The sequence below is a fragment of the Leptinotarsa decemlineata genome, unplaced genomic scaffold (genome assembly GCF_025532065.1).
Source record: "Leptinotarsa decemlineata unplaced genomic scaffold, Ldec_3_MD MMD2_P_RNA_scaffold_14, whole genome shotgun sequence".
Classification (NCBI taxonomy): Eukaryota; Metazoa; Arthropoda; class Insecta; order Coleoptera; family Chrysomelidae; genus Leptinotarsa; species Leptinotarsa decemlineata.
The window spans coordinates 5,014,140-5,086,228 of record NW_027412528.1 but is presented as its reverse complement, the minus strand read 5'-3'; the positions used below and the strand labels follow the sequence as shown (position 1 = coordinate 5,086,228).

At 39.9% G+C, this 72,089-nt stretch overlaps 3 protein-coding genes and 1 pseudogene across 3 annotated transcripts; all 4 read left to right on the top strand.

Annotated features, from left to right (window-relative positions):
- The first annotated feature begins 27,407 nt into the window (after positions 1 to 27,407).
- Positions 27,408 to 27,737, top strand: LOC141482295 (uncharacterized). Its single transcript, XM_074175327.1, has one exon. It carries the CDS (start codon positions 27,408 to 27,410, stop codon positions 27,735 to 27,737), a length of 330 nt encoding a protein of 109 aa, XP_074031428.1.
- A 14,088-nt stretch (positions 27,738 to 41,825) lies between these two features.
- On the top strand, positions 41,826 to 42,320 carry LOC141482285 (uncharacterized). Its single transcript, XM_074175306.1, has one exon. The coding sequence runs from the start codon at positions 41,826 to 41,828 to the stop codon at positions 42,318 to 42,320; it is 495 nt and encodes a 164-aa protein (XP_074031407.1).
- Positions 42,321 to 49,570: 7,250 nt separating this feature from the next.
- On the top strand, positions 49,571 to 50,122 carry LOC141482281 (uncharacterized). Its single transcript, XM_074175297.1, has one exon. The coding sequence runs from the start codon at positions 49,571 to 49,573 to the stop codon at positions 50,120 to 50,122; it is 552 nt and encodes a 183-aa protein (XP_074031398.1).
- Positions 50,123 to 59,852: 9,730 nt separating this feature from the next.
- On the top strand, positions 59,853 to 63,319 carry LOC141482267 (uncharacterized; annotated as a pseudogene).
- The last annotated feature ends 8,770 nt before the right edge of the window (positions 63,320 to 72,089 follow it).

Here is a 72,089-nt window from a genome sequence, read left to right as displayed (position 1 = left end):
AAAGAAACAAGAACTTTTTGGGAAGAGCTAGATGACATACTCCAGGAGTCCGAGCGTCTAGCAGGCCCATCTGTTTCTTTTAACCCTCAAAATTCAATTAATACTAACCTAGATACCCCAGACTACCAACCGTCTTTAGATATCTTAGAAATTGGTCAACCTTTACAAGACAATGACAACATCTCTATGGTAGTAAACGTAGAGGCACCCAACACTGAAAACCAATTCGAAGAACTATCTATTCCCCTACTAAATAATAGCAACGAAATCGAACAAACTCACGAAAACAGTACAAGGATAGACAATGAAACCACCCTAGAAAATACTCAAGAAACCGAACAAACCGATAATCATACTGTTCATTCCAACGCGGACGAAAACCCAATCGTTAATATCCCAATAGTAAATTACGCTGTTAATTATGGTCAAAACCAAATAGTTATCTCATCAGTTTTGCACTCCCCAGCTAAACCAAAGATCACAATATTATTTGAGAAAAAGAAAAGAATTAATGTTCAACTTTCTAAAAATAATTTGGAACAAGAAACTATCAAATTTATTAATGAATATATTGTACCAGATAATCAATACCACCTATTTTTCGAAGATCCTAATTTATATAAGCCTTTCTCATTGATCTTACAAAAATATTTCAGAAGTACTTCACTTAAATTCAAAAAATGTAATAAGAAACTTCTAGATGTCACGAAAAAACGGGATATAGAAAACACAATCAGAAATTACCATGAAGGAAAATCAAACCACAGAGGCATCGATGAAACACTTCAAAGAATAAAAGAAAAATATTACTGGCCGTATATGAAAAACTCGATTCAAACATTTATTAACGAATGCGAGTTGTGCCAACGATGTAAATATGATAGAAAACCCGTGAAAACACAGATGAATGTCACACCCACTGCGGTAGGTCCTTTTGAAATTGTTCATATAGATGTTTTCACCTTTGAAAAATCCAAATTTCTTACAATAATTGACAGTTTCTCAAAATATGCACAAGCATACTTTCTCGACGCTGTCGCAGGTACTGAAGTTGCGAATAATTTAATTAACTTCTTTTCACACCATGGCATTCCTAAACAAATAATTTTAGATAACGGAACTGAATTCAAAAATGCAGTAGTTACGGAACTACTTGCTTTACATAAGATTAAAGTTCACTTTTGTTCTCCAAATCATCCTCAATCAAATGGAGTCATTGAAAGATTTCATTCCACCATTTCCGAGCATCTTCGCCTTCTCAATACAAAAGGATTTTCAAAAACACCAATAAAAATGAAAATGATTTATACAATTCTAGCTTACAATCACTCTATTCATTCTGTAACTAAATTGAAACCTATTGATGTTATCAATGGTCACACAACCAGTAACGAACCTTTTGACATGAAACTAAACCAAATACTTCTGAATGACTACGTCGAACAACACAAAGAACGTGCGAAACTACTTCATTCAAAAATAAATTCCGACCTCATTTCGAAGAAACAACAAACAATTTCCAAACTGAATAAACATAGAGATTCCCCAGAAATATTTAAACGAAAACAGAAGTTATTTGTTAAAACTCACGTACGGAAATAGAATGCTATTAAATTCGCTAAACCCAGCAAAATTTCATCAGTTAATAAAGACAGAAAAATTTTATCTACTGCACATCAAGCGAAGGTTCACATGGACAATGTCAAACGCCCACTTCGAAGAGTTTACTCTTTCGACAACTAAACATATGTTTATCGTTTCAGATTACCCGGAGTTCTCGCGACCCAAGAAGCAATAACATTTCGAAACCTTGAGAATAATCCCGGCTTGATTCCCGTAAAACTTGGCTCAGCAAAAGTACGAGAATTTTATCATTCGATTATTCATTATTATGATTTGAATCCGATAATAACTGAAATTAACAAATTGAAAACTAAATCATACAATCTAGAAAATTTAATTTCTAAAAATGCAGATTATTTGAAAGACACCTCAAAATATTTGAGAATTTTAAAATTTGTAGAAGAAAATGCTGAAATACTACCACATCCAAGCAGAACTAAAAGAGGTTTAATAAATGGCTTAGAGTCAATTTTTAAAGCTGTCACCAGCAACTTAGATGCAAATGACGGTGAACGTTACGAAAATTTAATAAAACAGCTGCAGCAAAGTCAAAATGCGCTGACAAATAATATAAACACACAAAATACTTTAGCAATCTCTTTGATTGATAAATTCAATAAAACGGTTCAGCAAATAAATCATAACGAAGAAATGTTGGCAGAAAAAATAAATCAAATTTCAAAAATAGTTCAAAATCATGCTTACAGAGAAAATTCAAATTTCATCAAAGATATAATGAATCAATTAATCGATATGTTCGAAATGATTATATCAAGGTGATCTGTATGTATGGCCGACAGTGAGTAGTGCATGAAAGGGTGCTCCTAGTTAAAAGTCGAATATATATTAACAGAGTGCTTTAAAAATTTTCAACATTTGCAAGAAACAGCCTAATTAGTTGACTAATAATATTATTTTGTGTGAAACTGAAAATCATGGTTTTAACAAGAGATATTCGAGACGAAATCCAAAGTGCAGTCAATATGGCTTTTAAACAATACCTAAACGATCAGGTATTCATAAAAACAATAGCAGCCAGTGTGTCTGAAGCAGTGACAAAAACCGTCAATAAGAAACTGGATGAAATGAACCAAAAACTCGAACAGATAAGAAATGAACATTCCCAAATTAAAAATGAATACCAAGCAAAATTCCAAATACAGGATGATACACTGCATAGATTGGAACGTGAAAATAAAAACCTTCAAGAAACTATGGATATCATGGAACAAGAAACAAAAAAGAACTCGCTGAGAATTTTTAACTTATCCGAGAAACATAAAGAAAATACAAGAGAAGAAGTCATCAAACTTCTCACTTCTTACTTACCACTAGAAATAACAGACGATGATATAGAAGTTTGTTACCGAGTCGGTAAATCAGAAGCAAATAATAAAATACGTGGTATTTTCTTGAAACTGAAAAGTTATGATTTGAGGCAAAAGATATATCACAATAAAAAGTTATTGAAAGGAACAGGAGTTATAGTAAGAGAAGATTTAACCAGACTACGGGTTGAATTGCTAATGAAATCCATCGAAAAAACATCAATGAAGCAAGTGTGGACGGAAGCTGGGAAAATCTTCATTAATTATAACAATAAAATTTTTATTATAAAAAGTGCAAATGATTTTGTAAAAGTTTTTTCTTGAGTGAGCATAGAATATACAAAATAACTAGATGTACCCCATATTACTACCGAATTTTTCAGTTAGCTTTCTTTTTTTATATATATATAATATTCGATTCTCAACTTTTGTTACTTTTTAAACTCACAATATGATAACAGATTTGTTAGAAATACTAGATAATGAAAAGGAAATAAAAACAAATTTTTCCCCACAATACATGAGTGTATTTGCAGTAAGGATGTTAAAGGAGTCAAAGAGAAAGTTGGTATATTTCACTTTAATATTAGGAGCATTAAAAAACATGTTGACGAGCTGATGATATATATAGAAGAGGGATATGATTATATGGATATAATTGTTCTTTCTGAATGTTGGAACTTAGAATTGGTGAGTGATTTTTATATTCCAAAATATTCTATTTATTATAATGAATCAAAATTCAACCAAAATGATGGTGTCATAATTTATGTTAAAGATACATTACCGGTTCTTCCAAAAATATTTTATATGACAGAATCTAACCTATTAAGAATAACATTGACAGTTTTCAATTTAACAATTGGGATTACCGCTTCCTACCGCCCACCATCCACGAATATTAAGACGTATATACGAGAACTATCAGAATATTTATCAACACTGAAATACCTTAACATAGAAATTTTTCTAGGAGACATAAATATCAACCTTTTGAATAAAACTTCAAATGACGTAATCAATTATGTAAATATCCTAACAGAAAATGGATTTATATCCTACATAAATGAATCTACCCGTATAACAGAAGAAACAGAAACACTAATTGATCACATATATATTAGAAAACATAAAATTGCAGAAAAAATAAAAGCCACACCCTCAGTAATTGGAACAAATATTTCAGACCACATGACTACATGCCTTTTTTTGTCAAAGAATAGTAAACACGATTCGAGAAGCGAACCGATGATAGAAAGAAACACATCCCATAGCTATAGCTACATTGACTATACAAAACTTAACAATGTGTTACAAAACGAAAATTGGTTTGATGTTATAAATTGCAATGAATCACAAAAATCCTATGATAACTTTATTACTAAATTTGAAAAACATTTAAAAGACTGCACTACAAGACACATACGTAAAAAAAAATCTTCGCACAAACTTAAACCGTGGATTACTGTAGGTTTAATCACATCTATAGAGCATAGAGATAAACTGAAACTGAAAATGAATAAAAATATGAACCCAGAATTGAGAAATGAATATAAGCGGTATAGAAATGAATTGAGTAAATTATTACGAATTACAAAAAATTACTATTACAGAAATAAATTAAACGAAAATAGTAAAGATTGCAAAAAAACATGGGAAACAATCAATGAAATAACTAATAGAAATATAAAACAGAAAAATATAGGGGAAATCAAATTAAAAGATAAGATATTTAGGGAAGATAAGGAAAAGGCAAACGTTTTCAATGAATATTTCGCTAGTGTTGGTACAGAAATGGCTAAAAAAATAAATATATCATATAGAATGACCCCACAATTTTTGAACGACAAATCAATAGTAAATTCAATATTTCTCACCCCGGTAAATGATAAAGAAATTATAAACATTATATCAAAATTAAAAAACAATTGTGCCCCTGGTCCCGATGGAATTAGTTCCAAACTTATAAAAACTCTACACCTGTATTTGGTACAACCCCTTGTCTATATAATCAATTTAATATTCAAAACTGGCAAAATACCACTGCAATGGAAATATTCCATAGTCACTCCCGTTTTTAAATCTGGTGATAAATCCAATCCCAGCAACTATCGACCAATTTCTGTAATAGATAATTTTGCGAAGATATTGGAGCATGCCCTCAAAATTCGCCTACTGGAATTTTTTCAAAAAAATGAGGTATTAACAGAAAGGCAGTATGGATTCATTAATGGAAGTAATACTGAACTAGCTGTTTTAGATTTATTTAAGCAAGCATCGGATGCCTTAGACAATTCAAAAAAGTGTCTTGCAATTTTTCTTGATTTGGCCAAGGCCTTTGATACAATTTCTCATGAAGCACTCTTGAATAAACTGAATTTATATGGAATACGAGGACCAGCAAATAATATTTTTAGAGATTATCTTTCTTGTAGAACCCAACGGGTCAAAATAGGTAACAATGTTAGTGAACTGGCTAAAATCTCTAGTGGCGTACCTCCAGGTACCGTTTTAGGCCCAATACTATTTTTAGCATATATTAATAGTTTAAGTCGCATAAATAATTTCAAAGGGCACCTCATATCATATGCTGACGATACTGCAATTATCTGTACAGGTGATACATGGCAACAGGTATATAAAGTAGCAGAAGAATGTTTGAGTAAAATACAAATTTGGTTAAGTAACAATCTTCTCAACCTTAATGTTGAAAAATCGAAATTTATTACTTTCACTCTTCTGAGCAACCACCAACCTGTCCAACAAAAAATTTATTTACATATGCCAAAGTGTTCTGAAACCATTTGTGAATGTCCATATATTGAAAAAGTAACAAAACTAAAGTATTTAGGAGTTGTAATGGACCAACATCTGAGATGGGATGAACATTTGCAATATATAGTAAAAAGACTTAGACATCTTAGCTATAAAATGTATGAACTCAGGGATATACTCACAAAAAAAAGCTTAATTATTGTTTACAAATCTCTTGTTGAGTCAGTTATACGATATTGTATCACAGTGTGGGATGGAATGTTTGAGAATGTGCTAAATATTGTACAGGTGCTCCAGAATACAGTTATAAAAATAATGTTGAAAAAAAACAGACAATTTCATACAGAAAAACTCTATTCTGAAACTAATCTGCTTGATATAAGAAGTTTGTATGCACACCAGTGTCTTATATGGATATACTCAAACAATATCAATTATTCTAAGGCAAATACAAAGTACACCAGAAATGTACATAATTTATCCATTGATATACCTCTTTACAAAAAAAGTCATACCCAACGTTCGGTTTACTATTTCGCTCCAAAACTGTATAACATGCTTCCCCTTGAAATAAAGATAAATACCACATTTTTAAAGTATAAAAAAAATACAAAAGAATTCATAATTTTAAATAATACCCGTATAAACAGTTTATTCAAACATACCCAATAACCCAGAAATATCACTCAGTACATTTTCTAATCTTCCAATGTGTCTTTCAGTGTATGTGTACATATTTCCAATATTATGTAAACCTTGATGTATAGATAATTATAGGTACTTATTCTCATAAAATATACCAGCTTCCTCTGTCTATTCACTAATACAACTGCAACAGTTATTCAATCTTTTGTTACCTTTGTGCCTGATATATTTTTAAAGTACTTCCACAGGGAGACAGACGAAAGCACATTACAAGCCACCTGCGCTTAGGCTGCTTTCCTCAAACTCCTAGTGGTCCTAACCATAATATTAATAAATTGTATATTAACATATTCCAAATAAAATTGAATTGAATTGAATTCTTCAAGACATCGAAAACTCGATATCCTTTGCAAGAATTGGAATCATGCACTCAAGTGTAATGAAAACTAACGAGCTAAAAAGAGAACTAGAGTCTCTTGAAATTAAGTTCAAGAAAAATCAATTACCGATAGAAATTAGTTTGGAAATATACCTTTGATTGAAAAATTAATTAAAATTGATTGTTACATACTCAACAACAAGATAACCTATATTCTCCATGTGCCAATAACCTATTCCTCTGAACTGAACCTTTACCATCTTTATTCAACTCCTATTTATACAGGGGGTCAGTTTAAGGCAATAGTACCGCGAAATAAATATTTACTAAAAAATGAATTGTACTACGCATTCATGAGTGACGCTTGCATGCAAATCCGACCACAGTTATACATCTGTGAACAAGCTGACCTCTTCGAAGCAAAAAACACCAACCCTTGTGAAATCCAGCTTATAGACATCAAGGATCCATCCAGCTGCCAGCAAATAGATATCCACCTAACCCAATCAATGTTCAAACGTCTCGAAGAATCCAACCAATGGATTGGCCTCCTACCAAATGAAGAAACCATTAAAATGAAATGCTATCAACAAGAAGAAATGATCAAACTGATTGGCTCATTCTTAATCGAGATCCCAAATGGTTGCCAATTGACGACTTTCCAAGAAGTAATTTCCAATGAAATTCGTTTAGCCACGCAGAGTAAGCCGATTTTATTTCCTGAAGTAAACATACCCAAGCAAACTTCAGCAATAAAACTGAACCTGAGTCTTCATCTGGACCAAATTGAATTAGACGAGCTACACGACATCAAGTCGAGAATAATTGAAAACCGTCTTCTATCAAGAACAGACTTTATCCCATTTACCCCCAGTGCATGGACTGTCATCATATACTGTATTCTGGTAGTCTTCATGGCTTACTTCATCTACCAAAGAGTGCAACGAACCAGATCGAAGTCCAAGGAACCTTTGGAAGCGCCAATAGAACTTCGAACCGTTCAACTTCCTCAGTAACCCTCCGAAGTTGAATCTGCGAAGGGAGGAATTATATCATGCCGCCACCAGAGAAGAAGCGAACTCAGCATTATCTCTTGACTCTGCAGAATTTACTTGTTTGCTCATTTGTTTTATTCAAGTCAGTCAGTAACTAGCATTCACACTGTCAACATCGTTCTTTTGAGCTAAAAGTTGTATTTCGTAAATAAATAAATCTTTTTAAAAAGGAATTTCCATCACTCGTTGATGTTTTTCGATGGTCAAATAATACCAGCAGGTCACATGCAGGAAATACATCCTTTTGAAATTTGGAAACGAAGCCAAAATTTTTGATATAATTTTAATTGAAAAGAAACTGTTTAGTGTGCCTATCAATAGTAATAACCTCAATAGTGAAGATGAAACTTCAATGATGTGTCAATCTGAATTAGTATATTCTATTGTGGGTTTACAATGTGATAAAACGTATATTGGTCAAACCTACAAGTTAATGAAAAATCGTCTTATTCTTCACAATAGCGATGCCAGGTCAGCTTCACGAAGACGTGCCATGAACTTTTTTTCAAGGAAAAAACACGAACACTTAAGAGTGGTGCGAAAGTAGTGATTCAGGTTGGATTCGAATCGCTGGATATTAGATTTATTTGGAAAAACGTTCTCAGGAAGTTTTTTCACCTAAATGCAGTTCTACAAATGAAACAGTTCTCAAACAGAAAAGTTTGAGGTGTACTGAGTTGTACCTCAAATTATTGAGCAGCCACAGTCCGTCGCGTATTTATGATGTGTACCGATCTTGGTGGAGTCACATGTGCCAAGTCACTTGAACACCTCCAACCTTTCTTGGGTGTTCCAGACAATCAAAGTTGCTAGTGATGTTCGTGTCTTCAATCAGGCGGATGTCTCTTTCTGAATAGAATCCAATAGCTTCAGGGTATGCTTAGGAGCGGAGTTCTATACATGAGAACAATACTCCAGTGAAGATCTGATCTGGGCTTTATAAAGCACCAAAAGTTGCTGGGGTGTGTATAGCTTATGGTTCGGAACAGTGTTCCAAACTTTTGAGAAGCACACTCTGCAATTCCAGTCACATGATTGTGCCATATTGGTGTTCATTTTAACCCCCCAACAAACTTATCAAAGCAGAAAGCGGAATTGTCTGTCCTGATATTATTATATCCGGTTTCCCAATTATATCCCAATTCAAAATCACCTCTAGATCCTCAACAAGATATGCAACCTCCTGCTGCCGGTGAAGATGTGCAACCTCAGCGGATGTCCTGGAATCCAAATGGAATGACGAGACAAGTGTGCTGTGTCAGTAAAGTAATATATTGGATTCTTGGTTAGCGCTTTAGTGATACAGAACACTGTATGAGTTTCAATAACACTACAATTTTAACTAAGAAACATTGAAATGAAAGAGTTTGTTTCTTCAGAAGGCTTTCATCTCACAAATAGACCATTATTTGGATAAAATAATTATTTGAATCATTTAACTGAAATTGATTCCTTTCTTTCATTATTACATAAATCTATCTATCTATTGCACCAAACTTCAACAGTATTTATTTCTTGACAAAACCTACTAAATCCAGACTATACTTCTTGGACAACATTACTTTTTCAATCATAAATTTTAAATGAAGATAAGTATATTGTTGGTATATGCTTGTAGGTCATCGTCTCCTATTCTGAAATCGACACAAGGTCCACTCATGTCTTCTTCGAAAACATTCACTTCTGAAAATATAATGTATGATTGAAAATAAAAAAATATTATTATTTTTCAGTAAAGATCCATGTGCTCATATTCAATAAATTAGCCGTTAGTACATGGTAGGAGATCATCATTAAAAATGAGAAATGGAAATTTATATGTTCTTCAACCCTTTTATTTGTAACTAATAAAAGTGGTGATTTACATAGAAAGTTTCATTTCTAATTTTTCATGCTCATATTCACGTTACAAAGGAACTCTAGATGTTTGAGCAGAGTAACAAGGACTTTCTTTTTCTACTTTGTTCCTGAGTATGTAAGTCTTCATTTTACGTTCTGATTTGTTATTACAAGAAAATATTTGGTATTTTCAACGTTGTTTAACAATGAAACTGTTACAATTGTTACATTGTAATCAAATGTGCAACTAGAAGAATAAAAAAGTGGCGAATTTAAGCAAAATAGAAAAACAAAAATAAGAATTGAATTATGAAATAATTGAACAGAACAGAATAAATGTAGCAGGAACAGAGAATATATACAAAGGAAGGAAGTAGATAAATCAAGTATATACTTGTATATACTATATAGATTTTCAAAATAATATCTTTGGGTTTACTGATTACTACATTACACATTGCAAAAATAAATTTAGAGAGGCAATATTGTGAAATTAATTTTATATAGCTGAAAATTGTTTTATATACAGCTATAAGAGTTAAACATATATTGTAAAATAATAGATAAGGCAAAATTGTAAAATTAATTTAGGTTGGTATGGGTATGGGTGGTACACCTGGATGGTTTACCTGTATGGGATATCTATATAGCATAAATAGGGTTAGCTTCGCGTTAGTTTCTAGTTTTAATCTTTCTCTTTGAAGATGATCACTTGGTGATCGAAACACGTGTCGAGGTGTTAAAAATAACGATTTGATGTTGGGAAAAAACTCCAGTAATATAGTGAAAAATGAGGAGAAATAATAGCACAACAACAAAAAAGTTAAGCAATAAGATGACTTCTTCGTATGATTGATTAATATAACAGATCAAATAATAATATTGTGAAGAAAAAGGACATACAAATAATTACTATGAACCATTGAAAAATAAGTTGAGGAAGCAAAAAAAGAATGAAAAATTATTAGGAGCAAATAAGAGAAAATGATACGACGACATAGAATAAGGTATAATTATGAAATATAAAAAAAATAAAGATGGAAATCATGTACTCACAATGACTGCAAAATAGTGAGACAAATGAAAAAATTAATAAAAAAATGAGTATAAATCATTATAAGAAAAATAGAAGAAATCGATCTAATGGTTCAAAAGAGGTAACAAATAAAGAGTGACCATTTTTTGTTTGCGGCAGTTATTTCAATAGAAAGAGGAAAGAAAAGAGAAAACGGAAAAAGAAAGAAATGTAACGAGAGGTGATTAATATTGAAAAAGTGGAAGTCAGTTTTCATTCTTCATAGACTTCGAAGATGTTGGATTCATAGGATAATGAATGGAAAAATTATTTGAAATAATATCCAAACTGAGAAAATCCCACTAAAAATTATTTCTCAACATATCCAAAAAGTATTGATAAGAATAAAAGGTGCCCAAGAGAAAAACGCATTCAACTTTTTCATATAGCTATGTATATTCAAAACTTTTAGACTTTGGTGGCTGAGACTGTTATGAATGAGATAATTTTATGCACGAAAAATATAGAAATTTGATAAGAATAGGGACATACGTATTGAAAAAACTTTATTTTGAGATTTTCTCATAAACTGTTCACAAAGCCAAAACGAATATTTTATTACAGAATGACTTTCAGTATAAATTGAGGGGTATATTATTAGGAGAGATCAATTTTTGGGAAAAAAAGTTTTGGGATTTCTTCTTCTCCATCTTTATATCTTTTAAATTTGATTGCTTTCTTCTTTTCTTTGGAAGATTCCCACAATTTTTGTATGATGATGTAGAAGTAGAAAGCCAAAACTGTCTTTCAGCAGTTCTAGTTAGTGTGAAGGAAAACGCGTGTTAATTTTCAAATCTAACGATAGAGTGGTTTTCAGTGTGTCCATCATAGATTTTCTGTTATTTCACAAAATCCTGTACAAAAAATACTTACGTGACATGGTTTTCTGAATCATTCCCAGACAAATCAAAATCATAAATAAAAGCCACCATCTGCAAAAATAAAAAGAACAAGAATGAAAATGGTGCATTATTATGGTTAGGTGAAATTATTAACAGACTCGAGAAGAGATGAATAAAATTGATTTCGTTTTCTTGATCGATATATTCTCATGAGTAATTACAAAAATGAAATGAATTGAGATGATTCCAAAAAACTTTTATCATTGATTTTCAGAAATTTTTGGTACGATGCCATTGATCCCAAATTTCTATTGGTTTTTGTTTAGTATAGGAACAAGTGGCATTGTTTTGGTTCAAGAAAAACAATTCTTTGTATCGCGAAGGTAAGTAGTACTTCGTATCATGTGATGTTTCTCAACGCTCAATTCCTTAATCGGTTCTGTTTTGTTGTTTCAGGTTAGGCTTGTTAGTGCTTGAAATAAGTTTGTTATTTTGACACCATGATCTGAATATACTGATTATGATTTAAAATTTACTGACAATATGTTCAACATTATTTCCAGATACACTTATGATAGTTTCGTCGGTAAACGTTACAAAGTCAGCTAACGCCAAGTTAAACGTTGCTGGGAACAGAGAATATTCCGTTACACACTTATATTATATTTCTCCACTTATGTAGGATAAAACTCAATTTCTATCATTATCTGAAAGACATAGGTATCTCCTATAGTTTATGATTTAGAAACTCGGTTCACACCATGTCGAAGGCTTAAGATTAGTCAGAAATCAAAGAGAGAACACATTTGTTCCTGTTAATTTTACCAAGTATGCAGCTTTTTGATGATATGATACTGTCTCATATATTATTTTTTAGAAGCCGTGTTGGAAATCATATAATACAGGGTGTTTCAAATACGATCGTCACCATTGGGATCTCGGAAACTATGAGAGATACGAAGATGGTTAAATTGGGTAAACCTTGCACATTTGCCTGACTAACAATGAGACAGTTCTGAAATTCCGAATATATCCGGAGATATCCGGAAAATTTCAGAAATTTCGGAAAATGGTTTTATTTTTTTCTGGCTTTATTTTTCGAAGGATTCGAAAATAAATTGCACTTTCACATTGCCACTTTTTTCCTGCTACATAATGGTGTTTTCAGATTTGCTATCCGACGTTTCGTCTTCCGGCCACCATCTTCAACTTTATTTTTTCTCATAGATTTTTTCTGTTTTGAATAGAACAAGATTTCATCTTTTCAATGATGTATCATAACATAATTTTTTTTTTCGAAAAATTGAAGATATTGAAAAAAAATTAATTCTTATCATAATAGCCTTTGATTTTGATATTTCTAAATTTGACTTTCAATTTGTTACACTCAATGACATTGAATTTTTTGCGAAAAATGGCTTTCACGAATGAAGAAAAAAGAGATATGATACAAATTTATCACAATGTATTTAAACGTGTATCCCAAAACACGACAACCACATCCAACTATGTTCAAGTGATTGTATTAAAATTTCATCGAGTTTAGTTCGTTTGAAAAGCCAATGAAAACATAGGGAGACAGAATCAACAATCAAAATTTGATAAATGAGGTGTGTATGAGGTAAATTAGATATTGTGTTGTGTTCTCAATGAAAATAGAACTTTCATCAAATAACAATTATTACCTAAAATGTGAAGACAAAAGTAAATCACAGCAAATGCTCAAAATGCTGGCTTCGTTCATGATAACACAGCTCTCTCACCATCAACTCTATTTTTTAGTGGATTCCATAAGAATGTATCCATAACACTCAAGCCTGGAGATCTTGCTGGCCACCTCACTGGCCCATTATTTCCTATCCATTTATCACCAAACCTTCTAGTCAGGTAATTAGATACTCGTCTGGTAGTGTGCGGTGAAGCACCATCATGTTGAAAACAGATGTTGTTATAGTTAGCCAAAGGTAGATCATCCAAATAGTCTTCGAAAATCGATAAAATCGACCCGAAATTCTGTTTGTAAATTCCTACGTTAATAATAAATCGCACTTGTGTTCGTTATTTCTGTTGAATATCCCACAATTCGTAAAAGTGCTTTCATCTGCCCAAATTACATTTTCCAGGAAAACAGGGAAATCAGGTCTTGTTATTAGCCTAAATTATAAAATTCTAATCGCCTTTCGGAATCACCTGGATGCAATTTTTGACATATGTGTATTTTGTAACATTTTATATCGCCTTTCTTGAGAGGTGTCCAAGCACTTGTATGACAAATATTCATTTCAGAGGAAATTTGATGTATAGATTTACTCGGTTTTAGTTTATCTGCAAATCATTAATTTTTATTGCCTAATACATAAGTACCTCATTTATCAATTTTTTTTTAGATTCCTAGTCCATTCTGTCTCCGTATTTTTTGCTAGTCTTCTCAGATGAACCAAACTCGGTGAGATTTTCATTCAATAACTTGAACATAATTCGATGTGGTTGTCGTCTTTCGGGGTATAAGTTTGAATACATGTCGGTTGTTTCTATCGTATTTGTAATAAATTTGTATTATTTCTCTTTTTTCTTCAGTCGTGAAAGCTATTTTTCGCCAAAAATTCAATGACTTTTACAATAACAAAATGTCAATGAGTGTAACAAATTGAAAGTCAAATTTAGAAACATCAAAGTCAAAGCCTATTATGATAAGAATATTTTTTTTGAATATCTCCAATTTTTGAAAAATAGTGGTAACTTATGGTAATCATTGAAGAGGTGAAATCTGGTTCTATTCAAAACAGAAACAATCCAATGTAGCGCCCATAATAAAAACAAAAAACTGATGATGGTGGTCGGAAGACGAAACATCGGATAACAAATCTGAAAACATCATTATGTAGCAGGGAAAAAGTGATAATGTGGAAGTGCAGCTTATTTTCAAATCCTTCGAAAAAAAAAGCCAGAAAAAATAAAAACCATTTTTCGAAATTTCTGTTTTTTCTAGATATCTCCGGATATACTCGGAATTTCAGAACTGTCTCAATGTTAGTCAGGTAAATGCGCAACTTTGTCCCAATTGAACCATCTTCGTATCTCTCGTAGTTTTTCCGAAATCCCAATGGTGAGGATCGAATTTGAAACACCCTGTATTATGGAGTAGGTTGTTGACATATAGAAGTAATGGTATTGGTCCTCGAACCGAGCCCTGATGTACGTCAAATTCAAAGTTGGGCATAGCGGATATTCCGTTACACACTACTATTATATTTCTCCAGTCACGTGAGATAGAACCCAGTTTCTAATTATCTGGAAGACCTATCTCCTAAAGTTTGTGATTTAGAAACTTGGGACACACCACGTCGAAGGCTTAAGATTAGTCAAAAATCAAACAGTGAACACATTTGTTTCTATTGATTTCACGAAGTATGTAGCTTATTGAATGATATGATGCTGTCTCAATATATTTTTTTGAAAGCCTTTTATTTTACCATTTTCTAAGTGATCCGTTATTTCAGCCGGAATTATTTTTCCGTCGAACTTTCTTTTTCACGAACAGAAATAGAATAGAATCACAACAAAAGTAATTGCTTAGACGATTTTTCTGATGTTTACTATAATATTCCATACAAATTTTAAATTATTGTATGTATTAATGCTATTATTGTATTATATAAATCAAATTCGTCAATTCATTTGAATGGCTACATATAACACATGTCTCATCCATAATTTCATCAATCAAGACGTCGGTCTAGTAAGATATGCGGTATTCGCGTCACTTGTGAGTGAATAACTCCTTCCTGGTCACAAATAATTACACAATAAATAAGATATTCGCATCAGGAATCTAAATCAGAGTTATTTAATTACTTTAAAGTGCTGTGCTGCGCTCATCTGTGCAGCCCAACATTTCAATTGAAATTTGACACACATTCGACATTCGATAATTGGAGAATAATGACTTGGCAAGTGTAAGTTACGAAGTGCTCAACTAGAAGTGCGTATGGAGACGTTTTCTTGGGTATTACAATACTAAAACATTTTCCTCTGAAGAATCTATCAATTGGCAATTTATACCGCCCTATTCGCCTCATTTTGGGGGACTCTGGGAAGCCGGAGTCAAAAGTTCAAAACATCACCTCAAAAGAGTTTTATCCAAAACACCTCTTGTTCAAAGAGTTATCCACTTTATTATGTCAGGTGGAGGCAATTTTAAACTCCCGTCCAATATCTCCCCTAAGTTCTGACCCAAATAACCTTATTCCTCTTACCTCTGCTCACTTCATAATCGGCAAGCCCTTAGTAGCTGCTCCTGATGAAGATGTTACGGGCATTAAGGTCAATAGGCTGAACCGTCTCCAATTGGTTCAGCAGATGTCGCAGCATTTTTGGAAAAGATAGCAGACCGAATATATCTCCGAATTGTAGCGCCATGTCTGGAGCGATAAAAATAAAAACGAGCCTATCAGCGAGAAGAACAATTTCACTAGTCCATCAGTTACCATCGCAACAGTGTCCAGCATTGAGTGTCGAACTACAAGGACCATCAGTCAACGGCATTCAACTCATTCAATATCAATATATGTATCAATAGTATTTTAGTGTAAACAAATCTGTTAAACTCAGTGCTCAATATATACAGTCCACCTATACCACTCATACAACACAGACAAACAATGTATTTCTTTATAAAAATTCGGTATTTTTTTGACTATTTCGTATCTTTTGTGATCTTTAACTTGTTAAATTAAGCAGATACAGCAATAAACATAGGAACAATTTTGTTAAGGGATAAATTGCCTGACAAATTACTAATTAATCATAATTTTATTGCTGATTGTTTAAATTATATATCTGTTTTTTCTTGATGCTCATGACACTAGGATTGAATTTTCATAATTTTTTTTTCGCAGTGGTATTTTATTTTTCTGTGCCAAAAATTATTTTTCTAGAATATACTATTCCGGGTTGGAGTATATGCAGTGAGAACCTTTGGCACCAATAGATTTATAGATATTGCCAAACTATTTGAAAGTGTAAATTATAATTTTTAATAACAAAATTATTTCTTAACTAATCATTTAAACAATCGAAATATAAAGAAATCGATTTTGAACAATTGAAAATTAAAATTAAGACAACTTTTTTTTTTAAATCATAATTATCTTTAGACAACAAAATAGCAAAAAAAAATTTTCAAAAATATTGAATTTTTCATTTGTTTAAAACAATTTGATAAACAAATTACGTGAAAAATTCATATCCTATGTTAATAACTGCCATTGTTTAATGTGAAAACAGACATAGCTAAATATCAATTGAAAAAAAATGTTTATCAACAATTTTAAGATATTTCATTTTGCAATAGTTATAAAAAATGAAAATTAACAAATTAATAAATTTTTATGAACTTTTAATCGCAGGAACGTATGAAGTATATATATATATATATATATATATATATATATATATATATATATATATATCAAAAGGGTTCCACGAAGTTTAAAATTTATAGGCCAATTATTCATACTTTCTATCCCATTATTTATGCCAACGGAGATTGGGAAAAAATTTGTTGGTTAACAATTGAATAACTTTTTGAAAAATGGTGGTAAAACTTTTTTCTACGGGACTCGATTCATTCAAGTGTTAAGAAGATACTAGAAATTTATCAAACTTTTAAATGACATTTCATGTTATGAAAAATTATTTCTTTTGATAAACTCTCTTTAGCGGCAGCGCGCGCATGCCGTAACAGCCGCGCGGAACCCTATTTTCAAAGTCAAATTAAAATTATAAATAATGGAGATGGAGTTTCGGGAGTCCAGACTTTTTTATCGGAATTTTCCTCCACGTCAACGAGCTTCTTTCAAAATTGCTAAAATAATAATATTTTTTGAGTTATTGATGAAAAACCAAATACCATTTTTTTAACAATTGCAAGTTTTTACCTGCACCATAATCCTTCAAAAACATTTTTCTAGAGGTGATTTCGAATCGAATGAGCTATCGCTCATATTTTTAGGACTTTTATCTCTATTTTTCATGTTTTTGAACTTGTTGATTGGTTAGACTAAAAAACCAGCAGGCGTTTTACAGCCAATCCCCTTTTGATAAAGTGCGAATAGACCTGTTAGGCCCTTTCCACAAAAGTAGAAATGGAAAAGCAGGTCCAGTTGCAAAATTCATTCTAGAAAAAATAATTATCAGTCATGGTTCACCAAGACTGATCACTGAGCGATCGCGGAAAAACCTTCATGTCACAACTTGTACAAAAATTACTACTCATAATGGGAACTGTCAACCAATACACAACAGCATACCACCCTAGTTGCAATGGGCTGGTAGAGCGATTCAATGGTAGTTTGGCAAACATGCTGTCAATGTACACCAACACTGAACAAACCGACTGGGATGAATGCATAATGTGACTTTTGCATACAACACTGCAAGACAAGATACAACTAAATATTCACTTTCCAGGTTAGTATATGCCAGAGAACCCATTCTTCCAACCGAAGCTAACCTGATGTCAACCTTGAATTCGGCAGATGCCCAGCAAATAAGATAAAGAGCACTTGCTCTGCGATTGAAAATATCGTAAAAGGCAAGGACTAGACAAGGAAAGATAAGACGACAAGCATCGTCATTTAGAATTTAACATTGGAGACAAAGTCAAAGTGTTTACCCCAGTTCGCAGAGTAGGAAAGAGTGAAAAGATGGGATCTTTACTCACTTGTGAGTAAGAATCACAACTTTCAAAAAGGTTTGTAGAAAGGTTAATATACTGGTCACGGTCAAGTATCATTGCGACATTGCTTTTATCAGACAGTAATTATGAGGTTTGAATTATTTTTTAAGAAACGTTCAGTTTTTAAGAAAAGGTTTTGGAAAAAATTGTTGTTAATATGATTTTTGAAAGTAATAAAATTAGTAATAATATTAGTAGATCGTGTTACTATGGTTTTTTTTTCATTATCATTAGTGATAGTAAAAGTGATGTTCACATCAGCTAAAATATTCTTCATGGAAAATGTACCATGGTTCATGGTACAAAATGGTCCTACATTACCCGTTCAACATAATTGTAATGATTTAATTGGAAATTATTTGAAGTCAATGAGATTAACGAAATTACAAAAAAAAACGGATTACCGATTATACTGGGACTTTACTCAAATTTTATGCTTTACCTAAAATTCACAAACCAACCCTGTCTGTTAGACCCATTATTGCTGAAAAACTTGCTTCTTTTCTAGCAGACATTTTAACTAAAGCTTATGAATTTGATAACCAATATTTTATTGAAGATTCTTTTGATGTTTTCTCCACATTCAATAAAATGAAACTTTCTAACAATTATGTAATTACTAGCTTAGATGTATCTCTTTTTAGTTTGGTAGACAGCTGTTTCAGCCTATTGGGAATCGTTTTCCGAAAGCATTTCAGGTCAGCTTCCCAAATTTCTGCTTCCGCAGTTGTCGGTTGATTGGTCAAACCACCAACACTGACATAAAAACTTGGCAAGTTGACTTGGGTGTCACACCAATGGGTGGTTCCACTTATGTTTCACTTGCGTTTACGCAGTTATTTTTATCAAATACTTTTCTGGTTTTTCACATTTTGTCTTCACTCGAGGACCGCCTGCCCGGTACTGACGATGCCCAATAGGCTGAAACAGCTGTCTATTGGTGGCACTTAAATTGAAATCAATATGGGAATGATCAGAAAGTACTTATCTATTTATCTTTTCATTTTCATGGAATTATTTTCCGGCAGCTTGACTGCATTAACCTTTGTCGATTTCATATCATTTCTAGAAACATATGGATTCGTTTTCCGATGGCATTTCAGGTTAGCTTCCCAAATTTCTGCTACTGCAGTTGTCGGTTGATTGGGCAAACCACCAACACTGAGATAAAAACTTGGCAAGTTGACTTGGGTGTCATACCAATAGGTGGTTCCACTTATGTTTCACTTGCGTTTACGCAGTTATTTTCATCAAGTAGTTTTTTGGTTTATCACATTTTGTCTTGAATCGAGGACCGCCTGCCTGGTACTGACGATGCCCAATAGGCTGAAACAGCTGTCTGCCGGTGGCTCTTAAATTGAAAACAATATACGGATGATCAAAAAGTACTTATCTATTCATTTTTTGATTTTCATGGAATTATTTTCCAGCAGCTTGACTGCATTAACCTTTCTAGATTTCATATCATTTCTAGAAACATGTGGCTTCGTTTCCGATGGCATTTCAGGTTAGCTTCCCAAATTTCTGCTACCGCAGTTGTCGGTTGATGGGTCAAACCACCAACACTGACATAAAAACTTGGCAAGTTGACTTGGGTGTCACACCAATAGGTGGTTCCACTTATGTTTCACTTGCGTTTACGCAGTTATTTTTATCAAGTACTTTTCTGGTTTTTCACATTTTGTCTTCACTCGAGGACCGCCTGCCCGTTACTGACGATGCCCAATAGGCTGAAACAGCTGTCTATTGGTGGCACTTAAATTGAAATCAATATGGGAATGATCAGAAAGTACTTATCTATTTATCTTTTGATTTTCATGGAATTATTTTCCAGCAGCTTGACTGCATTAACCTTTGTCGATTTCATATCATTTCTAGAAACATATGGATTCGTTTTCCGATGGCATTTCAGGTTAGCTTCCCAAATTTCTGCTACTGCAGTTGTCGGTTGATTGGGCAAACCACCAACACTGAGATAAAAACTTGGCAAGTTGACTTGGGTGTCATATATATATATATATATATATATATATATATATATATATATATATATATATATATATATATATATATATATATATATATATATATATAGATATATATATATATATATTAAATTGCTGCTGGATATGTTGAAATTGAATTTTTTTGTTCGCTTTTTGAAAATAGTTCTTGCAAAAAACAAGTTATTCGCACAAAATTCGGTACCCGGATTTTTTTTGACGTGGGAAATCATAATTTCGTATTAATTTTCATGTAACATCTAGAGGACGCTGCGTAAGCTGTCATTATTTATTTCAAATTGACCACCTCAACAACGCTGGAGGTGATCTTTTCGAGATATTTACAATTTTCTATATCGATGCATATTACTTTATAGCCAAATTTGATTTCAATAATTTTTGTCACTCTCCGCTTGAAGATCAAGTTGAATAAATCGAGTAGGTTATGAAAAGTTTGTCTATAAAAATAGAAGTTCGCTGTGACATTTTTAACTATTAATTTACAAATTCACAGTTCGAAGTTTATAAAGTGATTTTTTGGTACCATGCCCGACGAATGCTGAAATGGCTAATATGGTTTTTTCACACGGCTTGGCTGACGGAAATTCAAACGAGGCCAGACGGATCTATCAGAAAAGATATTCCCAGCACGTGACTCCTTGTACAGCGACATTTGCGAATCTTTTCCGGCGACTTTCCGAATCTGGAAGCTTCGAAAAAAAATCTGCAGTAGGACGGCCACGGACTACAAAAACTGTAGAATTGGAGGAGGCAGTTCTTGAAGAAATTATTGAACATCCGGAGACAAGTACAAGGAGAAATAGTCAAACATTGAATGTTTGACTAATGAATGAGAATTTTAAACGAACAGCAATTATATCCTTATCATATTTAGCGTGTCCAGGCATGTGATTTCCAACCACGTATCGAATTTCCTCAATGGATTCAAAGAAAAGTCGAACATCCGCAAATTTTATCGAAAATACTCTTCACAGATGATCCTAATTTTTCAAGAAATGGTATTACAACCACATCTGGGCGGAAGATACCCCATATGCGATGACGTTCCAAGACAGATTCTCTTTTAATGTATGGGTAGGCATAAATGGGAATCATTTAATTGTTAGGTTAGGTTAGGTGGTCCTCTCCACGAAAGAAAGAGAAGTGAGGGAAAGACAGGCCCAAGAATAAATAAAAAAAAGATGCAAAAGAGACAAATGAAATTAATAAGAGCAAGGAGAGGAACAGCCCCTGACACTGACGTATACCAACGCCATAGTGATTCCGCAGCCAGGGGAGAAGTAAGGGGGTTTTAGTCGTAATAGCGCACGACACTACCAGGGCTGATTGAAAAAAGGCAGGTTAGGTTAGGTTCCCCATCGACGGTGTCTCGTCGTGGTGATGGGGCTTGTGTGCTTTTATGATCCCAGGAGCCATGCCGGAGGTAGCGTAGCTACTGATAGGGTCACCCTTGCCGGACGGGTCGAAGGGAAGAAGCCAGACTAAGAGAGATACCACCCCCAATCCCAAGGTGTAACACCATCGCGCCGAAGGGATGCATGGCATGGGGGGTAGGGCGTGTCTTGAGCGATGCCCACTGGACCTGGCGACCCAGTGGGGACTTTTGCCTTATCCCTGCATGCGGGGCTCTGCAGGGACGGACAGCTTATTTCCCTAGCTGCTTGTGGGAACAACATGTATCAAGAATTAAAAAATAACGATAAAAAACTTCAAAAGAATTAGCTAGCGGTAGCATAGCTAACAGAAGCATCGTACCGGAAGTACAGAGACGTTTAGACTGAGACGGTCGTCACTGCCGGAGATTAAAAAGAGAAAAGCAACTGAGGTAGCACACCCGGAAAGTGGGATATATAAGAAAAAAGAAAGCCCCGAGGCTTTTACCATAAGAGAGGCTATAGAATCCATTGAAGTGCATATGATGGAATTGGAGAAACTGGTGTCAGTACACCCCAACACACAAAAAGGCATAAAGGACCAACTCACGAAAATGAGAAGAAACGTAAATACGTTTGAAAGGAGGTCGGTTATTGCATGGTTGGAAAGAAACAGGTACGAACCAGTGAAGAAAATCAATATAGATGCGGATACGCAGACGGAGCGGAAAACGAAAGAAATCGCCACTCAGACCTATGGAAGTAGTTCCGAGGAACCCATCGAAACCTTACAAGGAATGGTCTCATTAGAATCCTTCATGGCCCAAAGATCTATACAGGAACACAGAAATCATCAATAATAACCTGTTGAAAACAGCCGGTTAAAGTGATTTGGGTAGAACCTGACGATCCTAATATGAAAACAGGAATACAAAGCGCTTTTATGGACCAGTACCCAGACCTGGAGAGCATGGAAGATGAGTTCGAAGTACTGGAGCAACGCACACGCATAAGATCCAGAGATATCAATGAGGAAAAAAAGAAGAAAAATAATCAAAATTACGCACAATGGAACAATGGCCGGGATAGTAATAATAATAATAATAATAAATATACTTTATTGTCTGAAGTCATACTAACTCATTGACAAAGCTTGGCTATAAATAAAACATATGTCATAACTACTAAACACATAAATAAATAAACAAATAAATAGATATATCTAATGGTACGTCACCTAGTGGGACAGTCTGGAGAATAAAAAAACAAATAGTATATACGGTAATAACATACTAGAAATATAATACATGGTTATGCACAGTAATAAAATTACTGGAAGAATTCCTGCAGCGTGTAGTAGGCTCTCTCAGAAAGAAATGTTTTTACAGTTTTTCTGAACTGACTTTCACTTAAGTTTGCCGTCCTAATATCAACTGGTAAGTGATTGAACATCTTGCCAGCAATATAGAAGATAGAGTTCCTGGTGAGATTTTTGGAGGGTAATGGGAGTTTCAGTATGTGCCTATTGTTGCGGGTAGCATAATGATTAGGAGTTGAGACAAATTTTGATCTATGTTTATTTACCAGGCAGACCGACTCCAGAATCAATAATGCTATGACCGTGAGTATTTTGTTACTTGTGAAAGTTTCCCTGCATGACTCACGGGGTTTGATTTTATATATAAACCTTATGGCCCTTTTTTGTAAAATGAGCAATTCATTGAGAAGTGTTGAGTTACACATTCCCCAAAAAGGTATTCCATAACGAAGGTGAGAATCTATAAGAGCGTAATATGCCATTTTGGCAGTAGCTGGTCCCAGTTCATTAGAAATAACTCTCACTGCATAGCAACCAGAAGAGATCTTGCTTTTAAGTTGTTTCACATGTTCATCAAATTTAAGATTTTTGTCTATGAGCACACCTAGGAATTTAGTACAATCTTTATTTCCTATTACATATTTGCCAAACGCAGGTTCATTAATCGAGCATCTGAAGGATAATAGGTGAGTCTTATCTGTGTTGAGGGATAATTTGTTCGCATCGCACCACTCTTTTACAATGTTCAAGTCTGAAAATATTATATCATGTAATTCCCTGGTCTCCTTGCCTTTCCATAGTATAGTGGTATCATCTGCAAATATAGTGAATTTACCAGATATCTTGACTTTAGTGAGGTCGTTGATATATAATAGGAAAAGAATGGGGCCGAGCACAGATCCTTGGGGACTCCGGACTTTATTTCCCGCCTATTCGATAGTTCTGTTGTTTTAACAATCTGATAACGTCCTGAGAGATATGAATCGAACCATGTGAGAGACACACCTCGGCATCCATACAGTTGAAGTTTTCTTAGCAGTATCTGGTGATCAACACAGTCAAATGCCTTTGTTAGATCACAAAACACTGCTGCTGTTGTCTCTCCAGCATTTATCTCAGAATAGACTTCATAGAGGAGTGAGAAGATTGCATCATTCGTATTTTTTTATTCTGAAAACCGAACTGATTTTCACTAATTATTTTATGTAAGTTCAAAAATTCTAACAGACGCTTCTTGACTATTTTTTCGATAATTTTGGCAATGGTTGGAATAAGAGAAATAGGCCGAAGATTTGAGGGATTATCCAGATCTCCACCTTTATGCAGGGGGATAACAATAGAGGTTTTTAAAAAGGAGGGAAATTCGCCTCTACGGAGGGAGATATTTATTAGTGAAACTAGTAGATTGAGGGCACATAAGGGAAGGTTTTGTATTATATTGATTGAAATTTCATCATAGCCTGCTGTTTTCTTGTTTTTGATATATTTTAAGATTTCTATCAGTTCGTGAATGTTTGTGTCATACAAGATAAGGCTTTCACTAATTGTGTATTGTTCCAAGTTTTTTAAGGGATCATGTGTGGGTGTTATTTTGTTACTTAAGTTTTGTGCAATGGAACAGTAGAAATCATTTATTGTATTGGGATTTACCCCTATATCCTTGATTTTTTTCTTTGCTTTTCCCCTAATATCATTAATAATTGACCAGGATTCTTTCACCTTACTATCAGAGCCGCTAAGTCTATTATGGTAGTATCCTTCTTTCGCAGTCCTAATCAAAGATCTATAAATTCTTCGATAGTGATTGAAGTAATTATGAAATGACTGTTCACTTGTGAACTTCCGTATGATATGGCAGCGAATGCAATAATTGCTACATGAGACTCCAGAAGACCCCTACACGAGCTAAAAAACATAACGGTAGAGGTCCTACGGAAATTATTGGAGGCAGTATTTCATGGCTCTAAAACCAGAGTCCGAGTATGCTCGATGACCAAACCGGAAAGAAGGAAGCAACCAACCACCTACGGGCTCCTTATTAACCAAGGAGGCCTCTCCTATAAAGACATATTAACAAGATGTAAGGACATAGTGAAGGAAAATCCAGCATCGACGGCAATCAGGAGTATGAAGAGCACAAAAGAACAGAAGCTCTTAATAACTAGACCGAGACGAACAGGCTCTAACAGACCTACAAAAAGCTCTTAGGGAGGATGACAACCTGAAAGTTCGACGATTAGACAACACTAGCCAGAGAACTGTGCTCCACATAAGAGGTATGGACATGGAGTCTGAAAAAAAATGAACTGAAAGAGGCAATAACAAATAGAGTGGGACACTGGGACGAAAACTGTATGAAAATTAGCGACCTTCGCCCCCAAAACAACGGCACTATGGCGGCCATCGTGCTGGAAATACGGCCACACGTCGAGCAAGTGCAGGGGACCAAACCTGGCAAAGCATTGTTATAAATGTGGAGAGGAGGGGCATCATCTCAAAGAGTGCAACAATGAAGAGGCCTGCCCTGTCTGCAGAATAAAAGGGCACAAAGCGGGCACGATGAAGTGTCCGGAATTTAAGAACGCACTGACTATAGCCAGGAGAGACGAGCGAAAACAGAAGACCTGGAGAGGTGCAAGGAAAATTAATATAACGGATCTGGTGAAAAAGAAGACAGAGTAACCTGAGGAAACGCCAGACCAGGAGCTAGGAGGAAAGCACACCGAAAAGGAGGAGCACCCGGAAGATATGGACCAATATCTGAAAGATTTCTCAGACAAGATCGGAGAAGCACAGATGACGTTAGATGCCATAGACAATTAAAATATTACTGCTTCCAAGAAAAGTGAACTTAGACCTAGAGTGGAGCTGCTCGACGATGAACCGAGCTAAACAAACTGAAAATATTACAGACAAATCTGAATAGATCCAGAAATGCCTATGATTTCGCACTAGCAAGCGCAATGGAGAATGAAGTGGACGTACTGGTGGCCGGAGAGCCAAATAAACAACTCGTTGAGAAAGGAACCTGATTGAAGGATCAACGGAGCGATGTGGCCGTCTTATTCCAGAATAGAAACACAGAGGTCCTAAAAGTGGCAAGTAAGGATGGTTTCCTTCACATCCAATTGAGACAATTCAATTTGATTTGCATGTATATGTCACCCAATATGCCCCTCGGAACATACGAGAATAGGATCCGTATCTTGGTAGAATACTGTCACAAACTAGACGGCGAATACATACTTGTAGGTGATTTTAATGCAAAATCACCCCTCTGGGGGTCACCAATCAAAGACGAGAGGGGCGTTATCCTAGCAGAATACATTGCTTCCCAGGACTTAATAGTTATCAACGTAGCCAACGTTTGTCAGAGGTAACTCCAGTTCCTGGATTGATATTACTCTGGCCACGCAAAAATTGGCCAGAGCTATTCAAAGGTGGGAAGTATGGGAGACGGAGGCTCTCACCGACCACCAGCATATTTATTTCGAAGTCACATCGCGCAACAAAAAGAGCAGAAATACTGAGAAAATGAAACCGGATATAAACTGCTGAACTCATTCAGCAAGATGTACGAGGGCCTGATTAAAACGAGACTTGAAAAAGAACTACAAGCAAGAGGAGCATTGTCAGACAACCAATTTGGCTTCCGAAGGGGCCGATCCACAATACAGGTGTTGGAGAAAGTATGCAGGCTGAGGAGGGACTGCAAACACAAATGGCAGGCACTTGTCACATATGTCAAAAATGCATTCAACACGGCGAACTGGGACATAATACTAAGAAACCTCAAGATGATAGAGCTTTGATAGTGCACCGTAACCACAAGATCACAGTGGAGATGGGAGTCTCACAGGGATCGGTCCTTGGGCCTACGTTGTGGAACGTCCTGTATGACTATGCTCAGAAAATTGCATTCGCAGACGACCTGGCCCTGATGGTGTGCGCAGATAGCAAAGAAGAGCTCGAAATACGTACGGAGATGGCGCTACACCAAACCGACGAATGGATGACTAACCACAAACTAACAGTGGAGCCCACCAAGACAGAGCTCATCATCCTCAGAGGACATGGCTGGTACAGGGTGAGGGACAGCGTGTGGATTAACTTCAAAGGGAAACAGATTAAGCCAAAAAGGCAACTGAAATATCTAGGTGTGACAATAGACATATCCGGCTGCTATGGACCACATATTGAGAGTACGTCCACAAGAGCAGAGGAGCGAGCAGGGGCACTTTCTAGGCTTATGGTAAATACCAGAGAACCCACAAGTGGGAAAAGACTGATCCTGTCCAGAGTCGTCCATTCCATCTCGCTGTATGCTGCACCTATATGAGCTGAGACAATGTTGGTACGGAAATACAGGGAGAGGTTAGAGTCCAACGGAAAATGGCACTGCGAGTGGGCAGCTCCTACAGAACGGTGTCACTACAGGTGATCCAGGTAGTGTGCGGGATAACCCCCATCCACCTAATGGTTGATGAGAGGGTCAGGATCCATAACCTGGGGCATACTCCTACCGACATGGAAAGGGCCGCAGAAAGAACAGTGACGTATGGGAAGTGGCAACAAGAGTGGTCCCTGCTGGATAAGTGGACGAATAAGTTACCGCCGCATATTATGGAATGGACAAACATCGGATGTAAGGACGTGGACTATTTCACAATACAGGCGCTGACAGGACACAGAACATGGCTCATTCAGGAGCTATACCCATAAGATAGGGAAAAGCGCCGATGACAACTGCATCTATTGTAACCGGAGCGTTGATGCTGAGCACACATTCTTTGATTACCCCAGATGGACTGTAACGCGTAACAGAACAGATAGTGAGATTGGCACGAAACTCACAATAAATAATATAAAAGAGTACATCATAAAGAGTAGAGAACACTGGTAAATTGTGAAAACATTTTTTCGGGATATCATGAAGACTAAGGAGAAGGAAGAGCTGGAAATGCAGAAAAGAGGCATCATAATAATTGAGTAATGAAAGAATAGACAAGGAGACAAAAGGAAGTCATCTGATGCTAAGTCCTCGCGGACGGTTCCGGGTGACTTCGCAGATAGGGTGGTTTTAGCTGGTATGGACAGCTTAGCTGTACGATTCCTATAAAAGGTTTCCACCCACAAAAAAAAGGTTAGGTTAGGTTGGTCCGAGGGACTTCGGATAAATCCACCGCTACAAAAAAAATAAGGTGGATGTATCTAGGTAAGCGGCAACACTTACTTTTCCCAGGCTGGTGTGATGCGGAGACGAACAGCCTCTCCACTGGCAAGACCGTTGGGTGCCTACTCGTGGCCGGACTGTCTCTTACAGAACTCAACAGATCTAGAGGGGGTACACTCGATAAATAACCTCCTGGAGACACACACCTGGTGTGCAGGATGAGGAAAAGATAGAGGAGAGCCCGATTTTTGAACACTTGGGCGTGGAGGACACTTTGGTTGAAATCTCCGATGGGAAGAGCGATCTGGAGAACCAAGATCTGAAGGACTTGCTGTTCTGGAAGTCGCCGGAGCCACAGCTGGGAAAAACAAAGTGGGGTGGTTCCCCAAACAAAAAGAGCCCAAGAAAAGAACTGGTAGAAATGAACCAAAACTGTCTCGCTCAGATAATGAATGGAATATCGAGCTTGTCGAAACTCGTAAAGGATCATACCAACACCAAGAAAGAGATCAAGGAGACAGTCGTGATGCTAAAAAAGGTGGCCATGAGAGTGGAACGACAAACCTCGCAAAATGGAAACAAAAGGAGGCGCACAGAGCCTGCCGTGGAAGTGGGACGGGGAGGCTGTAAGGACAGCGGATGCCAAACAGAGGCGTCTACTTAGACTATGGCTACTCAAGTGGATGAAGCGACTCTAGACAACGAGTGAAGAGAAATGGAAAATAAGAAGAATGAAAAGGTAAGGCTACACCTGGAAGGAGTGCTGGGTCACGAGGGCTGGCCTGGACTTCGCCAGGTCATCGATCAATCCTGGCCGGAAAACTTATATGCAACAACCAAGGAGAGCCGTGACTTGAGAGAGCTCAGGGAGGGCAGGCAAGACCTGGTTCTGCTGCTGGATCCGAAGATAGCTCGAGAAGGAGTGATAATTGATCAGGTCCGAGCGAGTTTTCCCGACCTGGTAGACCTCCTGAACGAACATATGGACAATATGGAATTTGTGAAATGTGACAAAAAGACCGTCACCAGTAAAGGCACAAGTGAGATTGTAACCAACACCCTCTATATTCTACCACTGAAGACCGGTGTAACAGGAGGGGATGGCGACGTGACCAACCTGTATGAGAGTATGAGAAAGCTCAGGGTAAAAGCGCCATCTTCAACAGAGGGAAAGCGGAAGTTTTAAATAGCTATGGCGGAACAGCACGATGACGGCTACCTCAGGAAGTGCACTGAGAGCGTCTTCCACGACAGTAGAGCAGGGATCACTGTCACTTGCAAAAAAAAAGAGACCATGCTAGAAGAGAGAGGGGCAAGGCAACGACCCAGGCAGGATGACCAAGAAGATTGTGGTCAAAATGGAGGGCAAAAACTACGCTGAGGCCTTGAGGGAGATGAAGCAGAACACGAACATATCAAGAACCGGAGCCCAGATAAAGAACATCAAAAAGACGGCGAGAGGAGACATCCTGTTGGAATTGAAGGGAGGGAAAGAGGAGGCCATAGCCTTGAAAGACATAATAGAGCAGGCCAATCCCTCGACTGAAGTGGAGATGACAAATAGGTAAAAGACTCTACATATCGCAGACATTGAACCGGACATGGGCAAAGCAGATGTTAAAAAAGCAGTAATGAGAGCGGTAGGCGGAATAATTGAGAAAGACATAGATATAGTATTCATGAAACTCAACAATTTTGGCAACCAGAATGCCATGATATCGGTGAACAGGTGGGTGGCGTTAGAACTCACCAGACTAGGAACGGTCAGAGTGGGTTGGGTCCCTTGCAGAGTAAGGGAGAAAATTAACATCCTCAGATGCTTCCGCTGTTTGGGCTTTGGCCACAGAAGGGGAGAATGCAAGGGAGAGGACCGCTCAAAGCATTGCGTGAACTGCGCTGGGGAAGGTCACACCGCTAAAGAGTGTAACAACGAAAGGAAGTGCACAAGCTGCAGACAGGAGGGACACAGGGCGGACCAGATGCGTTGTCCGCAATTTCGCAAGCTTGTAGAAAAAAGAGACAGGGATATCAAGGCGAGAAGACAGGGCGGCGAAGCATCACCTGCTGTGTAATGCGAATCCTGCTGACATCATATGGGCACAGGCCTACGCAGATGATCAGATAGTGACTGTGGGAGGACCATCTGCGAAGGTTATAGAGAAGAAATGGAGCACGGTATGGAAGGCATGTACTGACTGGGAAGACGAGGCATGGGTCAGCTATAATCATAAAAAGACCGAGTGTATGTTTGTAACAGCAAGGAAGGTGGAAAGACCACCTGTGGTCAGAATCCATGGGAATCGACTGGAAGGAGAACATCAAGTACCTCGGGATTGTGGTTGATAGAGGATTTCTTTTTATCGACCACATGAAAGAGGTACGTAGGAAGATGGCCATAATGGCGGGGAGAATGAGAAGATGGACTGGAAGGGATCTGAATGTAAGAAGAGAGTATGTTAGGATTATCTACGAAAGAGTGGCAAAACCCGCATTACTATACGGGGTACAGGTGTGGGGTGCCAGAGTGAATGATAGCAGGATACGGCGGCAGATACTAGCCGTGCAGAGACCTTTCTTGTTGGTGATTAGTAACAGTACTGGCCGGGTAGCCCCACTTAACATAGAGGAAGCGGCTAGATATCAGATGGATGGAGAATGGAAGGGAGAAAAATAGGGCAAGAGTGACAGAAAAAGAAAGGGTATCCCCATGGAACGCCGGAAGAGTACTGGAGGAATGTGAAAACATGACCGAGGTATACGTGGATGCCAGTAGGACAAATGACGGAAGGATGAGCGTAGGCTGGGCCTACAGAGAACGGAATGAATGGCGACAGGGAGGAGAGAGAGTGGAAGGGATGAAGGACATAAATGAAGTGGAAATGGCAGCGATTGAGAGAGTGATTGAGAGGAGTGAAATAGAGCGATTAAGAGTGGTCAGCGATTCGGAGGTCGCATTCAACATGATACACAAAGCCCAACCAAATAACAAACGAGCAGTGTCGATACTCAAAAAAATTGAGGATCGACAAACAAGAGGGAAAAAACATGGGTCGAGTGGAGAAAAGGGCGTGACAGAGAGAATGAAGGGAATGCCAGGGCGCATGCGGAATGTGAAAGGGCAGTAAATGACGAGGAAATAGGATTGACAAGTGAGGGATTGTATGATAAGAAGGATGAAAAAAGAAGGATAAATGAGAACATAAGGGAAAAATTGCAGAGAGAATGGGATACGAGTGACAAGGGAAGATGGACATATGAATGGTGCAGAATGGTAGGGAGAGAAAGACTGGGGTTAAATCGGAAAGCGGTGCAGCTGATGACAGGACATGGTAACTTCACCGGTTACCTTAGCAGGTTCGGGCTAGGCCGGGAAGTTCCATGTGTCTGTGACACAGGGGACCTTGAAACAGCGGAACATATAATGAGAGAATGTAGATTGGATGAAAGAACGAGATGAAGGGAGAGGTTGAAAGAGGAAGTGAGAGAGAGAGAGGAAAACCGCAGATGAGATATATCAACGGAACAAATGACGAATGGGTGAGATTTATGAATGAAATGGCCGAACACGTCGTTGGCGACGAGGGAATGTGAATACGTATAGGAAAGAAAAACCAATAACTGGAGACTGAAGGCTTAATGGCGAATGAAAGCCGGACAAGAAGTTCTAACAGAACACGACCTCTGTCGACCCACCCTCATACGTGAGTTCACTGAGTGAACGTAAAGAATACTGCTACAATTTTTCGTGACTTAGAGTTGATTTTTGTTGAGGATCCGCTTTCCCTGCTTTTTTCCCGACACGTCGCGCACGTGTCAATAGGGCACCTGCGCGGGCTGAAGGGGATGAAGCGGAGGTGATGGGGTTCCCTTGACGGTGGCTTAGTTAGATAGAGGGATTTCTATGCTTTATGGCCTTCGGGCTTGGTAAGCTATGGCTATAGCTTACTTCTTTTGCCGACAGGTTTGACGCTGATATCATCCTGTTCCAGGAACCCAACAAGACGTTGACTAGGCAACAGAAATTGATAACGGACAACAACTGCGATGTAGCGGTATTCTGTAGAAGCAGAGATATTGGAGTCCGGAATCATTGGGGACGCGATGGCTTCGTCAAGTTGGTCTTCAGCGATTGGACGCTATACAACTGCTATGTGTCGCCTAACATTTCTTTGCAGCGTTTCGAAGCTTACACGGATGCCTTGATGAGGGATGTCAAGTTGGAAGGCAAAAAAGCCATAATCGTGGGCGACTTCAATGCCAAGTCCCTATCTTGGGGTTCGTTAGCCGCAGATGCCAGGGGTAACTACGTCGAGGAATGGATCAATGCGCTAAATCTTGTACATAATGATGGATTGAGGCCTACCTTTGTGCGGGGTGACAGCAAGTCTTACCTGGACTTGACTCTTTCATCGTCTGAGGCAGCGGGTATGATAAGAAACTAGGAAGTCCTGGAGGAAGAGTCGATGAGTCTTCACAGACAGATCATTTTCCACATCGACGGAAAGTCGCGACGGAAAGTACCTGGGTTTAGAAGTAAACCTATCCTGGACAAGGAAACGTTTTGGGCTGCTCTTGAGATGATGTGTGAAAACGTCACTGCGGCTAACTTGGTCGAAAAGATCCGTAACGCTCAAAGCTTCGCTTTGGCCAGAGAGGGGATGCAAAGGAATAAAGATCAGCCTTACTGGTGGGGAGCCGAAGTGGAAGCCCTCAGAGCGGAATGTAACGCCAAACGCAGGTTACTCACCAGAAGAAGAGCAGCGGGCAAGGAAACAGTACAACTTGCCGAAGAATACAAGGAAGCTAAATCCAGGTACAAAAGAGTTATCAAACTAGCGAAAAGAAGAAAGTGGAAGGAGATGTGCGACCGACTGGATAACGACCCCTTCGGACAGGGCTATAAGCTGGTTGTCCGAGAGTTGAAGTTATTCCCAACTCCATATGAATTCGATGAAGAAGAAAAATGGAGAATTGTCGAAGAGCTGTTCCCTTCGACAATAGACGCATAGGATATGAGCGACTGCACGCCGTTGGAGGCGGGGGACAGGTTCACTGAGGAAGAGACAAGACAGGCAGCGTCCCGTCTGAAGGTGGGCAAGTCACCGGGGCCAGATGGTGTAACCGTTGAATCGGTGAAAACCGCAGTCGACATCCTAACGGGCTCAATCACAGAGATAATGAACGAATACCTCTCGTTGCAAAGATTCCTGAAGGAATGGAAGAGAGTCAGAGTTGCCCTTATCCCGAAGGGCTCGCCAAATGCAGAAACCCGTAAGTACCGCACTATATGCCTGCTAGATACCATGGGTAAATTATATAAGCATCTCATAAAGGCCCGGCTTGAGAGTGAATTAGAAGAACTTGGGGGGTTAGCCGAGAACCAGTTCGGATTTCGAAAAGAAAGATCAACGATACACGCTGCTAGGTGGGTGATAGACACTGCGACCGGGGGCTCAGAGAAGTGGGCGGCAATGATCGCCTTCGATATTAAGAATGCATTTAACACGGCGGTGTGGAGCTGGGTTCTGTCCTCGTTAAGGAGCATCGGTGTTAGTAGGTATCTAACCGATGTCGTGGAGAGCTATTTCAGCGATAGGAAGGTCTCGATCGGCAGGAGGAGGCTGTGCCTGACTCAGGGGTTTCCCCAGGGCTAGGTTCTCGGACCGTGTCTATGGAACGTTCTGTACGACGGCGTACTTAGGGTGAAACTGCCGGCAGGGTGCTACACCGCAGCGTATGCAGACGACCTCGTTCTGGTGGTCAAGGCCTGTCTCTTACAGAACTCAACGGATATAGAGGGGGAATACTCGATAAAAAAATCCTTCTGGAGTCACACATCTGGTGTGCAGGCATGGCGACCCTGGGATTTCTCCAGCTCGGATTCCACCTTTCTTCAACTTGGCTTGGGTGGATCTGTCTCGTTTTCTTCCATTTTCGATCTATCCCCTTTGGTCAACTCTTCTTCTTTCCGATTCTGACGCTAGTAGAGTATTCGAGGGCTAGGGATCATTATTTTCAAGTCTGTCCTCGCCCAGGGAGTGAACCCTTCCAAAAATCCGTAACCTAAGGTGTCACGCGACCCGTGCCGAGAGGTGAATGACCAGACGTTATATGGTCGTGGACGGAGCCACCGGGAAGATGGCAACCTACCGGTGTAGAATGCCTTACCCCTGCATGCGGGGCTCTGCAGGGGCAGACTGAACAACCCCTAGCTACTCGTGAGAACATCATGGAAAAAACTAGAAACGAAAAAGAAAAAAGTGTAGAGACAATTGAACAGAGGAAAGAAAGGAAAGAGAGAGAAAAGTTCGAAAGAGAATTATTGCAAAATATGATGGGCAAAAAACTTACTAGATCACCACAGGCCTCAGAGACAAAAAAACAGATGACGATGAAAGCAAGCTGCTGGAAGAACAGAAGAAAGGGAAGGAGACCGACGAGGAACTCAGGACGTCGAAACAGTTTGGAGCGCTTGACAGTCCCTCAGATAAAAAACAGGTCGATAAACAGACAAAAGAAAAAAAGAGGAAATGGGAAGGGACTCCGGAAGAAGAGAGCAGGAAGAAAACGGCGATAGACGACAAAACAAGAGAGTTCTTGAACCTAGTCGGAAAACTCGCTAACATGGGGGAACAGATGATGACGCTCATCAAGGATAACACCAACACTAAGGTAGAAATTAAAAAGCTGGCGAAGAAGATTAACACGGAAACAGGCCACCTTAGGAAAGGAGTTCAATTCCTGGAACAAGTGGAGGAGATACTTACAGAGATGAGGAAGGAAAGCGAGAGGGAAGGACAAGACAAAAACAGCCAAGTATCAGAGGAAAATGATGAAGAAAAGAGTGTAGCCGAGGAGGAAGCTAAAAGAGCAACAGAGAAAATAGAGGAAATGAAAATAACCATTCAAAAACTGGAAAAGGAACTGGAAAAAGAAAAAGAAGATAGAAGAAAAAGAGAAGGTGAATGCAAATGCCGAAGCAAGATTATATCAGAAACACCGGACACTGAAATAAAATATGAGAACTACCTGGAAATGGAGAAATACGAAACCGGCGATGAGGTTACAAAGGTGGTGATGGTGAACCCTGGAGACGAAGACATGAGTGCTGGAATACAGAAGATGTATAGAGAGAAATACCCGGAACTCAAAGAAGAGACAGAGGTGATGGAACAGATCACTAAAACGAGGAAAACTGGTAAACAAACAAGGAAAAAAGTGATAAAAGTGGAGCTGGACGGAACGCACGAGGGCACGTGGAGAAGGCTGAAACAACTCAAAGAGGAAACAAAGGAGGATGAGGAGATCTGTTTGCACCACATCAAAAGTATGAAGCTAAAAGCTTTCCAAAAGATGGTAGAAGCAGTATTCAATCGAGGCATGACGAAAGTAGAAATATATACACCAGCCAGAGGGGAAGAAGGAATAAAGAGGAGGGAAAGGAATACGTACGGAGTCCTTATTTCGGACGGAGCAAAGACCTACAAAGAGGTACTAGAAAACATCAAAACTGTCATGAATGGAAGAGGAGCTGTCCAAAGCATAAGGGAGATTAGGAGCACCAAGGATGGGAGGACGTTGCTGACCCTGGACAAAGATCATGGAGCACTCAAGGAAATAAAAAGCGCCCTATCCGAGGAAGGAACAATGAAGGTTACTACCCTGGGGAAGAAAAAGGAACTTGAAAGCATACATGTCAGAGGAATGCTGTGGGACACCTCAAAGGAAGAACTAAGGAAAGCAATAGAGGGATGCGTTGGAAAGTGGGAAGAGGGCTGGGAAATCAACGAAACGAGACCATTGGAGATACCCTAGCAGTAACAGTAAGGTTCCCTAAGAAAGAAGCAGACGAACTGGCGAACAAGGGATATATAAGAATAGGACTGGCAAGGTGTAGAACGGAGAAAAGACATAAGGTGGAGTATTGCGAAAGATGTTGGAGGTATGAACATCCCACAGACGGATGTAATGAGCAAAACAGGGCAGGAAATTGTTACAAATGTTGCAAGGAGGGTCATAGGGCAGCAGAATGTGAAAACCCGACCTACTGTATAGCGTGCAACACCGAAGGGCACAAGCAGGGATCAAGAGGATGTCAAGCATTCAGAGCAGCACTGAAGAAAACGAGGCAGCACTATAATCGGGGCAGAGAAATGAAAGGAAGAGGAAAAGGGAAGCAAAATGAAGGGGTATATTTTCAGATGGCAGTCATGGACAAGGCGTACAGAGAAGTAGAAGAAAGAAGGGAAGAGGAAAGAATGGAAAAAGAACAGAAGGAACCAGAACGGAAAGAACTGGAAGAGGAAGAAGAGGGAGAGGAGGAAATGGAGGCGCAGGAAGACAATGTCGAGGATGGTGTCGGGTACAACCTCCAGAGCTAAGAGTACTGCAAGTGAACGTGGGAAGGGCATTGAGAATACTACAAATCAAGATAGGAACGTAGATAGGAGGAGAAACGCCCAGGATCTGGCCTTTCTAACAGCAAACGAGGAAGAAAGTGACCTAATTATAGTAGGCGAACCTAATAAAAAACTAGTAAAGAACCACGGATGGGAGACAGATTCAGACCTGGACGTTGCAGTATACTTCCGAAACAAAAACATTAGGGTGAAAGGGATAGTTAGAGAGAAGAGGTACATTGTTGTAAAACTGGAAAAGCTAAACATTTTTGCTTGCTACATATCCCCAAATTCCACTTTTGAGAGGTACACCAGTTTCATAGACAAGTTGATGGAGCACATCAGCAAAGAAAAACGAGAAACCATAATCGCAGGGGATTTTAACTCAAAGATAAAGAGACGCTGAGTACACATAAATACATAATTTTCGAAGTAGATCATAATATTAAACCACACACTACGGAAATCAGGAGAAAAGTAGCGATTGACCCGGTAAAATTTAAAGAAGCCATTGAAAGAGAGCTTGAAAACCAAGATTTGCTAAATCTGGGACCAACCATGTGCACCAACATCATCCGAAAGGCCTACAATAAGAGCACAATCTCAAAAAGACACACCAATAGAAGGACTCAACCCTATTGGTGGGACGAAAGGATAGAGTAGCAGAGGAAGATATGCTTGAGAACTAGTAGAGACTACAGTAGGAAAATCAGAAGTAGTCGCAATAAAGAAGATAGAAACATGGCAAGAGAAGCCTATAAGAGAGAGAGACAAAAATATTGAAGAAGATGATAAATGAAAATAAACATCGCGAATGGGATAACATATGTAATGAAATTGAGCAAGATATATGGGGCGATGGATATAAAATTGTTACCAAGATATTTAAACACAGCTTGCTACCTTACAGAGTGGCGAAAGACAAGGAAATAGAGATAATAGACCACCTCTTTCCGCAGAGGCAGAATAGATGGGCTACGAATATCACACCGGAGACACCGGCGGAATTCACGCTAGAGGAACTAAAACAAGCAGCGGATAGGATTAAGACCGGGAGGGCACCGGGCCCGGATAAGATACCACCAGAGGCAATAAAGGTTGCAGTCAAGACTGCCCCAGAATTAATATTGACGGTCATGAACAGACTGGTAGCTAGTCAGAATTTTCCGGACCCATGGAAAGTGGCAAAACTAGTCTTGATACACAAACCAGGGGGACCCATGGACAGTCCCTCAACCAACAGACTACTTTGCCTGATTAACACATTGGCGAAACTCTACGAACACTTGATAAAAGCCGGAATAGAAAAGGATATAGAAAAAAAAAAGGATTACATGAAATGCAATACGGCTTCAGGACAGAAAAGTCAACTATACAGGCCGTAGAAAAGGTTATTGACATCATGAAGGAAACAAAAAACAACAGAGGAAAAACAAAACCATGGTGCACTCTGATTACGGTTGATGTTAAAAACGCCTTCAATTCTGCTCCTTGGGGACACATTGTGGCACGTTCAGAGGAGATGGGCCTCTCCCAGTATCTGATGAACATAATCCGAAATCACCTTGAAAATAGATCGATCAGGACAGATCAGGCAGTAGAGGACATGAAAGTAACATCAGGTATCCCCAAAGGATCGGTTTTGGGGCCGACCTTATGGAACATCTTTTATAACAGTGTCCTAAAAATTCAGAAGGAAACAGGAGAAGAAATAATTGGATTTGCTGATGACCTGGCAGTGGTTGTGACGAGCGAGGACAAGGCAGGGCTGATTCGGAAGGCAGACAAAATATTAAGGAAAATAGAGGCATGGATGTTAGAAAACCAATTGGAATTGCACCAGAGAAAACGGAAGCCCTAGTACTGACCGGACCAAAAGAAAGAAGTGACATAATATTTTCACTCGGAAATACCAACATAAAACCGGCAAAAAATGTGAAATACCTGGGAATGGTTATGGAGGAAGGAGGGACTTTCAAAGCCCATATTGAAAAGGTGTCTATAAAAGCCAGCGAACGCACTGCAGCACTCCAACGTATACTGCCTGGTGGTCCGAGCTACCAGAAGAGAAAAATTCTGAGCTCCGTAACTCAGAGAATTATGCTCTATGGGGCCGAGCTATGGCACGAGGCCATGCGAGCAAAAATATACAAGGACACGCTAGAGAAAACCCAGAGAAAAATGCTTTTGAGAGTTGTAAGCGGATACCGGACGATATCTACGATGGCATTGCAGGTAGTAGCGGGAGTCCCCCCATTAGCCTTCTGGCTAAAGAAAGGGCAAACCTGAGATTCAACGTAAGGGAAACAAGAGAGAAAACCTTGGCCGGAGCTAGAGAGAACACCATAGACCAGTGGCAAGAAAGCTGGGAAAATAACAGTAGGGTGGGGCAATGGACGGAAAGATTAATCCCGAACCTGAAAGAGTGGGTAAAGTGCTCTTTCAGAAAGACAGACTATTTTCTCACGCAGGGACTCACAGGACACTTTTCGAATAAAGAAAACGGATACCGATAACTGTTTTTACTGCCAGGAAGCTGACTCGCCGGAGCACACACTGTTCGCTTGCCACAGATGAATGAGAGTTAGGATCGAAACATAGATATTACTAGGAACAGCAGTGAGACCGGAAACAATCATAGCAGAGATGTTGAAGAGTGAAGAGAAATGGAAAGTGGGACATGACATAATAAGGAAAATTATGAAGGAAAAAGAGAAAGAAGAAAGAGAAAGATGAAACAAGAAGAAATATATAAACGGAGGAAATAAGAAATAAACATCCAATAAGCTAATAGTGTGAGAAGAATGCTTGAACAAGGCCTGCCACACACTAAAGGAAAACTTCTAGCTTCCGGCTGGTTTTAGTCGGTATGGCCTGTACCACAGGAGGACTCCGACACTACCAGGACGCGATGGACAGGAAAGCGCCTGGTACCTATCAAAAGTTTCCATCAAAGGTTAGGTTAGGTTAGGTTAACTCTGCCTAGGAGGGTGGGGAGGACGACCAAGGCTAACACACCACCCTTGTAGCCGGTCCCAAGCCCAGAAAAAAGAGGAGGGGCCTACTACTCTCGCTCTCACTTTATTTCAACTAATCTTGGGTGGGAGCGCTATCATCTAGCTATTGGTCTCCCTTGACCACACTCTTGCCCACTTCCGACCCCGACGCTATTAGGAAATCCGAGCGCTAAGGGTCCTTTCACCTTTCATACTACAGGATACAGGGGACACGGCTGTGTCCTCTTTTTTCTTCTAGCCGTTTGCTTGCTTTTCTCCACATCCGGAGGGGAGCGGTCACCGCCCCCCCCCAATCCCAAGCGAGCCGTCGGGGAATGTAGCCTTATTCCTGCATGCGGGGCTCTGCGGGAATGGACTTATGGATCCCTAGCTACTCATGGGAACAAAATGGAATTTGAAACAAATAAAGACAACAAAGGAAACAACACCCAGGACTGCGTAATTATGGCGAACGTCGAAGACATTTTCGGAGGGAAACCTCGCGTAGAAAGAACACCACCACCAAAACCGAAATTCGTAGAAGGAAGAGCAAGAGCCGGATCTTTGACATCTCTGGAGGATACTCGAAAGGGACTAGGAACATCTGCCAAAAGGCCTAGAGAGGAGGAAACCATTCCTGATGAGTACAGGAGCTTATTGAGTCAAATACTGAAGACAGCGACAACACTCATGACACTAGATCAAAAGAATATAAATACGAAGGTGGAAATCAAGGAAGAGGTAAGAAAGCTCAAAAGAACTACGGACCGGTTTGGGAAAGTAATTCTTGAGCAAAGTGTCATATAAGTATCGAAACGAAACGTTCAGGAAAGTAACCAAAAACGTCCTGAGATGAAAACGGCCTGCAGCCAAGTGACGCCGGAGGAAATCGATAATGAAATCAGGAGGAGAGAAAAAGAGATGGATGATGTCATAAAAGAGGCCCTACGAAACAAAGGAGAGTAGAAGGACCTTGAGAGAATCATCAACAAGAACTGGCCAGAAAGCTGCTTTAAAAACACGAAACCAAAGAATGGAATTGAGAAGTTAGGAAAGGGACACGGCGACACAATCATCTTTACTAATCCCGTGAAGGAAACTGGGAGTAGAATAATCGAAGAGGCGGAGAAAAGCTTCCCTGAGATTAGCGACCTAATAGCAGAACGACTACAAACATTGAGTTCATTAAAAAGAGCATGAACATGCAGACAAGCAAAGGAGAACGTATCGAACTCACAAACACGCTATATATAGCCCCAGTACCGTTGGAAGTAACAGAGGGAAAAACACCGACGGAAATTATGTTTGAAAGACTGATAGAGCTGAGAAGCAAGCCGAAAGTATGGACCGCCAAAAAGTTAAAAATGGCAACGACTGACAAGCATGCTGAGAGCTTACTCAGTAAATGTGCGGACTATGCCTTCCATGGAGAAGACGTGGACATAAATGTCTGTCATTTTAACAAGAGAACGGGAGGGCCGAAACAAAACCAAGATACGGAAAAGGTAATACTGAAAATGCAAGGAAAAAACTACGCGGAAGCAATCAAAGAAATGAGGGAAAAAAAGGTAGTGGAAAAGGCCGGGGTCATCATCAAAAACATGAAAAAAACAACAAAAGGGGATATATTACTGGAAATTAAAGGAGGCAAAGAAAAAGTAAGATCTTTTAAAGAGGCCATCGCAAAGGACAACAGTAATAATACCTGTGTGGAACTCCCAAAACACCACAGGATGCTACATATTTACGACATCGATCCCAACACAAATGAGGAAGATATCAAAACAGCAATCAGCCGATATGTAGCAGCAACGCGGAGGTAAAGGTAGACCTAATAATAACGGAAATTTGAACGGTATCATAAATGCAGATAGGAATGTAGCGACGGAACTACTTAAGCTACAGACAATTCGAATTGGCTGGGTTCCTAGTCGGATGAGGGAAAGGATACACCTAATAAATGCTACAACTGCTTGGAGTTCGGACACAAGAGAACAGAGTGTACAAAGGAGAAGAGAAACGAACTCTGCCTGAATTGTGGTGAGGAAGGTCACGTGGCAAAGGACTGCACAAACAATAAATTTTGCACCAGTTGCGAAGAGGGTCATAGAGCTGGTCCAATGGCATGCCCGGAGGACAAAAAACTAGTGAACGATAAAGCAAAACCGATACAACAAAGAAGGCCACCAAAACCAACAGGGACCGTAAATAGGGAAAACAAATGATAACGCAAATACTACAAATGAATATAGACAGGGGAAGGGCCGCACAAGATGCAACTTACGCAACGGCGGCGAAAATAAATGCGGATCTAGTTTTCCTACAAGAACCCAACAAAGCGATATCGAGCCGACAGGGTCTTGTTATGGATAAGGAAGGAGATGTGGCGATGATTTGCAGAAATAAAAGCTGCGGAATCATCGCACATAAATCCTATAATGGATATATCAAAGTTATTTTTGAGAACTGGGTAGCCTATAATGTCTACATTTCGCCGAATATATCTGTGCAGGTCTTTAAACAATCGATAGACGAAATTATGGAAGGAATTAGAAGGGAAGGAAAAGATGTCATTATAGTCGGTGACCTAAATGCTAAGTCCCCTCTGTGGGGTTCAAACCACACGGACGAGAAATGGATAGCCTCACTCGATATGGAGGTTAAAAATGACGGGTGTGTACCGACCTTCGTGAGGGAAATCGCTGAGCCTACACAGATATATTACCTCCGGTATTGAAATGGGAACAATCTCCAAAATGAATGCCTTCATGGACATAATGGCCTTTAAAGAAGCCATCCACCTTATGTCGCAAGGAACGGAGATAAAAAATGTTAAAGAGCTAACGGTAAAGCTTAAAGCAGCACAGGATCTAGCAACAACCACATGCAGTACTAGAGGGGACCTCCAACCATACTGGTGGTGGAATGATGAAATATGTGAAGCCAGGAAAGAATGCAACAAGAAAAGGAGACTAATTACAAGGGCTAGAAGGCAAGAAATGCAGGAAGAAATTTTGAGTGGCCTGGAATAACATAGTGAAACGGCCCAATGGACAAAGACACTGCTGCCACAGATAAGACCGTGGCTAAATTGTAGACATAAAAGGTTGGACTACTTTCTGACGCAGTTTATGACAGGTCACGGTTACGAATTCGTACGTGATTTCCATACGACCAAAATATTTTGTTTCTTTCATAGGTGTTCGCACGACTAGCTTGCATTTTCTAGTGTTTTCAGAGTGACGTGCACGTTAGTGCACGAAAGAAGATCCCTGTGGGATAAAAAAAGCAAACAGTATCACAACAGAGAGTTAAACGAAAAATATGGAAAGAAGTAGCGACTGAAATGAAACTAGTAGGTGTGTATTTCCGTTATCTATTTATATTTATTCAAGAATAATTTTTGTTTTAACTCACATAACTGTCTTATTTTCCAAATTGTGTTCAAAGAGTGTTGAAATATTGCATAAATTTGTTCTTAATGTCATAGGCAGTATGAGTAGCTCGATCACGTGTTTGTTGAGGGGCAGTATTTTGACTGACTTCTGAGCTTCCCTCCAAATCAATGATTATATTATGCAACAAGCAAATATATTTCACAATAAAATCGACCTTGTCGAGAGCAATTTCAATTTCTGTTTTTAGAATTCTTCATTTTGAGGTAATTATACCAAACGCGCATTCGACAAGGCGCCTTGCTCGGGAAAGGCAGTAATGGAATTTTTTTTGCTCCTGCGACAGATTTTGTCCAGAAAAAGCTCTCATTAGATACGGCTTTAATGTATAGGCCGCATCTCCGATGAAAACGTGTGGAACAATAATATTTGTACCCGGCAACGTCTTCGGTCCACGAACACAGAATATATTTTGTTCAAGATGATAGTAAAGCGATGATGTAGTGAAAATACCACCATCACTCTGCTTTCCATAACTTCCAACTTCAATACTCATAAACTTACATCGCGCATCCACCAAACCTTGAAGAACAATCGAAAAATATTTTTTATAATTGAAATACTATGACCCAGATTTCGCAGGACATTTAATTCTAATATGCTTGCCGTCAATTGCTCCTTCACAATTGGAAAATTTCCATGTTGTATAAAACTGTTCAGCAATGGATGAAAACATTGATTCTGTTGGAAAAGGCATATGCTTTTGGTTTAAATTATTCCATATAGCCTCACAGGTTTCATACCACTTGTCGAATAGTTGTATGTGACATTCGGAATGAAAATCCCAATGATCGAAAAGTAGCGCCAGTTCCAAGATACCTAAAACAAAATATGTAAATGTTGAAGAATTCAAATAATTAATTATTTCATTTTTTTCAGATGATGTTGTGCATCAAAAATGTCGAGGATTCCGTGATACCTTCAGGAAGAAAATTTCTAAATTGAACCAAAAAAGAAGTGGAGATGGTGCTGATGAGGAACCACAATCAAAGTGGCAATATTTCACGAATATGCTCTTTTTAAAAGATCAGATTACATCCAGGAAAACAACAGGTAACATTGGAAATGCTACACAGTATTCAAATGAATACTAACGATCAGTTCCAATTAGAAATTAAAACTGACGATCAGTCCCAACTGGAAATTGAATCTGGCGATCTGTTTCAACTAGAAATTGAAACTGAAATGAACCAACAATCATCGTCCAATAACAAGAAGAGGTCAGCAACGGATCACTCAAAATCAAACAAAATCCTTCCCAAAAAAAAAAACAAAACTTGTTAAGGATGACGCAATACAACAATTCAAGCAGCATTCGGAGCATAAGCAGGATGATGACACCTACTTTCTACTAAGTCTCCTCCCATATATTCAGACACTGCTCGAGTATAGAAAGCTTTTTCTTAGATCGAAAATCTTACAGTTGGTTGTGTTTCTTTTCTTTCCAGAAACTCAGCAGCCATCGACTTCTCATCAGTTTATTCTGATCCCACGTCCATCACCGATATTATAGTACGACCTCAACAGAGTACTCACAGCCGCCGACTCCTGTACAGCACACAAACGAATCTTCATCTGGTTTTATTACCAATTATACGAATGGTACTGCAGCAGGATATTCAACCAACTTTCAGCCAAATACTTTTTTATAATTTATAATGTACGTTAATGAAAATAACATTTTTACTTACCTCAATGTTACAATCAGTTTATGCTTTGGTGATATGCACTCTCGGAAATTTGAGTGCTTAGAAATGTTCTCTGATATATAGTCGAATGTGGATTGTGTCATTCTCGTGTATTCGAAAAATGTTTCATTATTTCTTCTTGATTCTTCATATGACCTTCCGAACTCTTCCTTTCCATTTCTGGATAAAAAATATGTGTCAACCCATTTTCCTTTTTTTTCTTTCAGTAACAAATATTTCACTAATGGTGATGATTCAAAATGATAAAACTTTGATAGCGAATCCATGATCACTACTGTTTCCGTATGAACTGATATCATCCAACACACGAATTAAGTTTGGGAGCTTCCGAAATTGATTTTTAAAAAATAAAACTTTTCCGAAAAACTCAAAGTTGAGTTACAATTATATTTTATTAGCAATGTTGAAGCCAAAGGTACAATTATAACTAACTGAAACAAAGAAAAACTCATATTTATAATATCGGGTAAGCTTGGGTAGAATTGCAGCGTCTATTGAATTCCTGGTATCCAGCGTGAGATACTTAATGTAAATGCACTCCGGGAATTGGCCTTGGCTATATCTATAACATGGGTTGTCCATACATAACACACGCCTATTAAATTCGTAATAATTGATTCATACGAATTCGTAAGACTAAATTTTCGTACGAATTCGTATCCAATGTAACCGCCGCCTGAGGAGTGCTACACTGCCGCGTACGCAGACGACCTGGTCCTCATCGTGAGAGCCCAAGATGGAAATGGCCTTATGGAGAGAGCAAATCATGCCATAAGGAGGATCTCCAGATGGATTTCCTGAAGACATATTCAGCTTGCACCCGAGAAGACAGAAGCCGTCATTGTAAAAGGTCCCAGAAAACGTGAGGGCATCACTTTTGTAGTGGGCGGAAAGACTAAAATACCAGTCCGGAAACTGAAGTACCTTGGACGATAAATGCTATTTCGGACAGCATATAAGATAAACGGTCCAGAAAGCGGAGACACTTACTGCTGCGCTCACAAGGATAATGCCAATTATAAGGAGCATGGAAAGTATGCGGAGGCCCATCTGGCGTATCGAAAGATATCACAAGATGGTCACGAGGGTACAGAGGCGAATGATTTTGCGCATAGCAACTGCTTACCGCACTGCGGCTACGGAGGGCCTGTATGTTATAACAGGTGCTATTCCTATTGACTACTCATCAAGGAGAAGGCCGAGGGGTATGATAATAAGGGTCGCAGGAGTGAGGCTGAAATGAAACAGGATTCTATTGTAAAATGGCAGACTCGGAGGGCACAACATACACACACGGTGCAGTGGACTAAATCATTAATCCCCAGAATAGAACCATGGGTGGCATGCAATTTCAGAAGGCTAGACTACTTCTTGGCCCAGTTCCTAACCGGGCACGGATCGTTTTGAAGTTACCTATCAAGAATTGGAAAAAGAGAAGATGATAAGTGCGCATACTGTCAGGCAAGAGATACTCCTGGACACACAGCTCTGGAATGTGATAGATGGAGCCGAGAGAGGCATGCAATGGATACCCATTTAGGAAGATAATTGACAGTCGACAGCCTAACGCAACTCATGTGTGAGAGTCACCAGAACTGGAATGTTATTCACAAGTATGTCAAAACTATCATGACTCTGAAAGAAAAAGAAGAGCGCACACTTCAAGGGTTAGAGAGCTAAAAAGTGGACCAGTCTGCCGAACTTGCATGAGGAATATCCGTCCGGATGATTCCATGCAGGTTTGTCCTTAGGGCATAGAAAACGTGAAGGAAGTTTTTAGTCGGTAGGCAAGGGTTTTACGCTTGAATCCGACACTCTGTCTTTTGAAGATTTTCCTCCTGAAAAAAAAAGTCAGGTTGGCTTAGGTGAGGTTAGGTTCGGTCTGGTCAGGTTAGGTTAGGTCTGGTGAGGTTAGGTTAGGTCTAGTCAGGTTAAGTTAGGTTGGGTCCGAGATGCACTCACCGCTCAAAAAAAAAGGTGCTTGTATCGGGGCAAGGGGTAACCCTCGCCTTTCTCAGGCCGATGAGATGCGAATACATTAGCCTCTCCATCGGCAAGATCGTTGGGTGCCTACTCGTTGGCGGATCTGTCTCTTACAGAACTCAACGGATCTAGAGGGGGAATCCTCGATAAAAAAAACCTCCTGGAGACACACGCCTGGTGTGCAGGGATGGCGGACCCTGGGAGTTCTCTGGCCTGTCCTACCCTTCTTCAACTTGTCTTGGGTAGGATAACTTCTCCCCTTTCCTGTCGACCTCCCTTGGTCAACTCTTGTTTGCTTCCGACCCCGACGCTATTAGGGCAACCGAGGGCTAGGGGTCACTCACCTTCTTCTTACAGGACGCAGGGGAGGCGGCTGCGTCCTCTTTTTCTACCAGTCTCCCTCTCGCTCGCCCACCGACGCGGGTGGAGCGAGTGGGAGATTACCGCGTCCCCCAATCCCAAGGTGTAGCACCATCGTGCCGAAGGGACGCATGGCACAGGGGTGACTAAGTGTGTCTCAAGCGATGCCCCCTGGAAATGGCGACCCAGGGGGGATTTTAGCCTTACCCCTGCATGCGGGGCTCTGCAGGGGTGGACCGGAAGTTTCCCTAGCTACTCGTGGGACGAAATATGGAAAAACTAAATACAAAAATAAGAGACAGTAAGAATGAGGAAACAGCAGAAGAGAAGAAGCTTAGAGAGGAGTACGAGAAGGAGCTCCTAGAGAGGGCGACCAGGAATAGGTTGTCGAGGTCTCCTTCGATATCCGCATCTACGTCGGAGAAAGAAGATACGGACTCGAAAGACGGAGATGAGGTGTTCAGTACACCTCGACGTATGGTGGAAACACCAGACGGCTTCTTGGACGAGGAGCGTAAATTCAGCCCAATATATGACCTCACGGTCACGGAGGACGATCCGATACAAGAGGACGAGAATTCAAGGAAGAGGAAGAAGGTTGGAACCCCAGAAACACCTAAGGAAACGAAGGTGGATGAACATAAACAAGAATTCGATAAGCTTAGGGAAGTGGTGGACACCATGATAGGGATGTCCTCACAACTAATGGACTTGGTTAAAATCAACACGAATACCAAAGTAGAGATAAAGAAAGCTGCGAAGCGCATAAACAGCGAAACAAAGATTCTGAGGAGAAGAGCTACATTCCTATCACGCGTCCAAGACAGTCTGAAGGAGGCAAATACCTCGCTGTGGAATAGAAGGGAATATAACATACGCCAAGAGAGGTTGTATAAAGAAAAAAGGGAGGCGGAGGCTAGAGCGTCGGAAGCCGCGAGAAGAATGGAAGAAATGGAAGCAACTTTGAGAGAGCTGAGAAAGCAACTAGGCGACTCAGAAACTAGGAACATAGAGGAACAGAAGGCTGATATAGGGCAAAGGGGGTGCAAATGCATCTGCACGTGTCCAGCCTCCGATCTTACGAGACCGGAGGACCTGGAACAAACAGAACACCTCAAGGCCTTTGAGATAGTAGAGAAGCGGAATTGGGAGGAACCCGTGTATTCGAATACGGAGGTCATCACCGGAAACCCCCTAACCACCGAGGACGGGATAACAAAGGTGGTTTTGGTTGAACCAGAAGATCCGGACATGACTATGAGTATACAGAAGTTGTTTAAGGAAAAGTTCCCTGAACTCGCTCTGCTGAAAGGGGAGATGGAGGAGATCGAACAAATAACCAAGGTCAAAGGTACGGGCATCATGACCAGCAAGAAGATAGTCAAGATCATACTGGACGGGTCGAAACCAGACCTGTGGGAGAAACTTGTAGACCTCAAAAACAACGCGGAGGAGGGTGAGAAGATTTGCATTCACCACCTCAAGAAGACCCCTACGGAACTGCTGAGGAAGATGGTCGAGACCATCTTCCATGCAACCTCGATACGGGTGGTGATATACACAACCTCACGGAAAGCAAGCGGAACCACGCAATCGAACAATTATGACATTGTAATGAGGGAAGAGGGAAAAACCTACAGGGATATTCTGGGCTCCCTCAAAACAGTCATTGGGGACAAGGAGGCAGCGAAAGCCATAAGAGGCATCAGAAAGACCAGAGACGGCTCCCTCTTGCTCACCATCGATAAGAACCCCGAAGCTCTCAATGAAATCAAAACGGCGATAGAGAGGGCAAGCCAAATAAGAACAAGGACGTTGGGCAAAGACGCGATGGAAACATACCAAATAAGGGGAATGGAGGGAGATATTACGGAGGCTGCAGTAAAGGAAGCCATCACCAGGGTGACTGGGGAATGGACCGAGGACTGTAGGATGAGCAGCATAAGGGTGCTCAGAGACGACACAGCAGCGGTGACGATCACCGTTCCAAAGAGCCTAGCAGAAAGCCTACGCCAGAGGGACGAGGTGAGAATAGGTATGGTCAGGTGCCGCATTGAAAAAAGAGTTCCGGTCGCCAGATGCCAGAGATGTTGGAGTCTTGACCACAAGAAGGACACCTGTACAGGTCCCGACAGAACGGCCAATTGCTTCAAATGTGGAGAGGAGGGACACAGGGCCCAAGACTGCAACAAAGAGGAGTACTGCCCGGTCTGCGAAGTGAGAGGACACAAGGCGGGAAGCATGAGGTGTCCAAAATTCAAAATGGCTGTGAGAGGAGCCAATAAAAGCAATAGACCACGTAGGAGACTGAATGCACTTCCGGAAGATGTCGCCGTTGAGCCCAGAGCGGAGGAGGAGATGGATGTTCCGGAGAGTGGAAGAACCGAAGAGGGAGCGGAGGAACAGGTAGCTGGAAATACAGTGGATATTGGAGAAGATGACGCGGGTCATCATGGCGGAGAGATAATTTAGGGTTTGAAATGACTGCAAAACTAAAGATAGTACAATTTAATGCGGACAGACGTAGGGACGCGCATAATCTCTTAAAGAAAATCATACAGGAGAAAGAAATAGACATTGCCCTCATCCAGGAGCCAAATATGGCCTTAACAACAGGTAACCCGAGGTGGATTCTTGACGAATCTGGTACAACGGCTGTCTTATGCGAAAACCCGAGATGTGGAGTCACCACTCACGAAACCGGCCAAAACTTTATATGTATAGTTCTCAAGGATTGGAGCATATACAATTGCTACATATCCCCTAACATACCGATGAACGAATTTAGAAATAGGGTCGACAACATTATGGAACATGTAAGGGATCAAGGCAAAGAGGCTCTGATAGTCGGGGATTTCAACGCGAAATCCGCCCTATGGTCCTCGCCGATGTCGGACGCCAGAGGGGAGTACCTGGTGGAATGGATTAACGCGCTGAACATCTCAGTATGTAACGAAGGAAATATCCCGACTTTCGTGAGGGGAGCTCAAACCTCCTTTATAGATGTAACCCTAGCGACACAGGATATCTGAAGAAAGGTGACTAACTGGGAGGTCTCCACCCAGGAGTCTATGAGTCTCCATAGGTTAATATTCTACGAGGTGACGACAAATGTGAATAAGAGAATACATCCTTGGAGAGAACAGGGGGTCATCAATAAAGACGAGTTCAGGGATACAATATCGCTCCTTACCATGACAGATGCACACGAACTCGGCAGGGCAATCAAGATAGCACAGGAGCAGTGTACTAGAAGACTCCCGAAAGTCAGGAGAAAACAGCCGGTTTGGTGGAACGAGGCTATCTCTGAAGCGCGGTCCAAATGCAATAGGCTAAGGAGGATGATACAAAGGGCCAGGATAGCAAGAGTTGAAGAACGAATAACAGCTACGGAAACAGAATACAAAGAGGCCAGGAAGTCGCTGAGAGGCGAAATCTGGAGATCCCAGAGGGAGTAGTGGAGGGAGCTTTGCGATGGGTTGGAGGATGACCCATGGGGCCAGGGATACCAAATAGTTATGGGCAAAATCAAACAGCTCAGAGAGCCCTACAAGATGGACGAGGAGACTAAAACCAGGAAGATAAGGGAGCTTTTCCCTGATGCAGGACTCCAAGAAATGATTCTACCTCATGTATTGGAGGAAAACCAGACTTCTCCGTTCACGTTGGAGGAACTTCAGCTGGCAAAGGATAAGATGAAGTTAGGAAAAGCACCAGGAGCTGACGGAATCACAACAGAAGCCCTTAAACTGGCTATCAAGACCGTTCCTGAGAGGATCCTGTTGGTCATGAACAACCTTTTGGCAGAGAGGGTATTCCCAGAGGAATGGAAGAGAGCTAGGGTGGTTCTCATACCCAAAGGCGAAGCACAAGCAATGAAAAGGAGACCTATCTGCCTTATCAATGCCCCAGGAAAGCTCTACGAGCACCTATTGAAGGCCAGACTGGAGCAACAGCTGGAAGAGAGAGATGGGATCTGTGACAGACAGTTTGGCTTCAGATCAGGTAGGTCAACGGTGCATGCAATTGAAGAAGTGATAAACGAGGTTTCGAGCAGGGGTCCCACATGGGGTATAGTTGTGTTTGTGGATGTTAAAAACGCCTTCAATACAGCGAAATAGCCGAAGATTATTAGACGACTACTAGAATTAGGAGTCGATGGGTATATGTTAGGAATGGTCAAGGCGTACCTCTCAGAGCGCAAACTGATATGCGGGGGCTACTGCCAGGATATGTCTCAAGGCGTTCCGCAGGGCTCAGTTTTGGGGCCGACACTGTGGAACGTCTTATACGACGGGGTGTTGAGGATAAGACTGCCTAGAGGGTGCACAACGGTCGCATACGCGGATGATCTTGCCCTCGTGGTAAGAGCGGATAAAAAAGAGAGACTCGTCGAGAAGACCAACGAGGCCCTCAATCGGATTAACAACTGGATGGTTGAGAGCGGATTGGAAGTAGCTCCGGAGAAAACGGAGGCATTGATAGCTACAGGGCCCAGGAAGAGGGACGGCATCGTCCTAAAGATGACTGGAGCAGAAATCACCCCGAAGAAGTTCGTGAAGTATCTTGGAGTCTGGCTGGACAACAAACTCATCTTCAATGAACACATAAGGAAAACCAGAGAGAAATCTGAGAGACAGACTAAGGCTCTTGCGAAAGTCCTCCCGAACATAAGAGGCCCAAACGCTGAGAAGAGGCGTGTTATATACGGTGTCGTCCAGTCAGTGCTCCTGTATGCTGCTCCAATATGGGAACGAGTGCTCGATGTGGCAACATACCGGAATATGTTACAGTCCGAGCAAAGGAAAGCACTACTGAGGGTTGCCTGTGCCTATAGGACAGTGTCATCGGAGGCGCTCTGCGTACTGGCCAAAGTACCGCCAATCGATTTACTCGGCGGGAGAGGGCACGTCTACATAACAGAGGAAACGTAACGGCCGATGATAAGAGAAGGGAGAGAGAAGTCACAGTCGCTACCTGGCAAAGCAGGTGGCAAGAGATGACCAGCAAGGCACAATGGACCAAACGACTTATTCCCGATCTGAGGATGTGGATAACATCGAGACACAACGAGGCGGATTTCTACTTGACACAGGTTTTGACCGGGCACGGATCTTTCAGGACGTACACCTTAAGGATTGGTAAAGCTATGGATGACAACTGCATATACTGCGGAAGGACAGATAGCCCTGAACACACCATCTTTGAGTGTGAGAGATGGCTCGAACCCAGAAGTAGACTAGAGATGGGACTTGAACAGCGGCTGAGCCCTCAAAACCTCGTGATTATTATGTCTGAGGATCGCAGGAAAAGCATAAAAATCAAAGACTTCCTGAGGAAGGTTATGAAGAATAAATCAGAAGAGGAGCTACAACACCAAGCCGCTGAGAGGGCCAATAGACCCCGATAGTAAACGAGCGAAACTGTGATATTTTAATGTTGTTTAATATTTATTTATCTTAACTTGTGATGTCCCACTTTACAAAAGTAGCTACGTTTAATGTTGTTATTTATTTATTTTAACTTGTGATGTCCCAGTTTACAAAGTAGCTATGTTTTTACCGTTGTTCTCGTGTTTTTCTTTCCACTTGTCCCCGAAGCAATATCCATATGGACAGTCCCGGGTACAAGGAGGAGTCAGGGGGGTTTTAGTCAGAGTAGCGCCTGACACTGCCGAGGGCTGATAGACATCTATGACTCAAGGCCCTGGCGCCATGCGGTTTTCCCCCCGCCAAAAAAAAAAAAAAAAAAAAAAAAGGTTAAGTTAGGTTCCCTCTCGAAGTGTCTTCACCTTGTCGTGGTGGGAGGGCTTGCGAACCATGATGAGATGGTAGGCTACGCCAGCGGCAGCCTCGCTGCCAGAAGGGACTCCCAAGCTGGACAGGCTACCATGGAGTGGTCAGACTAAGAGGGACACTACAGGAGTAAACCTGAGAAAAATCCGTAATCCAAGATGTAAAGCGATCCGTGCCGATGGATGAATGGCCCTGCGACAGTGGGTCTTGAACGAAGCCTGCAGGGAGATGGCGACACCCTGCAGTACTAGCCTTGCCCTCGCATGCGGGGCTCTGCGGGGGTGGACAACCTATTCCCTAGCTACTCGTGGGAATAAATATGGAAGCAAATAATTCTATAAATGAAGAAGAGTCAGAAGAGGAGGTACAATTAGGAGGGAGAAAATGATCGAACAGAGCCCAAGCGCACCTCAAAACAAGGATGAAGACAATGTCTTCACCACTCAGATGAAGCAACAGGAGGAGGAAAACGCAGGAAATAAAATCGCTCGAATAAGTGACTCGGAGGAGCAGGGGTCCTCCTTCTTCTTCAAGAGCTTCCTTCAGTTCGAAGAAACCGATAGCCAGAAACGAAAAAGAATTCCTACGCCACCGGAGGAAAACGAAGGAAATGGAATAGCAGAGGACAATACCATTCTCCATTTAATACGGGAAATAAGGAAACTTGGGAAACTGGTAAAGGAATTCCCAAACACTCAGAAGGGGATTAAGGCAATTAGTAGAGATCTGAACAGAGCCGCCACCAAGGCAGAGAAACAATATCTCCAGGATAGCGATCAAAGGAAAAGGAGCAGAAAGGAGGCGGATAAATCAGACACGGAGAGGGAAAGCGAGCATAGAACGAATTGGAGAACCCTGACAGCGACAATCTCCACTCAAGTCGATGGGGATGGTATAGACAGGGAGCATGAGGAAATTGCCGTGAGCATGGAGGAGAAGATTAAACTCCATTTAGAAGGCATCGAAGGCTACGGAGGCTGGGATGGGCTGAGGGAAGTCATTGATAAACCCTGGCCAGAGCACCTGTACTCTTGCACAGGAATAAGCCATGACCTGAGGGATGTCAGGGAAGGGAAGCAAGACCTGGTCATATTACTGGACCCGAAGGGAAACCAGGAAGGGGTGATCTTGGAGCAAGCGCGGTATAGATTTCCCGATCTTACGAGGTTACTCGCCGAAGATCTGAAGAAAGTGGAGTTCATCAGGCACAGCACGAAGTTAGTCACCAGCAGAGGGTTTAGAGAGAGCATAGCGAACACGATATATGCGATACCAGTGACCACGGGAGAGACCGGAGGGCCCGAGGAGGTTGAACACATATATAGGAGCCTGAGGGCCTTTAAGGAGGAATTCATGCCCCCGGCGGACGCAAACCATACCTACACGGTTGCAATGGTGGAGCATATGAATGATGGGTACCTAAGGAAGTGCGTAGAAAGTGTCTTCCATGGCACAACGGCGAAGATCATGGTCGTCTGTAAGAAAAAAGAAAATGTGGAGCACAAAAGGAGGAGGCAGGCACCGAGGAAAACCACAGAGAAGATTGTAATTATAATGGAGGGGAGGAACTACGCGGACGCTCTGAGGGAAATGCGGAGCACAATGGATGTGTCAGCAATGGGGGTAGAAATTAGCAATGTTAGGAAAACGGCTAAGGGAGACATTCTTTTGGAACTTAAAGGTGGTAAGGATAAGACCCAGGTCATGAAAGAAGCCATAAGAAAACAGAACCCTACAAGCAAGGTGGAGCTCACCAGATCAGAAAAAATCCTACATATTATGGGGATAGAGGCTGATATGGAGGCCAAACATGTCAAGGAAGCAATATGCAGGGAGATCGGGAACATGGTAGAGGATGAAATAAAAGTCCTCTCGATGAGGGCTAACCAATACGGGAACCAGAACGCTATAATTTCCGTGGACAGGTGGATCGCCCGTGAATTAAATAGGGTCGGAACAATTAGGATAGGCTGGGTCCCATGTCGTATCAGGGAAAGAATAAACATTTTAAGATGCTATCGATGCCTGGGCTTTGTTCATAGGAGAGAGGGATGTATAGGCCCGGATAAGTCGAAGTCCTGCCTTAACTGCACCGAAGAGGGACACATTGCCAAGGTGTGCCTGAAGGATAGGCGATGCGCAAGTTGCGGTAAGGAGGGACATAGAGCGGATCAGATGAGCTGTCTAGTGTACAGAAACCTCATCGACGCGAAAGAAAAAAAGATCAGGGAAAGGAAGAAAGGTGGTAGGAGGGAAACGCTCAGCAATGTTAATATTGCAGATCAACGTTGGCAGAGCGAGAGCTGCACATGACGTAGCCTTTGCGGCTGCGGACAGATTAAACGCAGACATCGTTATTTTGCAGGAGCCTAATAAAGCCTTGGCTGAGAGGCAAGGCCTGTTAACGGAAAACAGAATTGATGGTTATATAAAATTAGTGTTCACTACCTGGGTCTTGTACAATTGTTATGTTTCCCCTAATTTACAGCAAGGCAAATATGAGCGTTTCATAGATGACCTGATGAGAGACTATAGGACGGATGGGCGGGATGCAGTGATAGCCGGCGATTTCAACGCTAAGTCTCCCTCCTGGGGTTCCACGACCACAAATGAGAGGGGCACGTATGTCAATGAATGGATCCATTCATTGAACTTGGTCGTGCACAATGACAGAGTCGAGCCAACCTTTGTTAGAGGAGCCAGTGTCTCGTACATTGATCTGACGATCTCATCGGAGGGGTTCGCGAGTAAGATAGCGGGATGGAAAGTCCTACAAAAAGAGTCCCTTAGCCTACATAAATACATCAGTTATAGTGTCCCAACAAGAAACGACCCATGGGAAAGAAGCGAGGCTACGCCCCTTAGGGCAGAACTTGAGTTCACGGAGGACGAGGTCCGACTGGCTGCGAGCAAGCTAAAAACTGGTAAATCTCCGGGACCAGATGGCATCAGTGTGGAGGCGATAAGAGCTGCGCTGGAAGAAATTCCTGAGAGGCTTACTAATGTTTTTAATGATCTGTTAAGAGGGCAGAGCTTTCCAGTACCTTGGAAACGGGCGAAAGTAATACTTATCCCGAAGGGACAAATAACAGAAAATCGCAAATACCGTACGATTTGCCTCCTTGATACTATGGGAAAGTTATACGAACACCTCGTTAAAGGGAGACTGGAGACGGAACTAGAAAACATCGGAGGACTGTCGATAAACCAGTTCGGCTTTAGGAAGAAAAGGTCCACCATCGACGATGCCAGGTATGTGATGGACATCGTTAAAAGGGGACCTGAAAGGTGGGCAGCTGCTATTGCATTTGACATAAAAAATGCCTTTAACACCGCAGGCTGGAGTACTATCCTGAAGTCCCTCAGGAAAATCGGCATCAGTGGGTACTTGGTGAAAGTCGTTGAAAGCTACTTCACAGACAGGAAAGTCTTCATAGGGAAGAAACAGTTGAATATGACGCAGGGAGTCCCCCAGGGGTCGGTCCTTGGACCTTGCTTGTGGAATGTCCTGTATGATGGGGTGCTTCATTTACAATTGCCTGCAGGGTGTTACACCGCCGCTTACGCGGACGATCTGGTGTTAGTCGTGAAGGCCCAATCCCCCCAAGTGCTCATGAATAATGCAAACGAAGCGGTAAGGAAGATGGTTAAATGCACCTAGAATTGGCCCCTGAGAAGACGGAGGCGATCATTTTAAAGGGTCCCAGGAATCGCGAAGGCATCTTCTTCGAAATCATCGGAAGGATTATAACACCGGCAAGGAAATTAAAATACCTGGGAATATGGTTCGACGACAAGTGCTATTTTGGACCACACGTTAGAGAAGCGGTTCGGAAAGCCGAAATGTTATCAACGGCTCTAATGAAGTTGATGCCAAATATCGGAGGAATGGGCAGCCAACGCAGAATGATTTTAAATGGCGTAGTTCAGTCCATAATCACGAATGGAGCTCCTATCTGGCATGGCGCAATGCGTATTAATCTATACCGGGAGATGGTGACTAAGCTTCAGAGAAAGATGCTCTTGCGTATAGCTAGTGCTTACCGAACAGCAGCCACGGAGGGGTTATACGTGATCACCGGGGTCATCCCGCTGGATCTACTGATAGAGGAAAGAGCCGCAACTTATAATAACCCAAATGAAAGAGATAAGACCGAAGAGAGGCGAGCTACGATCGCGTGGTGGCAGGCCAGATGGGAGCAACATATAGAAACGGCACAATGGACTAAGCACCTCATCCCGCGTATCGAACCCTGGGTATCTTGTAGGTTCAGGAGACTGGATTACTTCCTAACGCAGTTCCTAACAGGTCACGGGTCCTTTAAAACATACACATTTCGCATAAGAAAAACCGCAAATAACAACTGCGTGTACTGCGGGGCCCGTGATACTCCGGAGCACACGGTCCTGGAGTGCTATAGATGGACCCGAGAGAGGCAGACAATAGAATCCCACCTGGGAGTGAGGCTAACGTCCCAAAATATAACGGGAAAAATGTGCGAGGACCGCGCTAAATGGGACGGCATGCATGGTTTCATTAGAGACATCATGTCGCGGAAGGAAAGGGATGAACGGGAAATGAATGAATAGATACTTGCCGAGCTACTCCGAAGATATGTCTGCAGAGGACGGATCCCGATGGCTCAAAGGGCAAAAGGGGGGAAGTTTTAGTCGGTAAGAATCCGGCACAACGTCTTATGCAAGATTTCCTCCTCCAAAAAAAAGTTAGGTTATGTTAGGTCACGTTAGAGCAGGTAAAGTCAGGTTGGGTTAGGTTAGGATAATTGAGTTAGGTCAGGTTAGGTTAGGTTAGGTTAGGTTAGGTTAGGCAGTAGTCAGATTAAGTTGGGACGGGTTAGGTTAGGTTGGGTCGGGTTAGGTTAGGTTGGGTCGTGTTAAGTTAGGTTGGGTCGTGTTAGATTAGGTTAGGTCAGGTTATATTAGGTCTGATTGGGTTAGGTTAGGTAATATTAGAACAGGTTAGTTTAGGTTGGGTTAAGTTAGGTTACGTTAGGTCTGGTTAGGTTGGGTGTCTACTTGTAGCGGACCTATCTCTCACAAAACTTGACAGATCTAGAGGGGGGAATCCTCGAAAAAATAATCCTTCTAGAGACATACATTTCGTGTGCAGGGACCCTGGGATTTCTCTAGCCGGACCTCACTTTCCTTTATCTAGCCTAGGGTGAGATCCACTTTCGTCTGTGTGTCGGTCTCACTTGACTATCTCTTGTTTTTTCTGACCCCGACGCTATTAGGATATCCAAGGGCTAGGGATTTTTCAACTTTCTCACTAACGGGTATAGGGGAGGCGGCTGTACCCTCTCACCTTCCAGCTGCTCCCTGGCTCCTTCCAAACACTTTGGTAGTGAGTTAAAGCGATGCCTTCTGGAAATGGCGACCCAGGGGGGACATGGCCATACCCCTGCATGCGGGGCTCTGCAAGGGTAGACAGACCCTTCCCTAGCTGCTCGTGGGAACATAAATAAACGTAAATGCAAAAACCAAATCAAAGTTGAACGGGGGTACTGACGAACCTGAGAAGAAGAAGAAGGAGCGAAATGCCGAATTTGAGACAAAGGAAGATAGAAAAGAAGGAGAGAGATGAGTATGAGCGGGAACTCCTGCAACAGCACGAGAGGATATTCTCAATCGGTCACTCATCGAAAAGAGAGACAACTCATAGAAGTAGAGAAAAAACACCCAACACCTCCGGGCGGAAGGGGAGGACAGCATATGCGCTCTGTACACTAGAGTCACGGATGAAGATCGAGCCGAAAGCTCGACATTAAAGTCGGCAGGCTCACAAGCAGAAGACAGCTGGTCCGCGGAGGAGAAGGCATCTCAGCCGCAAAAGAAAAGGAAGAGACGGCAGAGGACGCCCAAAAAAGAAAGAGAAAAGGGCGAAGTAATCAAGGCGTTGGAAATAGAAGGGCTACAAGAAACAATAGCCCGGCTTGCAGAAAAACGGACCAGTTAATAAAACTGATTAGAATAAATGTAAACACCAAGGTAGAAATCAAGAAGATTTCAAGGAAACTGGATGTAGAGGCACACAGGCTGAAGAAGAAGGCCGAGGTGTTGAATGAATTGGACACAGCGGAAGTCAAGAAGTAAATGATATTTGACATGGAGACACAAACAGACAAGTCAGATGTAATGTAAGAAGAAATAATCATTAGGAATGCAGTAACGGTAGAGATTGGCACACACAAACGCAGGAATCCATCGGAAACATAATGAAATGTACGTGTAGGGCAGCGAGACTGAACTCAGCGGATGACCTAAAACCCACCATGGAATACGAGGAGTTCAAACAACTGGAAAGCCTGAACTGGGACAGCTCGGTATTTACAAATAATGGATTTACAGACGGAAACCCTCTGTTGACAAGTGATGAAGTGGTCAAAGTGGTTATGGTGAAACCGGAGGACCCCGGGATGACTAATAGCATATAGAGGTTATATAGAGATGTCCGGAGCTAAATGGTGAGTTGGAGGTTCTGGAACAGACAACCAAGATCAGGGGGACGGGTGAATCCCAGGACAAAAAAGTCATCAAGGTAACACATGACGGGACGGTAAAGGGGATATGGAAAAGTATGGTCATGGTTAGGAACGAAACCCAGGAGGACAAGCAAATATGCATACACTACGTAAAGGCTTTGGATAATGAAAAATTACAGAGAATGGTGGAATGTGCATTGGTGGAATGGTGGAATATGCATCATATTCGAGAATTCTTAACCTCGAATGAACTCGGAATTAGAGGAGCTGTGGATACGGTACTTATTAGAAGTATAGAGTGCGATACGATTCCCGAGCAAATAAGCCAAGCAATAAAGTAGGCAACCGGCGAATGGAACGAGGGGAGATAAGGTCTTCGCAGAATGAGACCACCGAGTTAGAGGAGAGTTCATAAGAATTGGGCTGGTACGATGCAGGATGGAGAGACGCATCAACGTGGTATCCACTTCGTAGTCGGAAATGTGGATATTCGACCCAAAAAATAAGTCAAATACCTGGGAGTGTGGTTGGATGACATGAGTATATACAATGAACATGTCAGGAAAAACTGCGAGAAGGCCGACAGGCAAGTAGCAGCCCTCACCAAGATCTTGCCAAATACAAGAGGGCTGGGAGCACAAGAAAATAAACTAATGTACGGTGTTGTTCAGTCGATGCTGCTGTACGCGCACCAGTATGGGGACAGGTGATTCTAATCGATAAATACAGAAACATGATGATATCCATGCAGAGGAAAATGCTGCTACGAGCCGTGATGGCGCCAAGGCGCTATGTGTAATCGCCGCAATACCTGAAGGTGAAGGAAAGTATGAGGCTATACGACCTACCGGAGGTAGACAGCAGGAAGAGGAAACAGGAACAAGAGGTAACCTTGGATCTGTGGCAATCGAGATGGAACCTACATAGTCGAACAGCTTAGTGGACAAAGAGACTTATCATTGACCTTAGAGTTTGGATCGAATGTAGTTTCAGAACCACAGATCAATATGTAACCCAGGCCATGGGTCTTTTAGGAACTATACGAATAAGATAGGCAAAGCTGCTGATGAGCAATGGGTATACTGTGGCGGTAGGGACGATCCTTGTCACACTCTCTTTAAATGTGATCGGTGGCATGTGGAACGCACAAACCTAGAACTGAGTCTGGGAGAAAATATTTCTCCAGATAACCTAATAAAGAGGATGATCCAAGACCGTGATACCTGAAAGAAGGTATACAGCTTTCTGCACAATATAATGGAGATGAAGGAAAGAGAGGAAAGGGACTTTCAAGAACAAGAGGCAACAGTGAGGAATATACACTGAAAATTTGTTTTAGGATAGGACAAGTATGAGAATAGGAGCTGCCGAGAATGTTTGAAGTATGTCCTAACGGATAGTTCCGAACATTCTTCGGGCACAGGGAAGGTTTTTAGTGAGTAGACCACCTCCCCACCACAAAAAAAGTCTGGTCAAATTAGGTGACGTTAGAGCAGGTCTGGTTGGATTAGGTAAGTCTAGGTTAGGTTAGGTCAGGTTAGAGCAAGGCAGGTCTGGTTAGGTTAGTTTAGGTCAGGTCAAGTCTAGTCATGTCAGTAAGCTTCGAAAAACTACTTTTTTTATTTTTCAGAGTAGATGGTTGGAGATGAGTGTGCACCAATATTATATCTGTTCGAAAACAAAAAAACGGAAATGTTCTTATGCAATAGAATTTCGACATGTAACATTTTTTCCAAATTCAAATTATCTATTTTTCCAATATTGATATTTGTCAATCTTTGGGTGTCAAATGCAAATTTGACATTAATAATAGAGCAATTGGAAATTTTCAAGTTGCTGCTGTGGCAAGTTTTTGTAGGAAGGTGGTTTTTAATGCATTTTTCACCAAACCAGAAAAACTATGGAGGTCCCGGTATCATTGTGGAAATTGACGAGAGTAAATTTTGGAAAAGGATCAATAATCCATTCGGATTCCTGAAAAGCATATGATTGCCTTTCTCGTGAAGGCTACAACCACTTGAAAATAAAACATTCAATAACTTTCAAGGGCCCTGAAACTGGTGTACACACCAATGCTATTTTAACAGTTTCGAATCGACGTAAAAAAGCGCACATTCTTGGAAATCTTGCCCGATACATGTTTTATAAAAGTTGAGCCCAACTCAATATGAACAGAACAGAAGAATTTTTCAGATTAGCAGGAAAACTTTACAATGCCAAAAATTCCTCTGAAGAGTCGAATAACGTTCATGTTGCTGATGAAGAGGAATATTCGGACTTAGAAACCGGCTTATAATTTATCTATTTTACAAAAATGGCCCTTTTAAGGGCCGCCAATTTTTTTTAAAGATTTCGTATGGCAATGACAATGATGATGAAAATTGGTTGTCGAACTTGCCCAAACGATGACGCAAGCTAATCGAGCAACTGTCTTCACTTCTTTTTCAATACTGAATGGTGATCGGGGTGGTTATTTTGGCAGTCTAGAAAAATCCAAGTTTTTACATGAAGTTGAGAAAAAACTAGTAATGGGGATGCGCGCGTTCGGCCGACATTTCACAGATTCTAGGAGCGCAGATATTTCTAGAAACTATTCGCAAAAAATTGTTCATATTTACTCAGAATGAAGAAATTTTGGAAAAATTGGCAATTTCGCATTGTAATCTTCTCATGTTCTCCATTTCCACGTTTGATATTTAACGCTTTTGTAGATGTCAGATTGATAAATTTTAAGTCATTGAAACAACCGATAATTTTAATTATTCTTTGTATATTTGTGAGCAAATCACTTTTTCTATGGCTCTACATTACTATTTTATGTGTACTGGAATATGTTGCAGGTCTAAAAGCAGTGAAATAGTGCAGATAAATCGGTCGTCTATGTGCATTCCCTCCGACCACCGTTGATCATTTAAAAAAAAAACTATCTTCCGGGCTTTTCCGCATAAAAATTTCTGGATTTATATAGTTTTTGGTGACTTTTTAACCATTTGTCAAAATTTCATGAAAATCCTTAAAGTTGCCATATTCGCTACTTTTTTCATTTTCAATTTTCTATTATTCAGTGAAATCTGTATCACATGAGGTGACAACTGAATAGGCAGGTGACAAATAGTGTGAGGAATCAAAAAATTGAAAAAAAGAAATTAGTGTTGAATTGGGTGTGTCATAAGGAATCAATGAACTTTGAAAGTATGCTCAAGTATAAATCAAAAAGTATGCTCCAAAGTTGAAAAAGAAAGTTTGTACAGTATCTGTTATTTACTGTCAAATTAACTTTAATGTATATTATATGTACTCTAACCTATTAGATTAAACTGTCAAATGCTTGTTAACTATATAATGCAGTGATACTTGATTTTTTTCATTCTCGAATTGATTAGTACATAACCCAGCTATAAGAATAGAAATATATCATGAAAGAACTTACTGCCGAATTTCTCTCTTGTTTCATGCAATCGAAGCACCACCACACCCCAACTACGAGACAGTCACTACTCTGCTACTTCATCACACCTGTTACGGTTTTCCACCCCAGTTCTGAGTTACTGATAAACAGTTCCTGTGTGAGCAGGCATCATCCATACACATGATAATATGTGAATAGGATTCTGATACTCAGAACAATCCAGAATCACCGTCATACCGTTGAGTACTAGGATAATCCAAATCCCAAGCAGCCTACAGACAATATTTTGCAAATGTTTATGGAAACAACGCTGTTTTAATAAATGTTGACACAACAGAACCACAAATGATGATGTTCAAAGTTTCCCAAAAGCACTCGAAAGAGTGAATTTCTATAATCCAGGGCCACTAATAACTCGATCACACTATTACACGATAAACACACCTATTCATCAAATTATATGTACAGTAGAATCCATTTACTATGACTCCGTTTATATTGTCCAACCGCCTATTATGACGAAATTACACAACAAAGTTTGATTCTCATATAAACTTCATTGTAAAAAAATCGGATATAGTGACTTCCCTTACAGTGACATGTCGCTTATATGACCCATTTTTGGTAATTTATGTCGGGTTTTAATGATCGACATGACGTAGTTACACCTTCGGTAATGTTCGTTGATTCCCGACGAGACTGACGCGACGTTCGGCACGTGGCTCGTTTTTGTTTTGAATCTCAGTGAGTAATTGTCACTTGAAGGTGACGCTTTGTTTCCTGTGAACTAATAATATCCTGTGAACGAAATGTCATCTCAACGCCGTAAAGCATTTACGATTGAGGAGAAAGATGCACCAATATGCAGATTAGAAAATGGAGAATCGAACTCATCTCTCGCGAAGGAATTTGGTGTGGGTCATTCGACAATCTCAATGATTTCCGAAAACAAAAACCGGATTAAGCAATCGTGCAATTCAAATGTTTTGAAATCGAAGAGGTTTCGAAAATTGCGACAAGAAAATGTTGATCAAGCATTAATTCAGTGGTTAAAAATCACGAGAAACAAAGGAATATCTGTCAGCGGCCCTGTTACATGAAAAGGCAAATGTTTTTGCCGCGCGTTTTGGTATTTTTGACTTCATTTGTTCTACAAGCTGGATCAGTCGTTTTAAAGTTCGACATAACATTGTGGCCGAATCTACGAAGACAATTTTCTGATGATGAGATATTTAATGCTGATGAAACTGGACTGTTTTACAGATGTATGACAGACAAAACTTTAAAATTCAAAGGTGAGAATCGTAGTGGAGGCAAGTTTTTTGAAAGATAGAATAACTGTCATGGTAGCAGCAAATATGAGCGGCCCAGAGAAAAAGAAATTGCTGGTTATTGGAAAGTCACAAAAAGCATGATGTTTTAGCAGTGTCAAATCGTTACCTGTCGATATCGTAGAGCTTGGATGACGTCAGAACTTTTTGAAAAATGACTTCGAAATTGGGATCGTGATTTGGTGAAGAAGAAAAAGATTTTATTGCTGGGTGAAAGTCTATAACACTTGCTTTCCTTCCGACGAATACAACAGTACTACAGCCAATGGATCAGGAAATGATAAGATCACTCAAAACTGAATTTAAGAAAAAACCTTGTGCTCAAAATGATTAATCATCTTGATGCTAATGAAAACAACTCTTCTATCTACTTTACCTGTTCAAATAACAGAACATGAATTTGATGAAGAAGATGAAGTCCCTTTATCTTTGTGGTTACGAAACCTAACTTGAGATTCTTTAGCAGAACCGGTGTAACTTACGCGGGTCACTTTGACGCCGAGTTCAGGTCACGGGTTGCCTCGGGCGCCAGCTTTCGGCGTGGTGTGCTCCTGGCAGCGTCAGTGACGAAGGTAATACACCAGGGGTCTCTATGATATTGACTAAATCAACTGTAGCCAGTACGGCAGGCTTTAATTGCCGTCCTGGGTTCGAATCCTGGGTACCTTCTGTTTATTTGTCTATCGGTTTCCCTTTATCGGGGTTAGGACTCGAACGAATCTGGAACTGGACCTGGAACCCAAACTGAGACTCAGACTAAACCCATTTGATCTGCCTTAGTAGATTCTCTCGATATTATTCGAAATAAAGTTCTACGGCGGTGTCCGGTGATGGGAGAATTGTGCCCTCCATCGATGGTACGGTGTATTAACAAATAACGTATACTCTTCAAATCTTGTTGGTGACCCGGCATAGTACGGTATTCTATCGCTATAGAGTGGCAATTCGCATTGGCGACCTAGGATTTCTATTACGATAGAGTGGCAATTTGATCGAGAAAGGTATTCATTCAGTCGGGGTCAAATAAATAATGAAGCAATAATATAAACATTAAATAAAAAGCTAATTCTACCTGACGTACTACTGGGGAAAATAGTAACTTTGTTACACCGGAAATGTGGGAAGATTATGTTAACATCGATAGCGCTCTCCTCACATCCGAAGAACCCACCGATGAAAAACTCGCACAGAACATTAATGTTAAGGAACAACAGGAAAGTTATGGGGAAGACAAAGTCGAGGACGAACCATTACCTACCATTACCTACCGCAGAAGAGGAATTAAAGGCTGCAGAATTATTATCACGATTTGTTCATAGCAATATTGAAAATGATAATTTGACCATGGCGATGTCTTCTATACACAATAATATTAGATACTGTTATTACAATAAAATCAAAAAACAAAAGCAGGAAAAAATTAAAGATTTCCTAATGAAAAAATAAAAATATATTACATACATACACATGTATCGTACTTGTATATACATATTTACATAAAAAAAGGTTTTTTTTTCACGAAATGCTTTGTATGACGTACGTTTATTATGACGTGTTTGTCAATTCCCTTCGATGCCATTATAAACGGATTACACTGTATGTTATATGTCATGTCAAGTTGTAACTCTTTTTTTCTATACACAATTGAGAGAATGACAGATACATTTCACAGGAAGCATGAAAACATGTTCTCTGAATACGAGAAAACGCAAAGCACAACGTAATACGTCCACTGCTACGTTGCTAATGTTTCCATCCACTTGAGTTGTGGTAGCTGAGCAGGAGTCAATCAAAACAACATCAGAATCAAGATACGGAACGCTGTGCGGACAGATTGGTGAAGTGACACGGAGACAGATAAAGTTCAGTGCCGGACTATGACAATATTAGTATGGGAACTCATAGTTGCAAAATCAATATAGTTTTTTCAAAATTTTATTGGACATGTAGTTTGTAATTGATGTTTATAATCCTATTTTAAACCCTTTGTTTTTTTCAGTTATTCAAAATATTTTCATTAAGTTGTAAGTTTCATTTGAATTTAAATTGGGCTCTTTTGTTTTTCGTTACCACCCAGAAAGCTGGGGGTCAGCTTCATCGAGAAGAGGAGATGATGATGATGATGATGATCTTTATTCTGTTGATTGGAATACAATGTATACAATGGACAATGCTGAGGATATGCTATTTTTCTGGAATACCAATTTGATACATCTCTTCAATATTCATGCTCTTCACCGTACTATACGAGTAACCAAGCCGCCTTCTCCCTGGATCACTTACAATATCAAACAGATGCCCAAGCTCAAGAATAAAGCTTTTCAAAGATTTAAGAGACTTAGGACACCTGGCGCTTGGGATTATTATAAATCTCTCCGTAATTATGTTGGTAATGCAATTCGACGTGAAAAAGCTGCATATTTGAATCATATCTTGAGAAAGTCAAACATTAGGGCTACCTGGAGTACGCTTAGATCGCTCAGTATACTTCGAGATAAAAGTACTCCTGCCATACCTCCAGAAATGAAAAACTTGAACTTGTTAAACGAACATTTTACAAATGCACCCATTGTAAATAAAACAGACTATCAAATTGATTTTTGCGGGAGATATGCTTCACAGATATCTGAAAATGATTTCTCCTTCAAAACTATTGATAGTGAAACAGTCAGAAAATATTTAAATAAAATCAAAAGTAGTACTGTAGGTTGTGACAAAATTTCTATCCGTATGTTACATCTGGTGATACCTCAATTACTGCCGCATATTACATTTATTTTCAATTCCATAATCACAACAAGTCGATTTCCATCTATATGGAAACATGCCAGAGTTACCCCTCTAGCAAAATGTAGCAATCCCACCGAATTGTCTGATTTTCGACCCATCAGCCTACTTCCTACTATGTCGAAAGCACTGGAAATGATAATGAAGGATCAAATTTCCAACTACTCTGTGGAGAAAAATCTCATTTCTGACGTGCAATCGGGGTTTCGCCCACAATTTAGTACAACAACAGCACTGACCCTTATCACTGATGATATTTTCAAGTCATGCGATGGAAAAAAATTCACTTGTCTCATTTTGCTTGATTACAGCAAGGCTTTTGACACCGTAGATTCTTTTATCTTGTGTAAAAAACTTCAGTTTTTTGGTTTTTCTCGCAGCGCAGTAACTCTTTTAGACACATATTTATCAGAACGGACTCAAAATATCACACTGGATGGTGAACAATCTACTTCATTGGTCAGGAGATATGGAGTACCACAAGGTTCAGTGTTGGGACCACTTCTTTTTGCTCTCTACATAAGTGATTTCCATAAATACATAAAGACATGCAAAATTCACCACTATGCCGATGATACCCAACTATATACGTCTTTCAGTTTTCATGAAACTAAAGAGGTCGAAAAACTCATCAATAGAAATCTTAAATCGCTATTTGATATATCCTGTGCACACAATTTAAAACTCAATCCAAATAAATCGCAAGTTATGCTTTTCGGACCAAAAAATAGAAGAAGTACGGTGCGTGAATCTCTATCTATTCACATCGATAATCACGCTATCCCTTTTGTAGAGGCAAGTAAAAATTTAGGTTTATGGCTAGACACCGAACTTAGTTTCACAAAACATGTTAATTACGTATGCAAGTCTTTTTTCAATATTTAGAGGCAGTTATATCCTAACAGACTTGTAATATTTAAAAACTTGAAACTCAGCCTCTGTGAGTCTCTGATACTCTCAAGACTGGCCTACTGTGATAGCATTTACGGACCAGCTTTACTACAAACTCATGATCGGCGTCTTCAGAAAATACAAAATAGTTGTATTCGATTTTCGTATGGAATCCGTAAATACGATCACATAAGCTCATCCTTTGAGAATTCAGGTTGGCTGAATCTTAATGCCCTAAGAGAACTGCACCTTCTCACGTTCACTCATAAAATATTGCAAACCGGAACTTCACTCTATCTGCGTGATAAACTCATTTCACTATCTTTCAACAATAACAGTCGCAATCAACACCTCTTGTTTATATCCAATCATAATTCGGCTATTTTTACACGTAGTTTCTCATACATGGCAGCTAAATTGTATAACACCATACCTGTAGACTTCAAACAGTTACCTCTCAAGAACTTAAAAAAAAAAAGACTCAAAGCTCTAATGTCAACGAGTCAATAAGTTACCACAATACTGTCCTCATGCTTATCAAATAGGTTTCGATTTCCCAGATGTTGTTTTACTATATCGCGATTTTATCATTTTGTGTTATTTTATAGTTATTTTATTTAATAATAATTTATTATTTATTTACGATACCATGCATTCTTTTATAGTTTGAAAGGTTAGGTTTGAAAGCAGCTATAATAGCTGAACCTCGCCCATTCATCATATCGTCGACCTAATTGTAAAACCATGTAACTCCACGAAAATCAATTTCGAGTTTATTATACCAAATTGTTGTAGAAAATGCTCTACACCAATGATATAAACCTCGTTCCTCCAAAAAATTCGTTAAATTTAATAAAAAGGAATTTCCAAACCACGTATCTTTTGTTAGGGTTTTTTGTTATTTCCAACCCACTAACTCCTAGTTGTCCATGTGTTAGTAATAGTCATGTCAACAGTGCTCTACCAAGTCTTTTTTTTTTATTACATATTCAGTTTTTTAACAATCGTGGTTGAATACACTGACGAAATAATTACCGTTTTTTTATATTTTTCAAATAGAAAAGTGATTTTCATATCGTGAATAGTTGAATAATATGAATTAATATGAATTGGAGTTATGCGGTTTGACAAAAACAGAGATTATAGGTTAGAAAACTCCGTATTGGAGTAACGTGTTTTGATATAAGCCTCTTTTTATTTCAACTATCGTAGTCATTTCACGTTTAATCGCCGATAATAATTAATGAAAATCTCAAATAATCATCATGTAATAGAAATTATATCTTTTATCGATCATAATCCGAAGGTCCCATAGAAATAGAGAGTTATGTGGCTTGCAAATAGGTGATGCAGGCTGATGGATCTCTTGTAGAGATATCTAACGCAGTGACTAGTACTGATACTACCACTGATATTGCTACAGATTCACTTCCACCTTTGTATGATAGTATGATTCCAAGTGAAGGAATATCAGATAGTAATGTAGTTCCTAATGTAACTGAGGAAACAAATGTTGGGGTTATAGAAGAGAACACGTCAATTATTGATAGCACTGTTTCACGACAAGTTTCTAATGTAATCGAGGAAACCATAAATGGGATTATAGAAGAAAACACGTCAATAATCATCGACAGCACCGTTTCACTTCGAGTTCCTAATGTAATCGAGGAAACAAATAATGGGTTCATAGAAGAGATGAATTGATTGAAAAAAATATTTCTATGAAAGAGTTTTTCTCGACACTCCCAAAAGTTGAGAGCCATTATTGTAGATCATCATCAAATAAACTGTATCTTGAACCATGTTGGTCATCAAAGGCAAAATTGTATGAATTTTACTGCAATGAGACTGGTGTGGGCAGAGAAACATGAATCCATTATCCAGTTGTACGTTCCATAAAATGTTTGAGGACCTGAACCTTAGTTTCTACAGACCAAAAAAGATCAGTGTGTGCATTTCATTCAAACATAATCACATTGATAAAAGCAGCTATGACGATCATATGAAAAAAAAAGAAGAAGCAAGAAAAGCAAAAGAATTTGACAAAGCTAATGAAGAACATGTCGATTTACAGTCGTTACTTTCGAACCCAAAATCCAATGTATCAGCATTATACTATCGAAGCAAATTATCTGTACATAATATGACCTTCTTTGACTTGAGATTTAAGGATGGCTATTGCTACTTATGGAATGTGAGTGAAGGTGAACTCACTGGAAATGAGTTTGCAAGCATTTTGACACACTTCATTGTTTCCCAACTACTTCTAAGAAACAATAGTAATAAAGTGATAATTTTCAGCGATGGTTGCAATTATCAAAATCGTTGTGCTATATTGGCAAATGCACTAATGCATTTAGCAAAACAGTATAATTTTGTCATAGAACAAAAATATTTAGAAAAGCGGCACACCCAAATGGAATGTGACTCAATTCATTCAACAATTGAGAGATATCTGAAAAATAGAGATATACATGTTCCAGCTGATTACGCAGAAGTATGTTCCAAGGCCAGAAAGAACCCCAGGCCTTATAAAGTTCAATACTTAGACTACACTTCTTTCAAAGATTATACTAAAGCTATGCCATATAAATCAGTCAGACCTGGAGTAGGTGTAGGTCAACCAAAAGTAACAGATATTCGCTGTCTTTTGTACACAGAAGATGCGAACTCAATCAATCAAAAAACACACGATCTAGAAGGAAAGAAACAACTGCCACGGCGTGTAACGATTCACATTTAATTGGTCAATTTGATTTTCCTCAACTGTACACATCCAAACGAAAGATTCCTCGATCAAAATATAATCATCTACAAGAGCTAAAACAAACAATGCCTTCCGACTACCATTCATTTTACGATGTTTTGCAAACTGATTAATTGAGAAAAATTTAACAATTTTCCAACTTGGGTTGGTTTGTCTCTGAATTTTTGTGTAATAAACTAATCCAATTAAAATCTGTTTGATTATTGGGACCTTTGAACCATGTAAAATTGGAGAATCGAACACCCCTTTTCATTCATTGTTACTTCATGGGATTAAATATGAACTCTTGTACTATTACGATTTTAACGTAACTCCTAGTTTTGAGATGTAAGCGGATATTTAAGCTCTATCCAAAACCTTCAACTCCGCATTCCATAACACCTAACTCCAGAAATCAGTATTTACAGAACATGTAACTCACTGAGAAACGATAAAAAAAATAATAATCCACAAAACCTGGTGTGTGACAGATTATTTTCATATTTCCATACAACAGTGTTTGATTTCGTAAGAAACCATAGAGGAAGTGTCAAATGAGAAAGTTTTATTGCTCTCCTGTAAAATAGGCCAAATGGCAGTTACGTGGTTTTACAATTAGGCCGACGATATTATGTTTCATCATATCTTTCTACTGTTTATTTTTATTACGATGAATAAAGACCTGTTATTATTACTATTACTATTATTATTATTATTATTATGTGACAAATATGAAAAAGAATCATGAAATAATTCAAATTCATTAAGGCGAATACATGAATTATGATCCAACCTAACTTTAATATTGTAAAACAAAAACACTCAGTATTCAGAATTCCATCTTTTAGTATTCCAAATTCATAGACATCGTAATTGATACTGTAGCATTCGGAGATGCTACTTTCTGTTTTCCCTGTGTATATATAATTTCGAAGAAATCAGTTCGTGAGGATGCTTGTAGGTATCTTTAAATCAATTCAAAGTGCGACGAAAAGTTCAACTTCTGGCGAGTAGGTAGCACTAATAATTTCGATAAATCGCCAGCTGAACTGAAGGATTAGTCAACTAATAACCACCATATGAGTAATGCTGGTTGCCTGGCTGAAAAATATTGTTATCAGGAATTTTCCTATAATTAATTATCATATATTTTTCTTTCATTCAGGAAAAGTACTGAAAAGTGATAATGATTAAAAATATAGTTCACTCAATCGTGATCAAATAAATGTGAAATGACTGAATTGAATATATGAATAGATTAACGCAACCAGGTCAGCTGTGGTAGAATTCAAATCAAGTATTTAGCTACTGTTTCTTCATAATTGTTTCCTTAGGATATTTTGGATATTCACCTATTGTTATATATTTCATACAATCTTCATAGATTTATTCTGCATTGTGTACCATCATTTAAGACTTTTTTTAAATCCTGAAGGAGTAATCCTATCTATCAGAGATGGCACCATTATACTCAGTCATGCTATCTGCGCAAGGCGAATCGTGCAAAAATGGCCGATGGTCAGAGTTGGAGGTGAAT

Bases quoted from the DNA above. Each gene is read 5' to 3' on its own strand.
- LOC141482295 (XM_074175327.1), top strand. From the start codon at position 27,408: ATGGCACTGCGAGTGGGCAGCTCCTACAGAACGGTGTCACTACAGGTG.
- LOC141482285 (XM_074175306.1), top strand. From the start codon at position 41,826: ATGAATATAGACAGGGGAAGGGCCGCACAAGATGCAACTTACGCAACG.
- LOC141482281 (XM_074175297.1), top strand. From the start codon at position 49,571: ATGACTGCAAAACTAAAGATAGTACAATTTAATGCGGACAGACGTAGG.